Raw genomic sequence first — 72,089 nt, forward strand, 5'->3', positions numbered from 1 at the left:
CTAGTTGAACTTCAAAAGGATTTAAACCAATAAGTAACAAAATACTGTGCTTGTTTGGGTGTGAGAAAAAGGATTGGTCTTATAGCTAAGGAACAAAACCCTGTGTAATAAAAATAATCAGCTCTTTCCTGGGCTCAAGAAAAATATTTTGATGTGGTTCATTTCGGGTTCTCATGATGAGGGTATCAGCCTTCATTTAAAAAATATCATTAGTTTGAGTTTTCATTACAAACATTACTAAATTGCTGGTAATATCTTTCACTACCAATTTTTGACCTTTTCAGTCTTTTATAATAAATTATAAAGTTGCTAACAACATTTAAGTCTCAAAACAAGGCAACAAATTCTACAGAACAAAAAGGTACCAAATAAAATAGAATTCTATAGAAATAAATGGGGGCCTCAAGCCTCCAGATTTCTAGAATGGTTTTACTATTTTGCACATTTAATTGTCATTAAATGTTTGCTAAATGAAAGGAAACATTCCGGCAATAGGCATAATTCTATAGCAAGAACAACATATTGTAAGCAAGGTAGTTGGCTTCACTTGCAGAGATCTGGCAACATATTTTCAATTTCAATTTACATTTACATGTTCAATTTCAATATAATATATATGTTTTTTGTCCACACCCGAGGTACATGGGAGTTTCCAGGCCAGGGATTGAACCAGCACAACAGCAGAGACAATGCCAGATCCTTAACCTGCTGCACCACAGGGTACTCCTCAATTTCAATATAAGTTTCGAATAGCACTATACTCTTCAAAAATATGCAAATATTTTACTAACATGGTATCAATCTCCTATAATCCAAATTTATATTATAAATTACTTCTTTCCTCCCTTTCTTCCTTCCCTCCGTCCTTTTTTGTTTTGTTTTGTTTTCGTTTTTGCTTTTTAGGGCTGCACCTGCAGCATTAGGAAGTTCCCAGGTGGAACAGATCTGCAGCTGCCGGCTTACATCACAACCACAGCAATGCGGGATCCTAGTTGCTTCTGTGACCTACATCACAGCTAATGGCAACACCACATCCCCAACCCACTGAGCAAGGCCAGGGTTTGAACCTGCACCCTCGAGTATAATAGTCGGATTCTCTGTGCCACAACGGGAACTCCCCTTCCTCTTTCTTTCTGATAAAAAATTCACTTGGGCTATTTAGGTAATAGTATTTTGAAGTAGTTCATAAATGAAGCTATTGGCCCTGGATAGAGCCAGCTATAACAACACGTTCAAGCAGTGAAATGAACAAAAGAACCTTTGGAATGCACCTGGTTGTTCAAAAAAATAGCAGGTGGCTTTTTTTTTTTTTTAAGGCTTGAAGGAAGTCAAATTTCTCTTTAAGGATTTTGCTGTTATCTTTCCTACAAAAATTACCCAGATTGCCTTTTTTGTTTTGTCTTTTTGCCTTTTCTAGGGCCGCTTCCCATGGCATATGGAGGTTCCCAGTCTAGGGGTCAAATCAGAGCTGTAGCCGTTGGCCTACACCAGAGCCACAGCAACGCCAGATCCAAGCCGCATCTGAGACCCACATCAGAGCTCATGGCAACGCCAGATCCTTAACCCACTGAGCAAGGCCAAGGATCGAACCCGTAACCTCATGGTTCCCAGTCTGATTTGTTAACCACTGCACCACGATGGAACTCCCCAGATTGCTTCTTAACTTCTCTTTTGTAAGTAGAAGAAGTCTTGCTGTACGATATTAGCTCAGTAGCTCTGAAGTTTCCAGGTACTTTCCTATCTGAATGTTGTATCCAAAATATTGTAATTCCTGCATTGCTTGCACATCTGGGTCTATTCCATCTCTGGATTATAGTATACATACATATATTTTTTGCCGTGTCTGCAACAAATGGAATTTTCTGGGGCCAGAGATCAAACCCATGCCATAGAACCGACCTAAGCTACTGCAGTGACAATGTCAGATCCTTAACCTGCTGTGCCACAAGAGAACTTCTTCTTTTCGGTATAGTTGATTTATGATATATTAGTTTTAGGTATACAACACAGCGATTCAATTTTTTATAAATTACATTGTATTAAAAGTTATTACAAATTATTACAAAGCAGTGGCTTACAACATATATTCTTTTTCTTCTTTTGTCTTTTTTTAGGGCTGCACCTATGACATATGGATGTTCCCAGGCTAGGGGTCCAATCGGAGCTGTAGCTGCCGGCCTACACCAGAGCCACAGCAACGTGGGATCCAAGCTGCGTCTGCCACCTACACCACAGCTCAGGGCAACACTGGATCCTTAACCCACTGAGCGAGGCCAGGGATGGAACCCAGGTCCTCATGGATGCTAGTACAGTTCGCTAACCACTGAGCAACAAGGGGAACTCCACTACAAATATTCTTTTTTTTTTGATCTTTTGTCCTTTTAGGCAAATCAGAGCTGTTGCTGTGGGCCTACACCAGATCCTTAATCCACTGAGTGAGGCCAGGGATCTAACCTGCAACCTCATGGTTCCTAATCGGATTCGTTAACCACTGAGCAACGACGAGAACTCCCACTACATATATTCTTTTTTTTTTTTTTTAAGATATCTTTTTATTTATTTATTTTTTGTTTGTTGTTTTGTTTTGTTTTGTTTTGCTTTATCTAGGGCCGCTCCCACGGCATGTGGAGGCTCCCAGGCTAGCGGTTGAATCGGAGCTGTAGCCACCGGCCTACATCAGAGCCACAGCAACGTAGGATCCGAGCCATGTCTGCAGCCTACACCACAGCTCAGGGCAACGCCAGATCCTTTAACCCACTGAGCAAGGCCAGGGATCGAACCTGCAACCTCATGGTTCCTAGTCAGATTCGTTAACCACTGCGCCACGAAGGGAACTCCTTACTACATATATTCTTTACACAAACTTTCAAAAGAAAAGGCATTCAAGGTATGTATTTATATCTTATATAAATATTCATTTTTATATTTATATAAAGATATCTTACAAGCAATAATTGAAGTCTGAAAAACATTATTATATTTGCACTTTTCATACTTTCAAAAGTGAAATTTGAAATTTCTAAAGTGAAATTATTTTTGGAAGGTCTTTCATAAACCAAATAAGTACTTGAGACAACCTGGGCCAAATTTAAAAAATCCTTTTCAGAAAGAAGAAGGTGGAAGCTTATGCTTTGAGCCCAGTTTGCCACTAAACTGGTTATTAAACCTGATTTATTATGATATGGACAGGCATCATATCAGTTGAGGTGACCATTATAACTTCCAAACTCATTTTAGGTTAAATATAAAAATTCCAAACTAAAGCTTTTTTTTCCTTGAGATAAATCTCTAATACTAAGTTTGAAAATATCCATTGATTTATTATTTTACAAAAATTCAGAATTCATTATGTGCTCTGCACTGTTTTAGACACTAGAAGACAAAAGTGAATACAATATAAAATTCTTGCCCTTAGGAAGCTAACGTTTTAGTGAGGGGTGTCAGGTTTTTTCTCCTTTGTAGGTATTTAACGTATGGTTTCATATACAGTTATAGAAATAGTATGCTATAGAGCCTACAGAAAAAAAAGAAGCATTAATTGAAGACTTGAGAAGTGGGTTCATCGTGTGTGTACCAGGAACTGGCTTTTGCATTAAATTAGCATTTCAGAAATATCTATCTATTTATTTTTTTCAGTTTGATATTTCTTTTTAATTACTCTATTTTACTACATTTATAGTTGTACAACGATCATCATGACCCAATTTTGTAACATTTCCATCCCAAACCCCCAGCACATCCCCTCACCCCCCAACCTGTCTCATTTGGAAAGCATACATTTTTCAAAGTCTGTGAGTCAGTATTTGTTCTGCAAGGAAGTTCATTGTGTCTTTTTTTTAGATTCCACATGTAAGTGATACCATATGATGTTGATGTCTTGCTGTCTGACTGACTTCACCTAGCATGATAATTTCTAGGTCCATCCATGTTGCTGCAAATGGCATTATTTCTTTCCTTTTAATGGCTGAGTAATGTTCCATTGTGTACATGTACCATATCTTCTGTATCTAGTCCTCTGTCGATGGACATTTTGGTTGTTTCTATGTCTTGGCTATTATACTGCAGTGCTGCAATGAACATTGGAGCACATGTATCTTTTCGAGTCATGGTTTTTCTCTGGATAGATGCCCAGGAGAAGGATTGCTGGATCAAATGGTAATTCTGTTTTTAGTTTTCTGAGGAATCTCCATACTGCTTTCCACAGTGGTTGTACCAAATTACAATCCCACCAACAGTGTAATAGAGTTCCTTTTTCTTCACACCCTCTCCAGCATTTATTGTTTGTAGACTTTTTTTTTTTTTTTTTTTTTGGTCCTTTTGCCATTTCTTGGGCCACTCCCTTGGCATATGGAGGTTTCCAGGCTAAGGGTCGAATCGGAGCTGTAGCCACCGGCCTACACCAGGGCCACAGCAACACTGGATCTGAGCTGCGTCTGCAACCTATACCACAGCTCATGGCAACTCGGGACCTTAACCCACTGAGCGAGGCCAGGGATCGAACCCGCAACCTTATGGTTCCTAGTGGGATTTGTTAACCACTGAGCCACAACGGGAACTCCTGTTTGTAGACTTTTTAATGATGGTCATTCTAGCCAGTGTAAGGTGGTATCTCAAAGTGGTTTTGATTTGCATCAGAAATATCTAAGTCCACATTGTTGACACTACAGTGAAAGCAGTGAAACTTGTCAGCAGATGATTAAGTTTTATGGTTAATGTCCACACTTTTGCATCTTGGGACCAATATCAAGTTTCTGGGAAAAACATCCTTCCTGTCTCCCCATGTCTGTCATTAAATCAGTGTCTCAGCCTGTTGGTGTTAGATGTGTTCTTGGAATAAAGGTGTACCACAATTATTTTTTTTCCATTTTTCACTTATTGGTCTGAGATTTACTTCAGTTCTTCAGTTTTTTTTTTTTTTTTTCTCTTCTGGGGCAAGAAGCATTTAGATTGTTGGTTTATTACATATTCCATAAGGGAAACTCTGCATTTCACCGGCAACTTTTTCAATTCCCAAGACCACCAGTTGGTGGTATTATTTCTGGGTGATTGGATCACCCTTTACTAGCAGCTGGAGGTGGGATGTGTGTCCCTAGATTACTGGCTTTCCACTATAAAAGAAAAGCGACACTATTCCCACGGAAATTAACAACTCTTCAACTGCAACAGGCTTGAAATCTTAAGGCCAAAGTGGAGAAAAAAACTGAATTATTATGGAGTGGGTTACTCTTTGAGGAGTGCAGACGGGAGCTGGTGAATGAACAGAATGTCAAAATGGGACTTTATTAAACGACTCATTAAAACTGCAAGAAAGACAAATCTCCGTTGGCCTCAGAGAATTTAAAAAAAAAAAGATTCAAAAACCCTTTTTCAAGCAAAACTTAGGAAACATGGGAGAAGTATTAATTCAATCTGGGCGCTTGGAAGACCACCTCCCCTGCCACTTCAGTTCAGACACTGGGCAGAGATGTGAAAATTTTGCAAAAACAGCCTTCAAAACTATTTTTCAACGCGAAACGGTGTGCGCGAAAAGCTTCCGAGTGTAAAGTACGACACGCAGCCCAGTGTTCTCCCTGGGTTGCTAACCTTTCCGCCTTTCCCCTCTCGCCACTCCCCCTTAGCCTGGGCCTCCAGCCAGGGGGCGTTTGTTTACGTGACGTCACCGTAGTAAGCAGTCCCCGCCCCCGTTTCCCTGTGGCCGCCGCGTTTCCCGCGCCGCGGCGCTTCTCCCCTTAAAAGGACAATAGAGGCCTCGGGAGCGCGCGCGGCCGCCGGGCCTTCTCCCCTCCCAGCCCTCGACGCGCGCGCGCCCGTATGCAAATAAGTTCGATTCAGGAGAATTTTGTACCAGGAGCTGCGCGTGCGCAGAAGGAAAGCGGAATCTACACCTTCCCCGCCAGCCGTGGCAACTGCAGAACTGCAGGAGACAATCTTTCTAGACAAGGCAGTTGAGGAGGAGGGAGCGATTGGAGCGTGGGTTGGCTTGGCGTGCACTCCCCACCTCTGAAACATTATTGCGCGTGGAACGGTTGCTTCTGGAAGGTGAGTGACTCTAACCATTACTGCGGTGCAAAACTGTCTCAGGAGGCTTTGATTTCGGAGTGGCTTTTTTTCTCTTTTCACCTCACCTCACCACCTCCCCCAGTCCTTCCACAGACACACACGCACACATTCATATACGCACACAGGAAGTTTTGTCTTGGAGATGGCATTGCTTGGAGCGCGGTTTTCGTGGTCCTCAGACCCCAGATTCTTTGTATCTGCATGTTTAGTGTGTCCTTTTTAATTGGGGAGGGTATTTGAGGCAAACCGAAAGTCTTGGGGTGGGGGAAGTGAGTGAAGCCTGGAAGAGTGAGGAGTCGCCGGAGTTGAGGGGTCCACATTGAAGGTGACAATGACTTTTCTCAGCCGCAGTGCTCGCTGGCGAAAAGGAGCCTGGTGGCTGAAAGGCCCGAGAGAAAACGAGTTGCTGGCGACTGCCGAGGGGCCCTGGGTCGGTGCACCCGCGTGGGCGCGCGCCCGGGAGTGGCCGGGCGCCGTTGTTGGACCTCGTGGTTGAGTTTCTTGCCCCCCCACCCCCGGCGCGTGTTTAGATGAGTGTGGACAATGAATGCCCCTCGCTCGAAAACTAAGTTGCGTCTACTTGTGAGCTGGCCGGCGGAGGAGGTTTAAATTGGCCTTTCGGCTTGGTGCCGGCATGGCCGGAGTGCATGCGGGTGGCGTTGTCCGCCCAACTCCGGAGGGATGCGGATGCGACAATGAGCAGCACGCGGCCGCTCGGAAGCGGCCCCGGCTCTGAAACGCTTCTCCCCAGGGCCGCGCCCAGGCAGCGCAGGCGTTCGGGGTGTCTGGAGCCTCAAGTTTGGTCCGCAATTTATTCACCTGTAGCGTGGTTTGGGCGCCGCGGCGCTCTCTAGGGCCACGGTGTACGGCTTAAGATGGCCAGTCGGAGTCAAGTTGACTTGGGGATGGAGGCAGCGGCGTTGTCTGCGCCGGAGGAGTGCGGGAACTCAGGAGGGCACTGCTTTTTGTGCCGAGCGTGACAGACCACGTGCTGGGGCTGCGACCCGGGTTTGCTCCCAGGTCCGGCTGAGCCTCTGGCTCGCGGTCAGCCGGGAGATGCGGGTGCTGTCGGGGCCGGCCGGCAGGACAATGTGACTTGCTGATGATGGCGTCTTGCCAGTTTCAAAAGCAGAGTGAAAGTCGCCAACTCTCGGCCGGTGCAGGGCGGGGAATCCGGGCGTTTCTCATCAAGGACATTGCAAAACTTTGATTAAATGGCCCCGCTGCTAGGGGAGGACGGCAGGACCGGCCCCGGACTTTTGGGACGTGGGGTCCGGCCCCTTCCCCTGGGCGATCGTCTAGTATCTCCCTCAGAGAAACAATCCCACGTCCCTCCTGCTGCACGTAGGCAGCGCCCAGCTGGACAGAAAACAAAGAGCCGCATGTGCTGTTGCGGGCCCGGCGGGCGCTCTGGGCGGCCGCCGGGCGGAGGGCCGTGCAGGCCTGGCCCCCCGAAGTTCGGGCGAGTTTCGGAAGGGGCTTTTGTCCCTCGGCCTCTCGCGGGGAAACTTTCGCGGCGCTACTAGTGCGCGGTGCGGGTGTGCGGAGAGGCAGCGTGCTTCCGCGCGGCCAGCGGCAGCCGAGGGGCCCCGCGCTGGAGCCCGGGCGCTGGCTGCTGCGACGACCGAGGGCTCGGCCAGCTCCCCGGGACCGGCGCCTGCGTCTGGGAGGTCTGTGGATCCGCCTTTGAAGTCGAACTGTTGCCATGTTTGAATTACGTCAGGGCAAAGCCATGAGGAGGAACAAGCCCCGGCAACGCGGCGTGCGGGAGGCGCGGCCTGCGGGAGGCGCCGGGCCGGCCGGGTGGGCGGGCGGGCGCAGGGCCCGTTGTTCCGGCGCAGGTGAGGGAGGCGGCAGCGAGGGACGCGCTCGGTTCCCGCCGCTGCCGCTGCCGCCGCCGCCGCCGCCGCCCCCGCCCGGGCGGGCAGCTCTCCACAGGAACTTTCCTCCCGACCGCAGTTGTGTTTACGCACCGATCCGCCTGGGAGCGGTTCTGTTTGCTGCCTGGGTGTCTCTGTGTCGGCCGTCGCCGCGTGCCGGGGTGTGTGTATGTGGGGGGAAGCGCAGCCTGGGGCGGCCGCGGAGCACCGGAGTGGGAACCGGGAGGCGTTTGACTGCTTTCGGGGAAACCCGCGAGCGCGGCGAGGGCCCCCCCACCCCAGCCGAGCCGTGCGCAGCCCGCACGATCAGGGGACTCAGCCCCGACGACACCCAAAAACCACCGCGGGGAAGTTTGGGGACTGCCGTTATCCTACAAAGGGAAGTGAGGACTGTGAGCGAATCGTGGGTGCAGCTCTTGTCTTTGTGTGTTTACGTGGGGGGTGGGGGGCGGCAGGGGCGGGGGCTGTTTGGGTAGCGGGGCTTCTTGGGGTGGTAGGGCGGTGCAGAGTTTGCTCTAGAAACTCTGACCCTCGTAGGTTTCTTTGTTTTTAATTTCTCCTTCTAACATTCAATGACTCCAGGCACTCAGAAGACTAGGAATTTCTGTTTCGCCAGATAAGGGCCCGGTGCGAGGCAGTTTCTCCCCAGCAGTTATTCCCCCCCACCCGTCACGCATGTTGTCTTAAGGAAGGTTAAGAAAATTCTGCCTTCCCTTCTCTTCTAATAATTAAAAAAGTGAATTTGACCTTGTCATTCAAAGTGCTCTGAAAACACCTGTTTTTGAACTGGAGTTTGACAGACTCGAAAAGCCTTTTGATAATTTATGTTGCAAAACCGAACACATTTATTAGTTGCTCAATCTAAATTAAATTCTGGTGGAGTTGGAGAAAAGCCCGATGGCTTTTTTTTTTTTTTTTTTTTTTTTAATTTCTGTTAAGATTTGGGGATAGGGGAAATCTTCCTTGGCCCTCAAGGTACGCTTGGCTCAGTGTTCCTTCTCTGCCTTATCTTTGGATGACCTTGAAGAAGCTGGTTCAGAGCAGTTAGGCCTTTCTTGGAGGTTTTCTCTGGGGGTTGGGGAGGAATCTGCTCAGGGCATGGCAGGGTAATGGCTAGCTGTCGTTGCTAGCCGCTTCCTAGTTCCTGTGAACCAGGGTTGACCTTCTGGTTACCCCTCTTAGATTTTCTTTTCAAGCTAACTTTTTTTTTTTTTTGGTATGTGGCCCCAGGCATAGCTCAGAAATCATGCTGGTTTGACACATGGATGCTTCTTTGGTATTTGGGGTTTGCCTGCAGTCTAGACATCCGATAAGCAGAACCACGTCTGTTGCTTCTTTCCTGATTTCTCCTGCATTTGGATCATATTTAAGGCTTAGAATCTGAAAGTGATCATTATGGAAAAATCATAGTATCCTTAGATGCCACACCCACACAAACCAAAACATCTACACAAATTGAAATCAGTTTTGTGCTTTCATTGTTTTGTTACAAAACACATTTTTCCCAAGTTTTGGTTGACCAAATTACAAATATCTGGAGGCTACCAATATTAGTAACAGTACATTTCTGAAGTGAATAGAAAGAACTTGTTCAGAGACTGAGAAACTTTGGATTTAATAACTTTACGCCTTCCCTTTGGGCAGTTATTTCTCTGCGTCAGATATTTAAGATGCACATGAGGTGCTTTGCAAACACACTCTTTGATTTGTTTTTCTTAGTGTTTTATAGCTGAGTTACAGCTAGAATTTCAATATCCTGGAAAATTTCAAATAAAATTTATAGATCTTAATGGGTTTAGTTTTAAATATCTCATAATTTGTGCAGCAGAGATTTGGTTTATCAAGTTAATGAGTTGAGAATGGGAAAGACACACAGACAAGGTCTCTCTTCTCCCCCCCGCCCCCCCCTCAACCCCATGACTTGAGGCAGTTCCTGGCCTGGGATCCAGCCCACACCACTACCACAGCCCTGGCCAAGCAGTGACAATGCTGGATCCTTAATGCACTGAGTCACATGGGAACTCCACTGCCTTCCCTTTTTGCATTATTTTTGCAGGAGATTGAAGATAAAAAAAGTTCAGTAGATAGTGTATTCTAGAACCTTGGTGGGCCTCAAGGCTGCTGTTGCACAGTACTATTAATTCTGTAAGTCTGGAACCTGGATGATCATTTTTTTCCCCCAGAGTTGTAATCAGGTCCTGGGAAAACCTGGCTCAGGGGGTCAAACTCAGAAAGATTTATGTCAGAAAAGCAATTTGAAAATGATTTTCCAAGTAAAATAAGTTTTTTCACCAGGGGAAGCTTAAGCTTATTTGAAATTTAAACCACTGTCGGAGTTCCTGTCATGGCGCAGTGAAAAGGAATCCGACTAGGAACCATGAGGTTGCAGGTTTGATCCTTGGTCTCCCTCATTGGGTTAAGGACTTGGTGTTGCAATGAGCTGTGGTGTAGGTCATAGACGAGGCTCGGATCTGGTGTTGCTGTGGCTGTGGCGTAGGCCAGCAGCTGTAGCTCCGATTAGACTCCTAGCCTGGAAACCTCCATATGCTGCTGGTGCCGCCCTAAAAAGAAAAAAAAGACCAAGAAAAAAAAAAAAAGAAATTTAAACCACTGTCATAAGCTATTATAAGAACAAATTTACCATGCCAGGCTCATAGTAGGTTGCTTTAAAAATACGACGTTTTCTTTTTTTCCTGAAGCAATGCTATGAATATAATTAATTGGTTGAGAAGGAAGGGAACACATGTACTGAGGCACTAGGTTAGTTCAGTCTAGGTTCCAAATTCTTGATCATCTTAGATAAGTCAGTTTGTGGCTCAGTTTTCTCATTTGCAAAAGAGTAATAATACCTAATTCATGGGGATGTAAATAAGCAAGTAATGTGCTTGGTAAATATTGACTGTAGTTGGCTAACTTTAGGGAAGCAGGCATTTTGCAGAAGACAAAACTGACGACTGGGTCAGTTTCCTTGCTATAGGAAATAATTCAGTAAATGATGAGCAGAAAGAATGTTTTTGGCTCCCTCTACCACCTTCAGAAACTGGTCCTGGGAAGGTATTACCTTCAACTCCTGATTGTCTATCTAGTTCTGATTCAAAAAGTCCTGTGGAGATCTAGAAAATGCCGTTTTCTTTCTTCCTGATTTCTCTTGTCCACAAGAGTGTCCTGGATTTTGCACACTTAGTTTTGACTGGGGGTGGTGATGGTGGTGGCGGTGTTATAAATGGAAAATATTTTGTTGTTTTTGGTTCTGCTGTTTCTCTTTTAATTAACTCTGCAGCTAATCCAAAAGAAGGGTATTTATTCTCAAGGAAGGGAAGTTTTCGTTTTGCACTAGAAAATATAGAAGTCACAGGCACATTTGCTATTACATATTCAAGTACAAAAGTTGCAGTTGGACTAAAATAATTCATTTCTAGCTTCATATTTAGTTGTTTCCACCTACTAGAAGTTTGCTTTGGCTTAAAGTTATTTTAATTTGGTTGATGTTAGTGTATGCTGAGTTTAAATAGCTCTCATTTGGAGATTCATTTCTCCCCACACTATTCTCCTAATCTCTCCTTCCTAGGTGCCTGTTTGAAATCAGCAAGAAATATTTTTTCTGCCAGTTGTTATGGCAGAGCATTGGCTTGTTTACTATTAATTTTTTTAAATTAAAGTAATTTACTTGGTTTACATTTCCTGAATTTTTTTTTCTTAGATGGCCACACCCACGGCAGATGGAAGTTCCCCAGGCCTGGGGATTGAATCAGAGCTTTAGCTGTGACCTTTGCCTCAGTAGTGACGAATCCTTTAACCCACTGCCTGTGGCAGGGATTGAACCTGAGAACCAAGCCACTGCAGTTGGGTTCTTAACCCACCGTGCCACAGTGGGAACTCCCATTTCCTAGAAATCTTTAAAGCTTAGTTTTTTCCTACAAAAGTCTGTAGACTTCAATGTTAAAGAAAAAACTGACCCCATACAAAACACCAAGTTTAATGCATATCTTTATTATGGACACTATTTCTGCTCCATCCTCTTAAATATACTGTTCAGCTATATTTTGGCTACCCCACTCTTTAGCAAGTTCCACCTGGTCCTGTGTACTATGTACAGTCAGCACCTGGTTGTAATAGAAGACTTGTTCCTGCCCTGCAGCAGTTTATCATTGTGTAGAGGAGGTAATACATTAAACAAATATGTGAAATCCTGTGTGTATTTTAGGTGTTCTGATAGAGAGATGGAAAAGTTTTGTAAAAAGATATAATTCTTAAAAAATTTCCCGGGTTAAGCATGGGGCGGGGGAAGGGTCTCAGACAGAAATAGTAGCCTAAATAGAGATGTGGCTGGTTATTAAGGTTGGTTTGACACTCCTGGAATATCAGAATTCTAAATTGGGAGGAGCTAGTAGGCAGGACCAGATCCTGAGAAGTGCTGGATTTATTGCCAGGGAGTTTGGATATTATCTTGAAGCCAGTGTTGGGCCCTTGGAAGGGATATTGATAATTGAACTTCAGGAAGATACCACCTGTTCGAAGAGCCCGGGAGTTGGTTATGACACTCTGACAGGAGTTCAAACATCATAATTAAGGACAAACAAAAGCATTGGGGATGGAAGGGACATGAACCAGAGAAGTGAAGGAAGATGCAGATTCTCTAAGGACTTCATTGTGGACATGGTGGGGGCCATGCAGAGGATAAGGGACAGCCCAGTTGGCTTTCAGATTTTTTTGCGTGACCATAGGGATAGAAACTAAGATAGGTGAACAGAGGAAGAGTATTTGGAAGAGAAGATTGTGTAATTAATTTAGGGCATTTTAAGGTTAGGGCTGCTAGTCCTTGTATTAGGTGCTTCAGAGAGCTTAAAAAACTTTCCTAAGGTTTGGGTTAAACCAGATGTGTGCTTTCTTAACATTTTTTGTCAGGCTTGAAAATGGGGAAACAGCTTCACAGAAAGGAATATGATCTCGTTTCATGAATTTAAAGTCTCCTTGAAAATCCTAAGTTCCTCTTTTCCCAAAGACCTGTTCTTAAAAGAAAACCTTCAGAAATCAGGATTCTACCCTCATTTTAATTTGTTGAGTGTGTCTTGGGACAGATAAGAGTTTATATTTCTTTTTTTTTTTGTCTTTTTGCCATTTCTTGGGCCGCTCCCGCGGCATATGGAGGTTCCCGGGCTAGGGGTCTAATCAGAGCTGTAGCTGCCAGCCTATGCCAGAGCCACAGCAACGTGGGATCCGAGCCGCGTCTGCAACCTACACCACAGCTCAGGGCAACGCCAGATCGTTAACCCATTGAGCAAGCACAGGGACCGAACCCGCAACCTCATGGTTCCTAGTCGGATTCGTTAACCACTGAGCCACGACAGGAACTCCAAGAGTTTATATTTCTACAAGATGTAAGTAATAAATTCAAGAAAATAAATGGAGTATATTTACCCAGACATTTTTCACATTCTTGCTTCACAGCATCCCTGGAAAGTAGAAGTGAGATTTCACCCTAATATTACAGAGGGACAAATAAAATTAGAAGTGACTTCCTATTCAGTTTTAAAGACAAAAGCAGAAATAGACTCCAACTCGAATCATTCTAGTGCCTTTTCTACCACAACACTCGCAATAGTTACATTTCTTAATTGATTATCATCCCTTAAAAGCAAATAAATCCTACCTCCCCAACCTTTAACTTTCTCATCCTCTGGAATGGCTCTTAATCTAGGATTGGGATACCCAGTAATTTTTTACACTATCAATTGAGAGGACCTAGTATTTTTTTTACACTAGCTGAATCTCAGAGACAGGGTTTGTGATTTTTATTTTTAACCCGTGCTATTTCAGCTGAAGACTTATTTCTGTGTTAGACTCCTTTCCTATAGGAAGAGTTGTAGGCTCTTTTACTAACGTAGATTCCATAGGCTGCACAGTTATAAATGCTTTATCATGTAATTCCTCAGAGACTGAGTACATGGTTGGAGAAGCTATTGACAAACACGTGGGGTCTACCACCTCTTTCTCAGTTTTCCTCCAGGCAAGTTTAAATTTTAAAATTTCACTTCACAAAGTGAAGAAATAAGGTAAATTCAGAACCTTTGGTGTTGGGATGTGGGCTGGTTTCTACTAGAAGCAGGCAAGAGGAAATAATAGTGTTTAATTGCTCCATGGTTTTCCCTAATTGCTGCTGAAACATGTCTCTTTGTAGGGGAATGCTGCAACCAAGTGGCCTAGCAGCAGGAGAACACAACACACTCAATTCTCTTTGACCCTTTGTGAAGAGTGTTGCTCCAGTTACACTGTTAGTGTTTCTTGGATCCTGTTCTTATATGTGATTAAAGATAGCATACCATTGACTAAAATGGTGTTGAGGGTGGCATTACCAACTACAGGCACTCAAGGTTGCTCAGTGCTTTTGATGACGAGTGTCTTTTTCATACTTCCTTTCCTTTCCCATCATCCTGCCATTTAAAATTCAGTTCTAAAGAGTACAGGCTCCTTCACTTCAGAGTTGTCTTTGGTTGCTTGGTTCCTTTTGTCTTTGTTCATCATTGCTTCCTTCCCACTCTGCAAATGTTTTGCTTATTTCTTTTCTGCAGTTTCCTTCCCATTCTGCTCTATGTCTCTTCTAATCTTACTAGTCTGTTCTGTATTCTCTTCTGTGGAATCTATTTCCTCATGTGTATCTCCTCATCTGTATGTCTTTGAGGAAGTCTGTTTAAGCTCTCTGGTCTTTTTCAGATTTCTCTTTAGTTAAGTCAAGGTATGTGATGATAACTAAAGTTTTGGGGTGTTGTGCTCTTGATTAAAAAAAAAACAGCAGTATAGAAGGAAATGAAGTGAAAGTAAGCTTCCTTCATTCTTGCACTCCTCAGAAGCACAGCTGCTACTTACTAGTTTTTCAAAGTCTATTTTAAAAAGCCAGTTTGTGTATGTAAGGTCTCATTTTAAAAACATACTGTGGGATTATATTGTATAACTATTATTCAACATGCTTATCTCACAGAACAAGAAATCTTGGATAGTTCCCTGCTGGCACATGTCATAGATCTCCTGCAGTCTTTTTAAAGGGCTGAAAGACATCATAATTTAACCAGTCTGACTCCATGGACATTGAGGTTGCTTCCAACGTCTTATATCTTTTTTTTTTTTTTTTCCCCCTAAGTCTAGGTCATTTGGTTTTTAAAAAGAAGCTGTAGCGTTTTGGTCTATGATTAGAATCTATAGGGCTTTGGTCTTTTGAAAACTAAGAACACTTTAAGAATGCTTTAATCTCCGAGATTACACGCCTAATTTGTGCATCCGAATTTTACTTTGCAAGATGGCATGGACAAGTTGTGAAATTAACTATGAAGCTGATTATCACCTTTGACATAGTTAACTTCTCTCTGTTTTTCTTTATCTAGTCCATCCAGTGGCATTTTGAGTTTTGGAGGGTAGTTTCGAATATAAGAAAAATGTTACTTTTACTAACTAGAAGTAATCTATAAAGTGGAATGGAGAGGTTATTATATTGGAGGAACTACTGGTTTCCTTTGAAGATTACCAACTAAGGTGAGCCTAATAGATATTATATTTACCATAAGAACTCCCTCCATTTTCCTAAATGTTAAAATCCCATTGTGGCTCAGCAGTAACGAACTGTGCTGGTATCCATGAGGACGTGGGTTCAATCCTGGCCTCGCCCAGTGGGTTAAGGACCAGGTGTTGCCATGAGCTGTGGTGTAGATTACAGATGTGGCTCAGATCTGGCATTGCTGTGGTGTTGGCTGGCAGCTTGGCAGCTGCAGCTCTGATTTGATCCCTAGCCTGGGAACTTCCATATACCCCAAATTCAACCCTAAAAAGCAAAAACAAAAATAAATAAGTAAATAAATAAATAAAACCCCATCCTTTTAAGATTTGAAAGACAAGAAAATACTCTAAAGAATTAAGTTTTTTACTCCCTGTATTCTAATTCCATATTAAAAATGGTATTGAAAACTCAAATTTCATTTTATTATTCTTCATACCATTTCTTATTTGGAGCTTAAAGTCAAATATTATGTTATTATTAAAAATTATAAGAAATCATCTTTAAGCTTAGAATTATTTATCAGAAAAATTTTCTTAAATAACATCCTTTCACTATTGACTTGCTGTGAAGATTTCTTTCCTATTTATATTATACTACACTCGTAAATTTACCTTACTTGTGTTGAATTAAGTGTAATAAGACATCATCCCTCCTCTTTGGCTTCACAATCTCATTAGATTCGATTAGAATTGGCCCTTCTGTATCTCTGATATACAGTGATTATTTCACCCTTTCCTTGTTTCAACACTGATTGCATTCCCCATCCTTTTATTAAGTTGATCATTGAATTTATATGAAATGTACAGGTTTAAACTAGAAGAAATCACAATAAATCAATCAAAACAAATGTTTAGGATTGATTGTTGCATTTTAAAAATTCACGTTTTGTTGTCTGCATAGTATTTGCTCATATAATTATAGTTATTTCTCTTAGGCTTTTGCTGACTTAGCTATTAACTTTAATCTTTTTAATTTTGGGAGATTGGATTAAATTGGACAGACAGCAATTTCAGCATGGTTGATTTGTCTTTAACTGTTACAGTATTCAAAAAATATGTGGCTATTTGGCTGACAGTAGACAAATAATGTCAATGAAAATGCTTTATAAGACGTGAAGTGCTGTAGAAATGACAGCTTTTTTAAAAAGTTTAATCAGCACATTTATTGACTACATACAAGATGATTGGCACTATTCTAGGTATTGAGGTTACTGAGATGAATAAAGACAAGAGAATTCCCAACCCTATCTATTTTTATTTTTAAAAGCAAGCTTGTTGGGATATAATTCGTGTACCATAAAATTCACTTTAAAAGTATACAGTTTGGTGGCTTTTAGTGTATTTACACTTTTGCAACCATCACCACTGTCTAATTTTAGAAGACAAATGATGTGTTTTTTTTCAAATGATGGTTTTTATCAGCATTTTGAGACTCTGAATTTTGCCTTTATCTCAAAGCTAAATTTTCTTCTGTTTTCTGCAAATACACATGCACCCTTAGAGTGAAGTTGTGTGGGGGGAGTTCTCTTCTCATCTGTAACTTTTCATCAGTGAGGAAGCAGATAGTATTAGTTTATTTCTATTAAAACAGTGGTGAGTGATGTAACATCTAAGAATAGATACAAAATCACAAATAATTTGAATACAATAGATTGTTCAAGAGGAACCATTTAATGTTGCACAAATGTGGGATTAGAAAAGAAGTTTTTTCTTTTTTTACTTTTTTTTTTGCCACGCTTGAGGCATGTAGAAGTTCCTAGGCCGGAGATCGAGCCAGTGACCACAACAGTGACCAAAGTCACTGCAGTGACATCGCTAGGTCTTTAACCTGCTGCACCATAAGAGACTTCTGAGAAGTACTCTTTTTTAAAAATTGAAGTTAGTTGGAGTTCCTGTTGTGGCTCAGTGGTAACAAACCCGACCAGTAACTATGAGGATGTGGGTTTGATCCCTGGCCTTGCTCAGTGGGTTAAGGATCTGGCGTTGCAGTGAGCTATGGTGTAGGTCTCAGACGAGGTTCAGATCCAGCATTGCTGTGATTGTGGTATAAACTGGCAGCTGCAACTCAGATTCTACACATGGCCTGGGAACTTCCAAATGCTGCAAGTGGGGCCCTAAAAAGCAAAAAAAAAAAAAGTTAATTCACAATATTATGTTAGTTTCAGATGTATACCTTAGTTATTCGGTATTTTTATAGGAAAGATGTATTCTAAAGAACCACCTTGGTTTGTTGAAATAATAGGAATCTCAAGTTTAAAATCAAATCGTGCCTTGCTTACCCACTACCTTTTCATATGTGTAACTAGGTCTCAGAGCCATTTCGTCTCCTTAGTTTTTTCCCAGAGATCAGGTAAGTTTTATTTTTTTTTATTTTATTTTTTTTTTAAACATTAGGGTCTCTAGACTTTGTGACAATATTTTCATTTAATCTCTGTCTTCCCCAAAGCTCAGAATGGTTAAACACTAACCTCTGATTAACTGGGTTGCTGTAAACAAAGCCCAAAATGAAACCCCTGTGTATTTGCTGCAGATTCCCAGGTGCCTCTCAAGTACAAGAATAAGCTCAGAAAAGGTTTAATAGGTTTATTAGGTAACCGGCCATTAGAAGGCTCATGTGCTCTTTGTATGTTTCCCTAGGACAAGTGTCTGCCCCCTTCCTGTATTTAGCACTTCCTGGAAGAGGGTAAACTCTAGGATTTAGGCTTCTTTCAGATGCTAGGCCAGAATAATTTTGTCAGGAAAAACAAGATCACAGAACTGCATAAAAGATTATCAATCAGAGATATCAGGCTATTGTATTTTCCCTGATGTCTAAGAAGAACATTCCTCAAGCTGAAGAACGGATAGTTTCACTGGTACTCTTGGTTAAGTTTTATGGAAATCCTCCCCACCAATAAAGATCATATTGAAGATAAACACTGATTCACAACAGCTGCTGGTGAGAAGGAACCCCCCCCTCCATTCCCCCCAGTATTTAGCTGTAGCTCTAGTATTCCTTAACCAGTTTGCCAGCATGATATCGGGCACACTATGGCTTCATGGTCAAATCCAGCCTCAGTGATGGTAGTTTACATATTGAAGATGATCTGAATTTTGTATAGTTTTGATGGCATGTTTATTTCTGGGAGAGAAGGGGATTGTGAGAGTAGAAATAGGAATCTGTCTGTTGTAATAGGATTTGGTCTGTGTATTAATGGAATGAACTGGCCTTTCTCGCTGTGCTTGCTTTGTCCTTGCTGAGAAGGGAGGCTGAAGTTTCCTAGAGCTGTTGATGAAGCTGCAAGGGGAACTGTGGACTTTTGACCTTGATGGTGATTGGGGGGGTTTGGAAAGCCCACAGGTTGGTGTAAGGAATAGAAAGAGTTCTGTTCCATTTTGGCCTCGAAACAGGAATATACAAATTAAAGCAATAACTTCTACTTTCTTAGCACTTCTTCTTTTAAAGTTTCTGTAAACCTGTGTCATTTGACATTGTTTTTTTCCAGTGCAACAGATGACCATTTTCTTTAGAAGGCACTTTTCATGTGGATTTGTTGTTAGACCGAAAAAAAAAAAAATCTACCTCGTTTCACAGGCCTACACCTTTACATATATAGAACACCTTCCTCATTATTTCCTTTCGAAAAACTAATTTAGTGCAAACAATTAACTCAGTCAACTAAGAATATTTTATTTTCTTGTTTTAGCAATTCTTAAAATAACTGTTAGTTTAGACTTAATTATTGAAATGCATCAGTGGACTTCTGCCCCACCCCATCTCCCTTTTGCCTGCCTCCCTCACCAACAAAAACATCAAAGAAGAACACTTGATGAACAATAGCCCCTGTTTAAAAGGAAAACTTGTGTTTTTAGTTAATTCTTTGCTGATAAAATATTTTCTTAAAAACAAATTATAAATCCTCTGTATTTCAGAATCCCTCAATCTCGCTCTCTCGCACACAAACACAGCCTGACTATTTGGTTGTTTCTCTGAATCACTTTCATAAATACTTGCTCTGGTATGGCTAAACAGAATTGGAATGGGATGAGATCAGGCAAGAGATCATCCAAAGACAAATAATGATGTTTTTGTTTTCCTCATATATTTGAGTGTATTTCTAAAATAACTTTTTTTTTAACTTTTTGTGTTTTTATTTTGGCTCTTCCATAAAAAGATGGCTTACCACAGGCTTAACATTCAGGGAATTTTTATTATTATTACTCAGTGAATTTATTGCATTTATAGTTGTACAGTGATCATCACAATCCAGTTTTGTAGGATTTCTATCCCATACCCCCAGTGTATTCCCCAACCCAAAAGAACTTTTAAAAGGATGGTATTCTGTGGTTACATCTCTTAAAACTATGGCCACAAATCTAATTAGTATTAATAATTCCTTTTATTGATGCTTTATTTGTTACTTTTGTGAGACCCTCACACACACACACACACACACACACCCTCCCTGCCACTCTGGATTTGTCCCTTGGGATTTAGTTTCTGTTCACCACCTTTTCATCACCTCTCTTAGTCCAGATGTCCTGGTGAAGTTGGTCCTTGGTTTGGATATTCTACATTACTTACAAGGTACATGTTTTTGCCACCCCTAGAGCTGTTTCTTCCTTCCTCGCTTCATGTTGAGGGTTTTTTTTTTTTTTTTTTTTTTGATCATGGGAATCACGGTTTATCTCACTATTTTTGAACATCGGCCTCCCACTGTTAACTGCTCTCAGACGCTGCACCTCATTGAAGAGCTTCAAAGACCTCTCTAACAACTGAAGGACACACCACTGGTCAGGCAGTGTGAGCTCATTCTTAATTTGTCTTAATGATTTATGAAATTATTATTCTTAAATTACTATAACCCTGGATTTTTGTGAATTTTACAGCCTCCCTTTCAGTAGTTTCAATTCAGGGCCCAATTGCCTGCTAAGAACTTCCCCATTTATCAGAGAAGAAATCCCCTCTAATTTCCCATAGGGCAAAGAAGTGTAGGTGATACATATTGAACTACTTCTGTGCTTAGTATCATATCGTGTCCAAAACTTTCCAAGGGGGAATCACATTCATGCAGAGGTGCAAAGTAAAAGGGTGTACCTTAGCTTAAATTTTAGGATGTGTCCTCCATTGTGTTATGATTCCATTATTTCACAGGATAGTGGGAAGGGTGTGTTGTATTTTCTGCTTAAAATCTGGAGTTTGAGAAAATACCTCCTTCCTGCAGTTTTTAGGATGAGTGTTTGCCAGGAGGGGGTCTTCCCCGGAGTGCTCCTGTCAGGCTCAGTCATGTAATAACACGTTGCTGGGGGTGGGGTGGAGCAGAGATTTCTCTTTTAATGGTTTCTTGTTAGAGCCCTCAACAAAGCTGTGTCAATTCCCTTGGCTTTACAGACTTGCCCAGAAGAAAAGATGTTTGGTTTTCACAAGCCAAAGATGTACCGAAGTATAGAGGGCTGCTGTATTTGCAGAGCTAAATCCTCTAGTTCTCGCTTCACTGACAGTAAACGCTATGAAAAGGATTTCCAGAGCTGTTTTGGGTAAGACCATCTGATGTTTGTACCATTTTTAAAGTGAAAGAGATTTCAGTATATGGAAATGTTTCTAAGCAAAGGGATTGGAGTAGTGTGCTAATAATTAAAATCACATATATGCTAATTCTAATCTCTTATTTCAAGGCACTTGCTCGTAAAACAAATCAAGCAATACTGACAGCCTACCCTTTTCCAGATTAGGAGGAACTGCCAAATTAATTGTGAGGCCCCTTAGAAGTTATAACCAAATACACCCTTTTGTTGTTAACTTCAGGATGTACAAAAATGTTTTTAAAAAGATTAACGTATTCTCTGTTAGAATAGTTGAACTAGTTTTCTGTCTTTTGTATTGTTTTTCTAAGCTATAGAAATCCATTTAGCCCAGTCTGCTGAGGATACTAACAGGACTTAATGTTCTGCCCCGAAACCTAGCTTTTATTTTATAATTTTATTCTTTATTTATCTTTTGGCAATAAACCTCTGCTTAATAAAATGGAATTTACTTTCCAGCAAATACTTGGATGAAATAAAATCCTTAATCTTGAACCATTTCTCATGTTAGAATTAATTTCACCACTGTGTTTTTCTTATCAGAACATTTGTTTATTTACTGTTAATCCTAGACTATGTAGTTATAGATGTTATTATTTTTTATAGTCACACCCGTAGCATATGGAAGTTCCCAGGCCAGGGATTGAATCTGAGCCGCAGCTGTGGCATATGCTGCAGTTGTAGCAACACCAGATTCTTTAACCCACTGTGCTGGGTTAGGGATCAAACCCATGCACCTGCATCACCCCCAGCCACTGCAGTTGAATTCTTAACCCACTGTGCCACAGCAGGAACTCCAACTTTGTAGTTATTTTAAAGAGTCTTTACCAACCAACCTTGCCTTTTGAAATTACATTCTCTCTCTTTTGGCTGCATCTGCAGCATGTGGAAGTTCCCAGGCCAGGAATCAAACTGGTGCTGCAGTTGCAACTTAAGCCACAGGTGCGGCAGCCAGATCCTTAACGAATTGTGCCACTTGGGAACTTCCTGAAATTACATATTTCTCTTAATGTGTTTTTTTCCAGTTGTATATGTAATAAATGTTATTTTTATTTTCCCATATATATTTATAATACAAAAAAATAAAATAAGTTAAAAGTTCCTCAGAGATACATTTAAAAAATAGCTTGGTTAACTATAGAGTTCTTTCCTCCATGCAGGTGCAATCATTTAAAAAAAATTACAGTGCCTATCTGATTTTGTTTGTTGTAAAACTACAGTATTTTGGCACATTGTGTTACGTAAAGGGTGGCGTGTTTTATTGCTTATGAATTATGTGTATATTTCAAGAAAGATTAATTGGACAGCATTGTTTAAAGCCATGGAGACCAGGATCTTCTTAGGTCTTAAATTTTACTAGTGCTTAATTTAAAAAACATTGTTGTGAAATGACCAAATTGCAGCACATAGAATTGGTTCATTGGATATAGAAGTTGATTATATTTCTGAAATGTACTACAGAAAACAATGGCACTAGATCACCCAGAACAATTAGAAAGAACATCTATAAACTATAAATAGATGAATTTTTTCTAAAAGAAATGTACTTGCATGAATCCTTTAAGGGAGACTAATAAAGGTTTGATTGTTTTCTTATCAGGTTACATGAGACTCGTTCAGGAGACATCTGTAATGCCTGTGTCCTGCTTGTGAAAAGATGGAAGAAGTTGCCAGCAGGATCAAAAAAAAACTGGAATCATGTGAGTTTGTCTTTCATCTTTCTCAGTTATACCTTTTCCTATATACTAAAGTAACATTAGTTTCCCCCCTAATTTTGGAAATAATATGTTCCCAGGGTGGAAAAGTCTGAAAAGAATAAAGAAAATGCTAGTTGCTGCTCAGATATCATCACTTGACATTTCGGCATGTTTGGGAGCGAAATAGCTTGATATGGTGTTTCCCTAAGGTTGTATCAGATATCCCCATATTGGAAAGTCACAGTATATATTTCCCATATTTTCAGATTTAACCCAGAAATTCCTAGAGTTAGTTAGACATAGGTCCTTTTTCTCATCTCTTAGGAAAACATATACCTTAGCTTGTATTGATAATGAGCATGTAGGTTTTCAGTCAACAGGATTCGAATCCTGCCTTTACCACTCTAGTTGTGAACTTTGGGCACGTGACATTTATTTATAAAGTGCAGAGATAAATAGTTATCTTACAGAGCTGTTGTGAGAACTGAATGAGAAGATATATATAAAGTATTATGCATAGTAATCTCTCAGAAGCTATTAATATTCTGTATTTAAATTTAGTTGAGATCAAACTGGCATGTAAATGTGTTTTCTATTTGCATTTCACTTTGTAATGTCACTAGAATTCTTTAGAAAATATTTTCAGTGATCAGAACAACACTTACGTCTGCTGTCTAATTTTTTTTGTGCTTTCAGAAGATTTATTATATTTATATAAAATACTCATTTTTAAGCAGGCAAGCATTTATTCTTTTTGTTTGCTTGTCTTTTTGTCTTTTTAGGGTCTCACCAGAGGCACATGGAGGTTCCAAGGCTAGGGGTCTAATTGGAGCTGTAGCTGCCAGCCTACACCACAGCCACAGCAACGCCAGGTCCGAGCCTCGTCTTTGACCTACACCACAGCTCACGGCAACACTGGATCCTTAACCCGCTGAGCGAGGCCAGGGATCAAACCTGTAACCTCATGGTTCCTAGTCAGATTCATTTCCACTGTGCCATGATGGGAACTCCAGCAAGCATTTATCTTTGTCTTTTTTCTTACACTAGCCTTACACTGTCCTTTGGTGACAATGTTACATTATTAGGATAGTTTCTATGAGTCTGTTAATTTATAAAAATGTGAGTTTTTCTTTAATTAATAGCTTATCTGGAAAGATCTAAATTGTGCCTTTGAAGGTAACGTCAGTCTTTATATGTAAGGGTAGAAATCTGCAAATAGTAAATGTGAATGAAGGCGTGAGAAGTGGGACCACATAGGATTAGACCAAAGGTCATGCTTGGCCACAGAGAACGTGCCATTGCTGTCACATAGCTAACCTCAGGGATTAAGGGTGTGGACTAAAATGAGCATAAAGCGTAGGTCTGAACCTTCATTTTAGTCTGGGCCCCTTCCCCACCCACCCTTGCCCATTTGGTAATAAATAAGTGAAATTAGTCAAAATGCATAGTTTGCTATTTCTTGTTTTTCTTTACCTTAAAAATTGTAGTAACAAAAATAGTTACTGCTTTGTGGTAAAGTTAAAATCAAAAATGTGAAAGCTGAAAAACATCATCCCGTAGAAAAGTTAAATGTTGTTAGGCTTGGTTTTTCTTAACCTACTTAGGTCATTTTCACCATATGTAAATTGATAGGAATTTTTGGTCCAGCAGACTCCTGCTATTACTTACTTCAAAGGAATAAAACCCCTAGGAGTTCCCGTTGTGGCGCAGTGGAAACAATCTGACTGGGAACCATGAGGTTTCGGGTTCAATCCCTGGCCTCACTCAGTGATGTGAGGCTGTGGTGTAGGCTGGCAGCTGTAGCTCCCATTAGACCCCTAGCCTGGGAACCTCCATGGGTGCGGCCTTAAAAAGACAAAAAGACAAAAAAAAAAAAAAAAGAATAAAGCCCCTAGATAAACTGTTCTTTAATACCATGTGACGATTAAAAGTGCCCATGGGCTCTCAAACACTGAGTAGAAAACTGTGGTTTTCAAATTTGGCTCCTTCAAATAAACATTCATCTGAACCAAGGGAATACAGAGGTGTCATTTTTTAAATGGTATTAAATATTCAGTATTTTCTTCCAGGTGGTAGATGCAAGGGCAGGACCTAGTCTAAAGACTACACTGAAACCAAAGAAAGTGAAAACCCTATCTGGAAACAGGATAAAAAGCAACCAGATCAGTAAGCTACAGAAGGAATTTAAACGTCACAGTAAGTTTGATATTGAAACATGAGAATTTAAGAATAATTGTTTGGTTTTCATTTTTGTCTGGGGGTGGCAGATGGCATGTACGGACCATTTTTTCTTTCATTCCTTTTTTAAAAAAGAATGGAAGATAGATGTTGACTTGGTCGAGATATTTGCTTCTATGAAATCTTGGAACTTTATCGTTGATTTTTATGTCATAAAAGTACTTTCAGCAGCTTAGCCACATCTTCAAATTGTGCTGAGAACACTGACCATTCTGACCTTTTTATTGACGTCTTAATTTTCTGGAAGATGAATTTTTCAAGTTTGTTTACTTGGTTTTTATGCATAAGGAGATTGAGGACTGGAGATAGGCAAAAAGGTATATAAGTAATTAGTGGACAATTTGAGACCAAAGTCCAGGTTTTCTGGAAAGTAATTTTAGAAATCATAACTCATATGTTGCAGTAAAGCCAGCCTAAAGACTTTTAGATTTAAGGAGTTCCCTTTGTGGTGCAGCAGAAACAAATCCAGCTAGGAACCATGAGGTTGTGGGTTCGATCCCTGGCCTTGCTCAGTGGGTTGAGGATCCAGCATTGCCATGAGCTGTGGTGTAGGTTCATAGAGACGGCTCGGATTTGGTGTGGCTGTGGCTGTGGCGTCGATCAACAGCTGTAGCTCCTATTCGACCCCTAATCTGGGAACCTCCATATGCCACAGGTGTGGTCCTAAAAAGCAAAAAAAAAAAAAAAAAAAAAGAATTTTACGTTTAAGAGGCTTGGTGTGTGTGTGTGTAGGGTGAGAGGATGGGAAATGAATGACAATGTTAACAATTCATTTACTTTTTTTTTTTTTTTTTTTTGTCTTTTTGCTATTTCTTTGGGCCGCTCCCGCGGCATATGGAGGTTCCCAGGCTAGGGGTCAAATCGGAGCTGTAGCCACTGGCCTACGCCAGAGCCACAGCAATGCGGGATCCGAGCCTTGTCTGCAACCTACACCACAGCTCACGGCAACACCGGATCCTTAACCCACTGAGCAAGGGCAGGCACCGAACCCTCAACCTCATGGTTCCTAGTCGGATTCGTTAACCACTGCGCCTTGACGGGAACTCCTCATTTACTTTTATATGAAGTCATTGTTTGGGGGGAGGGGACCTGTTGTGGTACCTGTTGTGTATTTGGGAGTTTAGATTTCAGATTTGTTTTGTTTTTTTGTCTTTTAGGGGCTGCACCTATGGCACATGGAAGTTCCCAGGCTAGGGGTCAAGTCGTAGCTACAGCTGCTGGCCTACACCACAGCCACAGTCATGCCAGATCCGAGTTGTGTCTGTGACCTACACCACAGTTCACAGCAATGCTGGATTCTTAAGCCACTGAGTGAGGCCAGGGATCAAACCTGTGTCCTCATGGACGCTAGTCAGATTCGTTTCCGCTGAGCCACAACAAGAACGCCTAGATTTCAGATTTTGAAAAAGAAATCCACTGCACAAAATGTTATTATGTAACTTGTCTATTACCCACAAGGCGGTGGGGGGGGGTCTGAGGCAGCACTGTTGAATCAACCGTGTTAGTATTTCTGTGGGAAAAATGTAGGAGTATTTTCATATAGGTGGAATAAACTAACTGTAAATAAGCTAGTCAGGTTTGCCTACATAATTAATAGTCCATTTTTGTGGCCAAATGGGTCAGGAATAAACTTGTTTTCAGAGCCTTTTCAGAATTGTAGATACGGGTTTGGACTTGCAATGGAATTTTCAGGATTACAAAAAAACAAACAAACAAAAAAACAAAACCAAAACCCCACATGTGGGACCTTGTTAGACAAAATATTGTCAATCCCTGCTTGTTATTAATTAATTAATTAATTATGGCCTCACCCACAGCATATGGAAGTTCCCTGGGCAGAGATTAGGTCCAAGCCATAGCTGTGGCCATGCTGGATCCTTTAACCCAGTGCGCCACAGTGGGAACTCCCAATGCTTGTTTTAGATTAATAGAAAAAGACAGTTAAATTTACTGATCAGATAGAATGAGAGGAAGGAAGGAGCACAATCATCTCTTGACCGTTTTGGAATATGTACCTGGCACATTGCATGCATAATAATCTCAATGAGATTAGGATAGGAGATACAAAGTGGTAATTTAACCTTGACCCAGGTCACTTAATAAGTGGTACAGATGAATATGACCTTGGGTTTGTCTCACTTCAAAGCCCTGTGCTCTTTCTATGATATCATTCTGTTCTCTGGGGTAGTATAACCAATGTCCCAGGGTCTCTTTCCCAGATCTTTCCAGATCTTTTACTAACTCTGTGCTCAGGGTAAGTAGGTATTACCAGTCTGTAGTTACTTTGATAGTATGTTTAATGTTTGGCTAAATGATTTTAATACATTTATAGTAAAGTATTTAGGCAACATCAAATGTGTGTGTATTTTAATTATGCAAGTTCCCTTTTTAACCAGCTGTCACCAAGGTGGGGGGGACTGACTCTACCCTGTATTCTCACTAGATGTCTTAGTGAACATTTGGAAAATAGTAATTTTCTTCTATCACTTGAGAGAGGAATTGATATTCATATATATATTCTTAGCTTCTCCCTTTAATTATAGAGAAAATGATATCAGACTAACTTTTGCCTTACCTCAGGGAATATATCCAGTGTAATTTTAGATTTTTGTGATAAAGCCGTGTTGTGAAGGGCTTAGAGACTGAAAATAAGTGGATTTTGGAGACTCGGAGTGAAGCAGGGTTTTCCCAGGTGTGTTGTGAATTGCTGACAGCTGTGTGCGACATAACAGTTTAGAGATATTTGAATTTTTATACATCACCCAATAAATGGTTTGCCTGCCTCTGATTATATATTTGCTTCCATGCACCCTGCATGTTGTTCTTCCTGGGGCATTCTTTCCTTTGTGGCGTACTGGAAAGGCGTTGGACCTAGGGCTTGAAGATCTGGATTTGAATTACACTTCTTGAACAGATATGGGACCCAGGTGTTACTTAACATTTAACCACAGTTTCCTAATCAGAGAAGTGAGGATAATTAAGTAAAAAGGGGCTTTGTAAAAAATGAAGCAAAATAAATTCCTATAGAAATGTTAGCCATTCTTTTTGTCATTCTTCTTCCTAAACTCTGCAATGATTTCTGTTTACTGTAGAATAAAGCCGAAAATCTCTAGCAAGTCTTTGGAGGTCCTGTTTTGGGCAAGGGTCAGTTCCCTTCCTGTGCATAGTGTATTCTGCTTCCACAGCTTTGCTCATCATCCCTACCTGCCCCATGCCATCTAACTATTTACTCTGTGCCTTTTCAAATCCTACCTGATTTTTATTTTTTCTTTTTTAGGACTGCACCTGTGGCATATGGAAGTTCCCAGGCTAGGGGTCGGATCAGAATTTCAGCTGCTGGCCCACACCACAGTCACAGCAATGCAGGATCTGAGCCACATCTGCAACCCAAGCTGCAGCTTGAGGCAATGCTAGATCCTTTAACCCACTGATTAGGGCCAGCGATCAAACCTGTATCCTCTCAGATGCTAGTTGGGTTCATTACTGCTGAGCCACAATGGGAACTCCCTGATTTTTAAGATTTTAAAAATTTCAGTTCTTTGATGAATCTCTAGACCTACATTCTAAAAGGGTCTTTACCCCCCAACTGCATTTTTATGTAGAGTTAATTGTATCCTAGTATCCCAGGTATTAGACTAAACCATATAAAACTGCCCCCTTTTTTTTTGGCCACACCCAAGGCACGTGGAAATTCCTGGCCAGGATCGAACCCAAGACACAACAGGAACTGGAGCCACTGCAGTCACAGTGCCAGATCCGTAACCCACTGCACCACAAGAGAGCTTCTAAAATTGCCATTTTTATAGGCAGAAATGGTCAAATAACTGCAATTTCAAATGGTTCATGGATATTAAGCTCTTCTAGGATAGCATAGAGCTGACTGCAGTTGCTATTAAGTATTAAGGAAATCTTTAAAACATACCAGTGTACTTATTCACTTAAAGCCTGCTTGCCCTTGAGGCCTTTTTTTTTTTTTTTTTTAATGAGGTTGACCTATTTGTATATTGGAAGTAAATGAATATATTGAAAACACTAATAGTGCTTTCTTTGTTTCATGTACTTAATTTTATGTAAACTTTGTTTAATAGAAAATATCTTGTGAGTTCTATTCAAAAAAGTTTTCTTTAGACTGTTTCTTTCCATGCAGGATATTACACAGGGTTTTGTGTCTAGTAGATACTTAATAAATATTTGATTGGTTTACTGAGTTGTTGAAGAATGGCTCTTTGCACCTATCCTGGGAGGCGGCAGTCTTTAGCTTAAATGTAAAACGTGTGGTAGGCTTGGCCCCTATCTGGTATTGCCTTTGCTGGGAAGAGCTTTATATCTCAGTGACCGTCAACCAAAAGATTTATTTTCTGTCTTGTAAATTTATATGAAGTCTTCTGAGGACAAAAATACTAAATCATGTTTAGCTTGTATCTGATGAATTGCCTTTATTTCTTATTAAACCATGATCTATTGTTTTCTCTTTATAGGTAAGGTGTCGTTTTTCTTTGGGTGCTTTCAAGATTTTTTTCTTTGTCTTTAGTTTTCAGAAGTTTCATTATCATGTGTCTGGGTGTTGATGTCTTTGGGTATAGCTTGTTTGGGGTTTGCTCAACTTCTTGAGTCTATAGGTTTCTGTCTCTTGATAAATTTGGCACATTTTCAGCCATTATATTTCTTTGAGTACTTTTTCACCTCTGCCTTCTCTTCCTTCTCTTCTTCTAGGATTGCAGTTACATGAATGTAGATTTTTTGTTGTTGTTGTTATAGTCCCACAGGTCTCTAAGGCGCTATTCATTTGTTTTCTTTGTGTCGTACAGGTTGGGTAATTTCTGTTGTTCTTTCTTCCAGTTCACTGACTGTTTCCTCTGTCCCCTCCATTCTGCTCTTGAGCCAGTCCATTGAGCTTTTTATTTCATTTATTGTATTTTTTCAGTTCAGATTTCAGTTCCTTGGTTCTTCTTTATAGCTTTCTTTCCTTTTTTTTTTTTTTTTTTTTTTTTAACTGAGGCCCACTCACTGAGGCTCTGTTTTCATTTATTTCAAGCTTGTTCGTAATGGCTGAGTCTGTGTCAAATATTTATTACTAACATCTCTATCATCTTTGTGTTAAAATAGACTTGATTTTTCATTAAGTTTGATATCTTCATTGTTCTGGATATGATGTGATTTTTAATTGAAACCTAGACATTTAAATGTTGTGTTCTGAGACTCTTAAGTCTTATTTAAACTTTCTGTTTTAAGTGGCGTTTTTTTTTGGACACCTTTCCAGGAGGGGAGGTGGGGGAGGGGCACCACCTTTGTTACTGGTGTTATGGTGTTAAAAGTCAGGTTTCCCACTCAACCTCCATTGACATCTGAGATGAGAGGAGATCCTGACTGGCTGGGACAGGTCGGGTCGGGTGGGAATTAAGGCTCCCACATGGTGGGGTGCTCCTGTTCCTGGTGGGCCATAGTGGAAGCCCTGACCTCAGTAGGCTTCCCTGGCATCACCTTGGTGGAGGTGTTGGGGGGTGGTGAGGGCCTCACAGAAGTCTTGGGAGGACAGAAATCTAGGCTCCCCACTTGCCCTTTGCTTGGGTGGTTGGGGGTGGGGACCCATTTTTTCTGTGGTGTTTGGCTGGACTAAAGTGATTATTGTCCAATAAAGGTTTCCTGTCTTGCTCAGCTGTCCCTTTCCTGGTCTTCTGACTGGAGAGAACAGGCTTTTGTTGGCTTTGTGTGGGTGTGTGTTTGTGGGTGTGTGCCTGCACCCATTGACGTTTCTGAGTTGCTGGCTTCTTTAGCTCCAAGATTGGGATTTATGAGGCAAAAAAAAAAAAAAAAAAAAAAAAAACAAACTGTAAAAGCTAGGGAGCTCACCCTCACGTCTTTAAATTCTTGAGCTCCCTAGCTGTTGCTGACTTTCTCTAGTTTTATGTGTTAAGTCCATGTATATTTTAGTTGTGTTAGCAGAATAGGGAGAAGTCTGTTTACTCTTTATCTTCCTAGAAACTTAAGCCCTCATTTTCTCTTAGGAGTACTTTAGTACAAATATCTTCAAACGTTAGTAGGGAATAAAAAAAATCAATTCTTTCCCTTCCTTTTACTACCTCATTCACAGAGTTCTATGCTGATGCAATTGCATATAGTGAAGTTATAATTTGTTTTTTCTTTATTGCAGATTCTGATGCTCACAGTACCACCTCAAGTGCCTCTCCAGCTCAATCTCCTTGTTATAGTAACCAGTCAGATGATGGCTCAGATACAGAGATGGCTTCTGGCTCTAACAGAACGCCAGTTTTTTCCTTTTTAGATCTCACATACTGGAAAAGGTAAATGCAACAGAAATAACTCTAACCAGCAAAACTTCTTAATTATAGGTAACGGTTTCCCACTTCCTTAGCAGTTAAATGGCATTTGGCAAACAGCTGGTAGCATATGTGGTTGGCAGTGGATTAGGTAAGCATTGAGCTGAGAATTGGGATTTTGTGTATTTTTTCTACTAAAATTGATTTAAAATAAAATCATGTTGAGGAACCTTAATTTCCTATCCTGGAGTAGACTAGGTATTCATTCCAATCACCTCTCCCACTGAAAAAAGTAAAAGGGCTGGAAGAATATATATATTTTTATGTCTTTTAAAATGGCATTAATAAATGGACAAGTTAATAAAGAATAATCAGAGCCCAAATGCTAAGTGAATATGGGACCCCAAAGTCAAAAAAAGATGGTAGACTAGGAAAGAGAGAATATGGTTAAGCAAATGAACTTATTTAAGAAACAGAAACAGACTAATTAGGCATGGCTACCAAAGAGGAAAGGGGTTGAGGGGGAGGGAAAAATAAGAAGTTTGGGATTAGGGGTTTTTTTGGTTTGCTTTTGTTTTTGGCCACATCCGAGGCATGCAGAAGTTCCTGGGCCAGGGATCAAGCTAGTGCCACAAAAGCAGCCCGAGCCATTGCAGTGACAATGCTGGATCCTTAGCCCACTGGGAACTCTAGGAGTTTGAGATTAGTAGATGCAAACTACTATATATGAAACAGATAAACAACAAGGTCCTACTGGATAGCACAGGGGAACTGTATTCAGTATCCTATAATAAACCAGAATGGGAAAGAATATGAAAAAGAATATTTGTATATATGTGTAGCTTTGGTGTATACCACTTTGCTGTATACCAGGAACTAATACAACATTGTAAATCAATTGTATTTCAATCTAAAAACAGAGAAAGTATTTAAGGATCTTCTAGTTAACAGATTTGGGAAGGCTAACAAAAACAAGGTAATAAGCATTTATCTTATGGGTGAAGAAAATTCACCCATAGACACATATAGTGGAACTATGGAACATGAAAGACAAAACAGAATTTAGTGAGAAAATAAAACATTATTTTCAAAGGAACAACAAACACAAGTTAAGTTCTCAGTATGAATAAAAGAACTCAGAAAACAATAGATTAATATTTTCAATGGCCCAAGAGATAATAGCTCTTATATATTTGTAGTAAAAACGTCTTTTGAAAACAAGGGCATAGGATTTTTTGACTAGGAAAAAAATTGAGTTCCCTTTGTGGTTCAGCGGTTAACAAGCCTGACTAGGATCCATGAGGACATGGTTTGGATCCCTGGCCTTGCTTGGTGGTTAAGGATCCGGCATAGCTGTGGGCTGTGGTGTAGATGCAGTTCAGATCCCGCATTGCTATGGCTGTGGTGTAGGCTGGTGGCTATAGCTCTGATTCCACCCCTAGCCTGGGAACCTCCATATGCCTTGGGTGCGGCCATAAAAACCAAAAAAAAAGAAAAGAAAATTGAGAATTTGCTGCCAAACTGATTCATTTTATGAAATTCTACAGGTGGAAAAAAGAGATCCCAGATTGAAATTCTGAAGATAAATAAAGTAGCAAATACTTAGGTAAATTTAAACAAACATTGACTGCTTAAAATGACAGTAAATAGGATGTTCCCATTGCAGTTCAGCAGATTAAGGACCTGATGTTGTCTCTGTGAGGTGCAGGTTCGTCCTCAGGCCTTGCTCAGTGGGTTAAGGATCTAGCATTTCCACAAGCTGCAGTTCAGGTGGCAGATGTGGCTTGGATCTGGTGTTGCTATGGCTGTGGCATAGGCTGCAGCTACTGCTCCAATTTGACCCCTGGTCTGGGAACTTCCATATGCTGCAGGTGTGACCATAAAGAAAAATGATAATAGGTGGGAATTCTAAAAAAAAGAATTACATGACAATAGGAACATATAAGTCAAAATAATAGTAGTGATAAGAGTTAAAATATCCTAACATCCTTTGCATTGTGGAGAAGAAATGTATTGAATAATTTTTTTTTTTTCTTTTTTAAGGCCGTACTCTCAGCATATGGAAGTAACCATGCTAGGGGTCGATTTGGAGCTACAGCAGCTGGCCTGTGCCACAGCCACAGCAATTTGGGGATCCAAGCTGCATCTGTGACCTACACCACAGCTCAAGGCAAGGCTGGATCCCCAATGCACTGAAACTAGGCCAGGGATCAAACCCACATCCTCATGGATACTAGTTGGATTCTTTTCTGCTGTGCCACAAAGGGACCTCCCTTGAATAACTTTGAGTTTGATTAATTAAGTGTGTAACCACTCAAGGAATAAAAGTAACAATGTAAAACCTCTAGAGAGGAAGGGAAGGGCAGAGAATTTTAAAATATCCCTAGACAAATAGAATGAAGATTTCCATATGTTTGTAAATTAAGAAACCATGGGTCAGTGAATAAAGTATAATATGAAAATCCTTGTAACTAAAACTGAAAAATACCACAAATCAAAACATGTGGTATGAGGTTAAAGAGATAGAAGTTCTTCCCTGTAATGCTTTTTACAAAAGAAAGATTAAAAATAAATGAAGTTATATGTATGCACTTTAAAGATTAATGAAGCCCAATATAAAGAAAAATAAAAGCAAGGAAATCCTAAGTATTGGAGTAGAAACTTAGTACAAATGGATAGTATCAGTGAAGCTGAGTTGGTTCTTAAAAAAGATGAATAAAAAAGTTACTAGAGAGAAAGCAGATTAAGAAAAAGAGATGGGGAGTTCCTGTGGTGGCACAGTAGTTAATGAATCCGTCTAGGAACCATGAGGTTGCCAGTTCTATCCCTGGCCTTGCTCAGTGGGTTAAGGATTTGGTGTTGCCGTGAGCTGTGGTGTAGGTCGTAGACGCGGCTCGGATCCTGCGTTGCTGTGGCTCTGGCGTAGGCTGGTGGCTACAGCTCCGATTAGACCCCTAGACTGGGAACCTCCCATATGCCTCGGGAGCGGCCCAAGAAATGGCAAAAAGACAAAAAGAAAAAGAGATGGTACCCATAAGCATCTTGGTTAAGAAAAAGATTCAGCCATAGAAAAAAGCAGAAATTGGAGTTCCCATTGTGGCTCAGTAGGTTATGACCCTGACAAGTATCTATGAGGATGCACATTGAATCCGTGGCCTCGCTCAATGGGTTAAAGGATCCAGCATTGCCAGCAGCATAGCTCCGATTCAACCCCTAGCCTAGGAACTCTGATATACCACAGGTGTGGCCCTAAAAAGCAAAAAAAGGGCAGAAATTTAGATGACAATAGGATATTATAAATGACTTAATGCCAATAAATTGGTGAAGTGGATATGTTAGTAGAAAAAGACCTTTACCAAAACGGTCTTAAGAAAAAATAGAAAATCTGAATAGTCTCATAATGAAGAAGTGGATTCAGTGGTCAGAAGTCTTCCCTCAAAAAGTTCCAGGCCCAGCTAGGCAAGTTCTACTAAACAGTCCAGAAACAAATGATTCTAATCTTGCATTGGCTGTTCTAGATTATAGATAAAAGAGGCATAGGCCCCAAGCATTCTGTGAGGCTAACGCAGCTTTGATATCAAAATAGGACCAGGTTAGATTTTTTTTCTAGGGATAGGAGATTGTTTATTTTTTATTTTTTATTTTTTTCGGTCTTTTTGTCTTTTTCAGGGCCACACTTGCGGTATATGGAGGTTCCCAGGCTAGGGGTCCAGTGGGAGCTGTGGCTGCCGGCCTATACCACAGCTCACAGCAACACCAGATCCTTGACCCACTAAGTGAGGCCAGGGATCAAACCTGTGTCCTCATGGATGCTAGTCGGGTTCGTTAACCACTGAGCCACAATGGTAACTCTGAGATTGTTCTAAACATCAGAAAATCAACTAATATAATTTGCCACATTGACAGTTTCTAAAGGAGGGGGAAAAGTGCCTGTTGTATTAGTGGCATATTAAAGATGTTTGATGAATTTGAACTTTCCTTCAAGGTTTAAAAACAAAATCTTTAGCAAAACAGGAATAGAAGGGAACCATGTTGATAATTTGCATTTTTAAGAAAAGTTGAACGTGTTTCCATTCCTAATATCCCAGCCACATAACCTAGAAAGAAATCTGATGCGTGCAGCATGTTTGTAACAGTAGAGATTGTCCCATTGAAAGGTTGAGTGGGTAAATTGTGGTATATTCACATGGTAGAATACCATATGTAAGTTAAAATGAAATAAGGCTCTGTCTAACAATATGTATTTCAGTTACTCTTGAGCAAAAAAAATTGCCGCATGCAGTATGAGTCTTTATATATTTCTCTCTCTATATATGTATATATATGAGATAACTAAGCAGTATGTTTAGCGACACAAACATGTATAAAGAAAAAAGGGGGCGTTCCCGTCGTGGTGCAGTAGAAACGAATCGGTCTAGGACCATGAGGTTGCAGGTTCGATCCCTGGCCTTGCTCAGTGGGTTAAGGATCTGGTGTTTCTGTGAGCTGTGGTGTAGGCCGACGCCTACAGCTCCGATTAGACCCCTAGCCTGGGAATCTCCATATGCCACGGATGCAGCCCTAAAAGGACAAAGGACAAAAGACAAAAAAAAAAGAAAGAAAGAAAGAAAAAAGGGAGTAATAAACCTGAAGTTAAGGAGATGAGAATGAGATGGAATGTTGGATTAGAGAGGGCTTATAGGAAGTAATACTTTTTTTCTTTAGAGTGTGCGATCCATGGGTGATTTGTTTGTCCTTTTTTTATGCCTTTATGTATATTTAATAGTATTTATGTGTATTTTTTGATATGTTCAGTATTAAAATAAAACCACCAGCCGTATCAGGCTGTTTGTGGTAGATTTTTTTTTAATTTAATTTTTAAAAATTATTGTTGATTTACAATGTGCCAATTTCTGCTGTACAGCAAAATGACTTAGTTATACACACGTATACATTCTTTTTTATATTCTTTCCCATCACGGTCTGTCCCAGGTGATTGGATATAGTCCCCTGTGCTATACAGTAGGACTTTGTCCATTCTAAATGCAGTAGTTTGTATCTGCTAACGCTAAGCTCCCAGTCTATCCCTCTCCCCTCGGCAATATGGTGGCTGTTTTTCTCTTAAGATTTGGTGATTTTTGGAGGAAACAGTTTGCACATTTGGGAGCAACCTCTGAAACTACTGTCTCTCAGAATGTCTTTTTTCCTCTTAATATTTGATAAGATTCCAGTGTGAGATTTAAGGGGCCTGGGCAATTCCCTTTACCCAGCAAATTGTGTTCACTCTTGGAGCCCTTTCATTAAGAATGTGATAAAATTGTGGAAGAGGAACTTTTGATCATGTTGTGCCGGTTATAATGATGAATAGTATACCTGCTGTACACCTTTTGTGTACCTGTTTTTCTGCCTTATTAATATATCTTTTCTCCATTTTTTTCCTTTTAGACAGAAAATATGCTGTGGCATTATCTATAAAGGCCGATTTGGGGAAGTCCTCATCGACACACATCTATTCAAGCCTTGCTGCAGCAATAAGAAGGCAGCTGCTGAGAAGCCGGAGGAGCAGGGCCCAGAGCCTCTGCCCATCTCCACTCAGGAGTGGTGACTGAGGTTTATGTAGAAGGGGAACAAAAAACAATTTGAATTTTGGAATACAAAGCAACAGAACGACCCTCTTATTTTTAACTTGGATACCTGCTATTCTGCCAAAAGACAATTTCTAGAATAGGTTTTTTTGTTTTTTTGGGGTTTTTTTTTTGGTCTTTTTCTAGGGCCGCACCCGCGGCATATGGAGGTTCCCAGGCTAGGGGTCCAATTGGGGCTGTAGCCGCTGGCCTACACCACAGCTCACAGCAACGCCAGATCCTTAACCCACTGAGCGAGGCGCAACCTTGTGGTTCCTAGTCGGATTTGTTAACCACTGCGCCACGACAGGAACTCTAGAATAGTTATGAGTGGGTTATTTTTTCCTCCAGTTCCACAAACTCTGAAGCCAGTGTCTAGCTTACTAAAAGAAAAAAAAGTGTACATAATATTTAAGATGCTGAGTATTTCATAGGAAAGCTGAATGCTGCTGTAAAGTGCTCTTTAAGTCTTTTTTTAAAATCCCCTTCTAATGAATGAAATTAGGGGAATTTCAGGGGACAGAGATGGGATTTGTTGTATGATAAACGTATGTAGTTTTTTTAGTCTTTCTTTTTTGAGAAGCAGTGGTTGGGGCATTTTTTAAGATGGCTGGCTACACTTGTTTTCCTTTGTTATAATAAATTTGTCATAACTCAGTAACATGGACTTGCCCCTAGAGGTAGTTGTTAATAATTTTGAAATATTAGGGTCTTGCCAAGGTTCTAATGATTTAAACCTGTACTACTGAATATTAAGCAGGACAGACTAAGCTCTCTGGTGCGACTATCTTGAAGGAGTAATTTCTAAATATACAGAGGTAACTTGACTGTATATGTTGCATCCTGTGTCACCTCCCTCCGTTGGTATTTGATAAAGATTTTAATTTATATGAATGAAATTTCTAAAGCAGAATCAAAGTTCCTCTTGGGGAAATGTCAAGTCTTTAGTTAGGATAAGCAATCCTGTATGAATAGTACCAAAGCATTACCACATGGTAGAAAACACATTCTAGTCAAAATATTAAATTAGCTAAAAAATAAAATGTGCAAGTCTTCAGGATGGCACACGAAAAAAAAAAGGTTAATGCTTCTTGGGGCACATTTCTTAGAGGGCTTGCGAGTGTGTAAATAATTTATGTTACATGACTGATGACTTCATTGAAAATCTGCACAATTCAGTTTTAGCTCTGGATTACTTCAGTTGACCTTTGTGAAGGTTTTATCTGCGTAGAATGGTTGTTTGACTTGTTTTAACCTGTTATGGTTTGGGTTTGTTGTTGTTGTTGTTTTCATTCTCTAGTAAAGTAAAATTCTAGTAAAAGAAAAGAGGTGTGTGTTAATGCCGAGTGGTTGGTTTTGGTTTGGTTTCTTTTAGTCAGGCTTTCTGAAAGTTGAAGTGTTAGCTGATACATCGTACATGTGAAGCTTTTCAATTCTAAAAACCTTCATCAAAAGCCTCTTACTTGAACCCAAACCAAAGTACTATTTATTGCCTCTTTTCTAAAAGTTCAGGAAAAATATATCACCAGTTCAGACTTTTCGTAATGAGGGAGGGTCATTTGCCTACCTTATAATAACATGACTCAGTGCTTATTTTTAAAACTGGATTTTAAAGATCGGATAGTATAAATAACAATAAGGAGTGAGCCACTTTTTATGGGTACCCTATAGTTTTATAGTTCTTAGTCTAAACTTAAAATTTTATATTTCTTCCTTTTGGGAAAAGACTACAAGCCACCATATGCACGGACTACACAGTGAGTTGGGTTAGCTCTTCTGCAGACTTTGAGGTGTATTACAAGAATCCCAGCCATTCTCATCCTCCTCCTGAGTTATTTTTGAAATGGTTTTTTGGTTTTTTTTTTTTTTTTTTTTTGTACATTTTGGCTGCAGTATTGGTGGTAGAATATACTATGATATGGATCATCTCTACTTCTGTATTTATTTATTTATTACTAGACCTCAACCACAGTCTTCTTTTTCCCCTTCCACCTCTCTTTGCCTGTAGGATGTACTGTATGTAGTCATGCACTTTGTATTAATATATTAGAAATCTACAAATCTGTTTTGTACTTTTTATACTGTTGGAAACTTATAATCAAAACTTTTACTAGGGTATTGAATAAATTTAGTCTTATTAGAAAATAAAAGGAGCTGTTTTGTGGCTTTGTTTGAAAGGGGTTCTTAGTTAAGAATAACAATATTTTTGGCCCTCACAGATACTCAGTGTAAGCCTTTAGTAGTATTAACACGTCATATAGGAAAAGAGTCCTTTTTACTGAGAAAGACAAGACTTTATACAATACAGATCTTCCTCTGTTTGTCTTGGGGTCACATCCCAAAAAACCCAAGGTAAGTTGAAAATATTGTCAGTCAAAAATGCATTTATTATATCATAGCTTAGCCTGGCCTACTGTACACTTGCGCAGAACATATATGTGTTAGCTTACTGTTGGCAAAATTGTCTAACACAAAGGCTATTTTTAAATAAAGTGTTAAATATGTCATGTAATTTATTTTTTCTTTTTAGGGCCGCAGCCACGGCATATGGAGGTTCCAGGCTAGGGGTCAAATTGGAGCTCCAGCTGCTGGCCTATGCCACAGCCACAGCAACGCCAGATCTGAGCCATGTCTGCGACCTATACCATAGCTCACAGCAACACCGGATCCTTAACCCACTGAGCAAGGCCAGGGATCGAACCTGCATCCTCATGGATCCTAGTTGGGTTTTTTACCACTGAGCCACAATGGGAACTCCTCTCATATAATTTATTGAGTACTGTACTGGAAGTGAAACCCAAAATGGTGAGACGTGGTAGTTTACCCTCAAGGTGGCGTGGCTGATTGCTCCTCTTGCCGCCGCATCACGAGAGTATCATACTGCACTAGCCTGGGAAAAGATCAAAATTCAAAGTCTGGTTTCTACTGAATGCAGGTTGCTTTCGCACAATTGTAAAGTCAAAAAATCTAAGTTGAGGGAGTTCCCTGGTGGCTCAGCAGGTTAAGGGTCTCGTGTGTCACTGCTGTGGCATGGGTTCAGTCCTTGGCCCAGGAACTTCTGTATGCCATGGGTGCAGCCAAACAAAAAAAATCTGTAAAAACAAATCTAAATTGATGGAGTTCCCATTATGGTTCAATGGGTTAAGAACCCGACTAGTATCCATGAGGATGAGAGTTTGATCCCTGTCCTCACTCATAACAATGAAAGACAAAGTTCGCCAGTGTTTTGATATGGTTTTATTATTATCTATGGACAGAGCAGGAAACATCATCAAGATTTTAGAGAAACTATAAAAATTGGTTCTAGAGAAAGGTGGATTTTGGCATTTGGGTCAGACCTGGGTTCTCTAATTCCTGGCCCTAACCCCTAAGTAGCCATTTGAGTCACTTGACCTTTGTGAGTCTCCAAACTTCAGAATTACTTTACAGGTTTATGAGAAATCCAAAGGGGTATGATTCTTATCAAAAGTTTCCAAAACAGATTATTACCTGGGAAAGGTAGATCTGTAGGTTAAGCTTTTCTTTTTTTTTTTTTTTTAATTTAATTTTTATTTCTATTTATTTATTTAATTTGTTGATTGATTGTCTTTTCAGGGCTGCATCTGCAGCGTATGGAGGCTCCCAGGCTAGGGGTCCAACTGGAGCTGTAGCTGCCGGCCTGTGACACAGCCACAGCAATGCCAGATCTGGGCCTTGCCTGTGACCTACACCACAGCTTATGGCAACGCTGGATCCTTAATCCACTGAGTGAGGCCAGGGATTGAACCCGCATCCTTGTGGATCCTAGTCGGATTCGTTTCCGCTGTGCCATGACGGGAACTCCTCTACCGCTATTTAATAAATTATCACAAATTTGGTGGTATAGAAGACGTTGATCTCAGTTTCCATTTAGGTGTAGTGTGGCTACTTCTTTTGCTGCGGGTCTCAAAAGACTATAACAGGTGACAACTCCATTGCATTCTCAGGTGACTTGGGAATAATCTACTCCAAACTTACTCAGGTTGTTGGCAAAATTCATTCCCCGTGGCTGTAGGACAGAGAACCCAGACTGCTGGCTTGAAGGTCACCTTAGTTTCTTATCACCTGGGGTCTCCCACCATGGTGCTCTCTGTACCAAGCAAGTCCCCACAACCATTGTGCTGGCAAGTCCAGTCTTGCCTACCTTCAAGTTACACAGCGTTAAGAGTAGGATGTGGGGATCCTGAGAGACATTGTCTGCCACAGTACCTCTTTTTTTTTTTCCCTAAGTGAATCCCCTGAAACTGGGCCTCTTTGCCCTATACACAAGCCCTCAGTGTAGCAAGTAAAAAGAAAAATAGCTCCCTTATTGTGAAAAACCTAGTGTAGTGGCCCAGGCACCTTTAAACATTGTTCAAACAGCCTTGCAAATGTTCAAACAGCCTTGCAAAGTATAACAAAACACCCATTCACAGGTAGTGGAGGCAGAGGGAGGTAATGTGACTGAAAATTAGCTTTCATGATTTCAAAGCCTCTGCACTTCAAGCTGGACCCTTGTTCCTGCTGTGGCAGTGCTGCTTTTCTTTTCTTTTTTCAGCAGTACTAGCCTTCTTTTTTTTGGCTGTGCCCCTAGCATGTGCAAATTTCTGGGTCAGGGATTGAACCTGCGCCACATCGGCAACCTAAACTGCGGCAGTGATGATTTCAGAGCCTTAATTCACTGATCCACAAGGAGCTCCATCAGTGCTGCCTTCCTAACCTGTGTTCGGAAAAGTCTCTTCCGAAGACGAGAATCAGGGGCAAGTTTTACCCTTGCAAATAAGTTGACCTTTACTCTAAAAGCTGTCATTTAAATCAGTAATGGAATTTTGTTAATTTTGATGTTCAAAATATAAATCATATACTTTGTGGAGAAAACAGTCTCCAGGAGATTTAGCATAACAACTCATCCAAAAAAATAAATGAAGGTTGCAGTTCCCATTGTGGCTCGGTGGGTTAAGGACTCAGTGGGGACTTTGTGAGGATGCAGGTTTGATCCCCGGCCTTGCTCAGTAGGTTAGGGCTTGTGGGTTGCAGATGCAGCTCAGATTGGTGGTGTGGCTGTGGTGTCGGCTGTGTTGTAGGTTGCAGCTGCAGCTCCAGTTTGACCCTGGCTTAGTAATTTCCATATGCCACAGGTGCAGCTGTAAAAAGAATAAATAAATAAATAAAACTAAGTGAAGGGAGCCAGAACTTAGCTGCTTGCTCTGCAGAGAAGAGTGGGAGATACTGAGGGAGCCTCTTGATTCACTGTCCCCAAAGCAGTTTTCCAATCACCCAGATTTAGCATTGTGCTGCCCTGGCAGTCATTTCTGTGTGATGTTCAGTGAACTGGGAAGGGAGGAGAAAGCCAAATTGGATCAATGATAGATAGTTTCACAGGCTCATGTTCCCAAAGAAAGGGATCTGAGGGTTCTAACAATTTCTTGAGCTATGGAGTTTGGTTACTCATTGTGATCCAGAGAATGCTTTTGGTTTCAAATATCTTGCACCCTGGTTAGAAACTCCTTGTTATTGTATGTCGGGTAGGGGGGTCTTGGATATACTTAGTTTCAGGCTTCAGTGTGAAAGAGCTTAATCTCTCAATTTTAGAGAGACCGAAAAGATTTTGGCAAAGCCTGCCCTTTGTCTAGGAGACTGAAAGGGGGGAAGTAATTTACTCTGAGAACTTCAATGATCTACACTTCTGAAGCTTCCATTCGCTTTAACATTGTCCAGGTATTGGGAGTTTTTGTAACTGCAATGAAGAATGGTTGTTTATATCACATCTCAAAAATTAGGACAGAACTCTCAAGATTCTTTAGCAAGTCACTGGTAGAGTTAAAATAGGAACCTGAGCAGTTAGGCCTTTTTTTTTTTTTTGAAGGTAACAAATGCCCTCTTTGCCTCCAGTTACCTTTACTGTCCACTCCAGTGTTGATTTTGCCCTCACCACTCCAAGGATCAAGGATGGCTTTCTCAGGGGGAATTCCAGAGCCCTCATTTGACTCAGGCAGCCTCTCAACAGCACTTGATACAGTTGATAGTTTCTTCTTTGAAATATTCTTGGCTGATAACATCCCTGTTCCCAGGTTTCCTGCTTCAGATGCTCACTGGCTCAGGGTTCATCTTCAGTCCTCTTCCCAGACCCTCTCCATTCCCACGGTCCCAAATATCGTCTAAGATAGGCAAGCATCTCCCAAGTCTGTCTCCAGAAGGTTTTATTAATCAGTGTGCCAACAGGAACTTGATGGCTTACGGAAATTGGATAATTTGAGGAAAGTTTAATATAGGGACTTTACAAAGTGTTGCACATGGTGAAGGGAAACGCCAAGGGAGAGTGCAGTTCACTGGTAACACGGGGGCTAGGAAAGTTGGCGTGCTGTTACCACCTCTAGGTCTGAAGAGCTGGAGGTAGGGAGTGATTAACAGAACCAGGAGACAGGCTGTGTGAAAAGGAGAAGGGCTTGGGAGGAGCCACAGGAATAAATTTCCTGTCACTCCCCAGATTGACCATCACATCAATAGTGCCTTCACACACACTGTTCCCTCTGACTTACTTCCTTACCATCCTATATCTGCAACACCTACTTATCCATCAGGTTTCAGCTTAGGAACCACTCAGGGAAGGCTTCCAGAACAACCACTACCACCCGCCCTCCACCACACACATACGCAACTATATGCTAAGTAGGACCCAGGAAAGCAGGAACCCATGTCTTTTTCACAATAGCTCCGAGTCTATGCAGTGGTTATTAATACTAAGTAGGAACACAATAAATATTTATCAATCAGCTGATTACAATTCTTGTATTTTCACAAGTCATGTTCATAGAAAGGTTGAATTTATGCTAATAGTCTTGTTTTTTTTTAAGTAAATTTTAGAACAGTTTTAGATTTACCGGAATACTGTGAAGATAGTTCAGAGAGTGACTGATGCTCAAATTTTATTTTTTCTTTTTTAAAAAAATTGTTTTATTGTAGCTGATTTACAATACTCTGTCAATTTCTGCTGTACAGCAAAGTGACCCAGTTCTATACTTATATACATTCTTTTTCTCACATTATCCTCCATCCTGTTCCACCACAAGTAACTAGATAGAGTTCCTTGTGCTCTACAGCAGGATTTCATTGCTTATCCACTCCAAATGCAATAGTTTACATCTATTAACCCCAAACTCCCAGTCCATCCCACTCCCTCCTCCACCTCTTGGTCACTACAAGTCTGTTCTCCAAGTCCACGAGTTTTTCTTTTCTGTAGATAGGTTCGTTTGTGCCAAATATTAGATTCCACATATAAGTGATGTCATGTGGTATTTGTCTTTCTCTTTCTGACTTGCTTCACTTACTATGAAAGTCTCTAGGTCCATCCATGTTGCTGCAAATGGCATTCTTTTGTTCTTTTTTATGGCTGAATAGTATTGCATTGCGTATATGTACCACATCATCTTTATCCATTCCTCTGTCAGTGGACATTTAGGTTGTTTCCATATCTTGGCTATTGTGTATAGTGCTGCTATGAACATAGGGGTGCATGTATCTTTTTGAATGAATGTTTTGTCTGGATCTATGCCCACGAATGGGATTGCTGGGTCATGTGGTAGTTTTAAATTTAGTTTTCTGAGGAGACTCCATAGTGTTTTCCAGTATGCTGGTTGTACCAATTTACATTCCTACCAACAGTGTAGGAGGTTTCCCTTTTCTCCGCACATTTTCTAGCATTCGTTATTTGTAAACTTGCTAATGATGGCCATTCTGACTGGTTTGAGGTGGTATCTCATAGTAGTTTTGATTTGCATTTCTCTAATGATTAGTGATGTTGAGCATTTTTTCATGCGCATTTTGGCCATCTGTAGATCTTCTTTGGAGAAATGTCTGTTTAGGTCTTCTGCCCATGTTTCAATTGAGTTGTGTGTTTTTTTTGCCGTTGAGTTGTATAAGTTGTTTATATATTTTGGAGATTAAGCCCTTGTTGGTTGCATCATTTGCAACTATTTCTCCCATTCTGTAGGTTGTCTTTTTTTTTTTTTTTTTTATGGTTTCCTTTGCTGTGCAAAATCTTGTCAGTTTGATTAGGTCCTGTTGGTTTATTTTTGTTTTTCTTTCTTTCCCATTGGGAGACTGACCTAAGAAAACATTTGTATGGTTGATGTCAGAGAATGTTTTGCCTATATTCTCTTCTAGGAGATTTATGGTGTCTTGTCTTACGTTTAAGTCTGTAAGCCATTTTGAGTTTAATTTTGTGGACGGTGTGAGGATGTGTTCTAGTTTCATTGATTTACATGCATCTGTCCAGTTTTACCAGCACCACTTACTGAAGAGACTGTCTTTTGCCCATTTTATATTCTTGCCTCCATTGTTGAAGATTAATTGACCATAGGTGTCTGGATTTATCTGGGTTCTCTATTCTGTTCCATTGGTCTGTACGTCTATTTTTGTACCAATACCACACTGTCTTGATAACTGTCTTCTAATAATCTTGATAATTTTTTTTTTTTTTTTTGTCTTTTCTAGGGCCACACATGCAGGATATGGAGGTTCCCAGGCTAGGGGTCTAATTGGAGCTGTAGCTGCCAGCCTACGCCAGAGCCACGGCAATTCGGGATCTGAGCCGCGTCAACAACCTATACCACCGCTCACGGCAACACTGGATCCTCAACCCACTGAGTGAGGCCAGGGATCTAACCCGCAATCTCATTCCAATTCATTAACCACTGAGCCACGACGGGAACTCCTTGATGAATTTCAAGGATTGAAAAAATATTTTATCTTGGAAAAATGTTAAATATACAGAAAAGCTGAAAGGCTAGGACATAACCTCCCTAGATCCACCAACTGTTAAATTTTACAAATCCTTTATCAGTTTTGCTGAATCATTTGAAAGTAAGTTGCGACAATGTGACATTTCATCCCTGAATACTTGTGCATTCATATTGTAGGGATGGATGTTCCATATCCTTAGGTGTCCCATTGCCACACCCGAGATGAATAACAATAGCTCAGTAATATAAGTCTCTATGGAATAATTACCCTATTGTCCCAAAATCTTTTTTTTTTTTTTTTTTTTTTTTTGCTTTTTATGGCTGTACTCACGGCATATGGAGGTTCCCAGGCTAGGAGTCGAATAGGAGCTACAGCTGCCAGCCTACAGCCTTAGCCACAGCAACATGGGATCTGAGCCCCATCTGTGACCTACACCACAGCTCATGGCAACGCCGGATCCTTAACCCACTGAGGGAGGCCAGGGATCGAATATGCAACCTCATGGTTCCTAGTCTGATTCGTTTCTGCTGCGCCATGATGGAAATTCCTGGTTCTCTCTTTTAATTTAATCAGAAATAGGCCTCCTGCCTTTGTTTCCCCATGACATTGAACTTTTTGAAGTATCCAAGTTAGTTGTATAATGTCCTATATCCTGAATTTTTTTGTCTTTCTTAGATTTATTTATTATTATTTTTAAGGGCTGCACCTGTGGCATATGGAAGTTCCCAAGCTAGGTGCCGACTCAGAGCTGCAGCTGCTGGCCTACACCATAGCCATGGCAACACCAAATTTGAGCCGCATCTTTGAACTACGACGCAGCTTGTGGCCACACCAGATCCTTAACTCACTGATCGAGGCTAGGGATCGAACCCGCTTCCTCACAGACACTATATTGAGTTCTTAACCTGCTGAGCCACAATGAGAACTCTGGCAAGAACATAACATAGGCTGTGTGGTGCATCTCTTAGTGCATCAAGAAAAGCACACAAGGTCAAGTTGCCCCATTGTTAGTGATGCTAAAATGATTACTTGGTTAGGATGGTGACTGCCATATCTTTAAGCATCTTAAAGTACATGCTTTCCCTTTGTAAATGAATAAACAAACCTTCAACTGTTCTTTGATCACCTATTTCCAAGACCCTACTAAGTATTCTAAATAGTCCTTCAATGCTTAAGAAACCATGTAACCTTTAGGTCCTATGAGAATTCTAGCTCACTAAAGTTCTTAGGCTTATTCTTGCCCTTTAATTGCATTTGACTTTTATTGATGTCTCTGTGGTTCCCAGAAGTACAGGTGTGGTGGATGGCAACAGGAGTTATGTTTGGCGTGTGAGCTTATTGGTTAATATCACGGGTGCTTAGAAGACTTGAATTCAAATCTTGATTTGGGTCATTAATGTCTTTATTATCGTGGATAAGTTTTCTCTGAGCTCTTTCCTTCTCTGTAAACTGGAGGAAATAATAGCAAACTGAGTTGTAACAATAATAAAACGAGAACATGCATCATGTAGGTCCTGGCCCATGGTAGGTGCATGGTGAAGGCACCTGCCATGTTTATTATTTTTAGCACTGGGGTCTAATTGGATGCGGGAGGAATGAAAACTATTTTTATTATCTGTGGTTATGGTGAACTCAGAAGAGGTTGTAAACTGTTCACATCAAGACACATACCCAGCCCCCCCCCCAAAAAAAAATCCTTCAAGCTTTCTTAAGTTTCAGCGCTTAAAGGAGAAAATGTGTTCACTATAAGATGATTGTGCTTTGGCTACACATGAATCCCAGGATTGGGAAATTGTATAGAGGGCACGAAGCCAAGGCAAATATAATTAAGTTGCTCAAAAATGTACTAAGATCCAGGGAGTGGTCAAGATAAACTCTCAGGATGATTTCTTCCTTCCTTCCTTCCTTTTTCTTTCTGTCTATCTGTCTTTCTTCTTTTTCTTTCCTTTTGTCTTTTTAGGGCCACAGTCACGGCACATGGAGGTTCCCAGGTTAGGGGTTGAATAGGAGCTACAGCTGCCAACCCATGCCACAGCCAGACAACGCCAGATCTGAGCCACATCTGCGGCCCACATCACAACTTAGGGCAATGTAGGATCCTTAACGCACTGAGTGAGGCCAGGGACTGAACCAGCATCCCCATGGATACTAGTTGGGATCATTCCTGGTGAGCCACAAGGGGAAATCCACTGGATGATTTCTGAAGAATGAAATTCAGCTGTGCTGTAACAGTACTATGGAACCAATTCATAAAACACGCTGAAATAGGGAGTGCCCATTGTGGCCAGTGTAAACGAATCTGACTAGTATCCATGAGGATGTGGGTTGGATCCCTGACCTTGCTTAGTGGGTCAGAGATTTGGCATTGTGTGAGCTGTGGCTAGGATCTTATGTAGCTGTGGTTGTGGCCAGCAGCTGTAGCTCCTATTGGACTCCTAGCCTGGGAACTTCCATATGCTTCAGGTGCAGCCCTAAAAAGGGGAAATATGCTGCAATAGTATAACATACTTAGCCTCAAGGCCTAATATTCAGTTAGTTTAAGCCAGGCTGTTTGCCTGCTTCAGCCAGACTTGCCGCTTGGATCAACTCTAAGGACGCACCATTCATGCTAACAGAAATGCTGTCCCTCCCCCCACACCCCTCAAGCCCTCCCCAGCCTCGCCTCCTTGCTCTCCCCATCTCCCCCTTCCCCGCCCCAACCGGGTTAATGCCAGCGCTGAAGACAATGCGCTGGACTGCACCATCTCAGGGATGCTTTTGACTCTAGCAGCTTGAGACTGTTTCCTAAACTCCATGAGGCAATTTCAGGTCTCTTTGTAAAGTTTCTTTTGCAAATAAAACCAGGGATGAGGGATACAATAGGGATATCTTTGGCTGTTTCCAGAGAATCCTGGTGGCATCGGTTTGTCGATTGTCAAAGGAATTTGTCACAACTAAAAATTATAATTTTAATTTTCTCCTGAAGAACTAAAACCATTTCATTGTTGAATAGGCTGACATATAATTCTGTCAGGAAAAATAGGCCCTTTGCTCCTATTTTAATCAGCAGCTTTTCTGTCCTGGCCAGGACGCTTCCCTTACCATGTTATGATATTTATGTCCACAAGGTGGTGCTATTCACACAGCACTCTGATCATTTTTTTCAACCGATCAAGGTTAGCGCCAGCGTTTTACAGACGAAGAAACTTACCTAGCTAGTTAGTTGGTTGTAGAGCTAAAACTGGAGCTAATCCATTGTTTCATCCACAGTCAGCTAAACAGTTATGTTAGCTTAAATGTAAGCCTTAGAAACATATTTTTTTTTTGTCTTTTTTTTTTCTTTCTCTTTTTTAGGGAGGAACCTGGGCATATGGAGGTTCCCAGGCTAGGGGGTCTAATCAGAGCTGTAGCTGCTGGCCTATGCCATAGCCACGCCAGATCTGAGCCGTGTCTGTGACCTATACCACAGCTCATGGCAGCACCAGATCCTTAACCCACTGATCGGGGCCAGGGATCAAACCTGCATCCTCATAAATACTAGTCAGGTTTGTTAACCTCTGAGCCACTGCAGGGAACTCCCTAGAAACATATTTAAAATGTTTGTAGAATCTATTTCTGTTTCTCTTGACCAAGATAATTTTAATCTTTACTAAGCGCTAAAAACCAACCCCTACTGTGTTTTTGCAGTGAATTTCAAATTATCACAAAGGAGACAGAAAACATACTTGTGTTTTTCTTCTTCAAATTTCCTATCCCAGAGGATTGCCATTGAGGATAAACACATGCAACTGGGGAGTCAGTTCTTGAAAAGCACATACTGTGGCCATAGTGCTAAAGGTTTAGGATGGACTGTCCCGTGTACTTTTTGGCGATTAAGCTGATGCTGTACAACTCAGACCAGAGATTATCAAACCCTCCCTAGAGCCTCTGATTTATCTGGTTGTATAAGGCAGCTTGTTCTTACTGTTTACACGACTATGGTTTCCAAGTAGTGTGCAAGCCTGGTCCACTGGGGTACACAAAGTAATTTCCGCTTATTTTTTCTCCTTTTTGTCTCCTATTTTTTATTGAGGTATAATTGACAAATAATATTAGTTTCAGGTCTATAACGTAATTGGATATCTATATATTGTGAAATGATCACCACAGTACATCTAGAAAGCATCTGTTACTGACATATAGTTACAGAATTTTTTCTTTTTCTTTTATTTGTCTTTTTTAGGACCACACAAGGAAGTTCCCAGGTTAGGGGTCTAATTGGTGCTATAGCCACTGGCCTACACCACAGCCACAGCGACGCCAGATCCGAGCCATGTCTGTGACCTAGACTGAAGCTCATGGCAATACTGGATCCTTAACCCACTGAGTGAGGCCAGGGAACGAACCTGCGTCTTCATGGATCCCAGTAAGATTCATTTCCACTGAACCACGATGGGAAACTCCCCAGAATTTTTCTTATGATGAGAACTTTTTTTTTTTTTTTTTTTGGTCTTACCTGTGGCATGCAAAAGTTCCTGGGCCAGGGATCGAACCCAAGCCACAGCAGTAACCTGATCCTTAACCCCCTGAGCTGCTAGGGAACTCTGAGAAATTTTAAGATCTATTTTTCTCCTATGTTTTTATGTTTTATAGTGTATATAATATTAGCACTGTATTGCATGTGCATAATGTATATATGGAAGAAACATGTTAAGAGTACATACTCTTCTTTTTTACTAATTGAAGAGAGATCAGAAAGATTTGGAGAAGAGTGTGTACTTCTTTGGATGTGTGTTACATGTCAATAAGAAGTTTAAAAATAGTTGAAGCTACAGATGTGATAAATTCATTTGAGAAATAAAATAAAAATAGTTGAAGATCAGTGCTCTAGATACCATATGGTGATGGAAAGTTAGCAGTGGGAACTGTTTATTTTCAAGTCCAAGAGTTAATTTTGGTGAAATATTAGAGGAAGTGGTTTAGGGACCTTTCCTAAATTTGATGGGGAGGGAGGAATGACAGTGGCCAGAACTGGCTTATATTACATAGTTATCAAATGGTTGTTTCCTCTCCTATGTAATGTTCCCTCTGCCTTTATCACCTAGAGTTGAGTGTTTTTCAGTATGGGATAGCCTTCCTCAGGAGTAAAGTTATTAAGTGAGCCTTGTCTTTGGTGGAAAGGAAAAAAAACCTCTGGATTTACCTGGGGATTTCTATTTTCTTCCTTTGCCTCACATTCAGTTGGATACCCACAATTCTTAGCCCCCAATTATATTTTCTTAATTATGTTGAAATTCCATAGAAAATAGTAGGAATGACCAAACTGGCTTATTTAACAAGGATAAGTCTCTACAATTGCCAAACTATTGAGGGCACTGAAATGGGCCAGGAAAGACAAAATAATAAGCAAGCCTTTTGAAACGAGGTTGAGAGTGAGGATAGGAAATCAGTTATGTAGATTTAGCAGTTGTGAAAGGAAGCTCTATAGCTACCCAGCATGACAGTAACTAAGAATATGAGGAAATAGTAGAAAGAGGTTCTCTGGGAACAGATTCAAATCAGAATATCTTGGTGTTCCCATTATGGCTCAGTGGAAATGAATCTGACTAGCATCCATGAGGACGCGGGTTCAATCCCTGGCCTTGCTCAGAGGGTTAAGGATCTGGCGTTGCCATGAACTATGGTGTGGGTCACAGACGTGGCTCGGATCTGGTGTGGCTGTGGCTGTGGCTGTGGTGTAGGCTGGCAGCTGTGGCTCTGACTCAGCCCCTAGTCTAGGAACCTCCATATGCCAAGGGCGAGGCCCTAAAAAGACCAAAAAAAAAAAAAAAAGTTAAAAGAAAAATAATATCTTGAGGGAAATTACTAGTGGATGGTAGAAGAAAATGAGAAAACTTGTTTCAGGGAAAACAAATGTGATTCCATAATTTAGCAATAAAATAGTAGATACTGCAAAGTGTCAAAAACTTAATCTTCTATTAATGAGTAAATTTCAATAAATAAAAATGTTCTTGAAAATAAAATAATATAGATAGAAAGTTTATTGAAAGTTTCTATTTCAACAGAAAAAAGTTGAGAAAGAATTTTTGAATTTTTTTTTCTTTTTTGGCTGTACCCATGGCATATGGAAGTTCCCAGGCCAGGGACTGAACTGACTTATACCACAGCTGCAGAAACGCCAAATCCTTAACCCACCGTGCCACAGTGGGAACTCCAAATTTTGAACTCTTATCCCACATCAGCAGCAGAACTAGGTGCTGAGAAAATTATGATGGATTGCGTACTATCCCTGCTCTCAGGGGACTTATAGTCTTGGAAAACAGTAAGAAATGCTTAGACAGGGATAAGTACAGGATGCTATGTTAGCACATGGAAAGGGTTTCTAAGTCCCATTGCTTTAGCAGAAAGTATTCAGTGATCATTTATTGAGAATTTTGTGTCAGGCACTGTGCTAATAGACACTTAAAAAAATCACATTGCCTTTTAAAAACTACCCTACTTTAAAACTAGAGTTTTTTTGAGTTTCCTTGTGGTGAACTAGGTTAAGGAACTGGTGTTGTCATTCTAACAGCTAGAATCATTGCTGTGGCAAAGGTTTGATTCCTGGCCCAGGAACTTCCACATGCCGCTGGGGCAGCCAAAAACAAATACCAGCCCCCAAACTAGAGTTTTTAATAAGCTCTACTGTTGTCCTTATTTTACAGATGAGAAAACAGGGGCTCAGAAAGACCAATACTAAGAAACAATGTTGATGCCAATTCCAAAAATTCTATAATTTAAATATGAGAAACTGAAAAATAATTTGAGGTGTATTTACAGACAAAGAAGTGATCTGGGAATTCCTGTCATGGCTCAGCAGAAACAAACCTGACTAGTATCCACAAAGATGTGGGTTCCATCCCTGGCTTCACTCAATGGGTTAAAGATCCAGCATTGCCGTGAGCTGTGGTGTAGTTTGCAGACACAGCTCGGATCTGGCATTTGACCCCTAGCCTGGAAACTTCCATGTGCTGAGGATGTGGCCTTAAAAAAAAGAAAAGAAAAGAAACAATCTAGCCAGTAAAATGTAAGCATACCAGGTCCATTTATTTTGAAACTTTCATTGCAGTGTCATACATAAAGAGAAGGGCAGTCTTCAGCCGAATTTTAACAACTGAGCACACCTATGGAACTTGCTTCCAGTCTAAGAAACACGTTAGCAGATTCCCCTACCCCCATTCCCATGCTCCTTCCCAGTCACTACTTTCCAGTGACTTCTAACAATGTAGATTTAAGTTTACCTGTTTTTTGTACCTTAGGTAAATGGAATTGTGTGTCATGTACTCTTTTTTTTTTTTGCTAACCTTGTTTATAAGATTCATTTATTTTTGCATATAATTTTAGTTTAGTTTAGTTTAGCTTACTTTTTCTTCCTTTTAGGGCTGCACTTGTGTCCCCGGCTAGAGGTCCAATTGGAGCTGCAGCTGCTGGCCTATACCACAGCAACAGCAGATCTGAGTGGCACATGCGACCTACACCTCAACTTGCAGCAATACTGGATCCTTAACCCACTGAGCGAGGCCAGGGCTCGAACCTGTATCCTCATGCATACTAGTTGGGTTCTTAACCTACTGATCCACAATGGAAACTCCCATTGTAATTTTAGGTCATTCATTCTCTATCATGTCAATATACCATAAATTTTCATAGATATTTGGGTGGCTTCAATGAACATTTTAGTACATGTCTTCTGGTGAACATATGGATGCATTTCTATTGGGTATATACTAGGCGTGGAATTATTATATCCTAGAATAGGCACATGATCAGTTTTAGGAGACAAGGGCAAATGATTTTCCTATGTTCATACCATTTTGTGCTCCACCACTGTTTCATAGCCTTGCCAACACTTGGTATTTTGCATCTTTCACTTCAGCCATCTGGTCACATTTTAGCTTTTTTTTTTTTCTTTTTACTGCTGCACCTGCAGCATATGGAAATTCCCAGGCTAGGGGTTGAATCAGAGCCGCAGCTGCAGGCCTATGGCACAGCCACAGCATGCCACCCGTTGAGTGAGTACAGGGATCAGACCCACATCCCCACAGAGGCTATGTCAGGTTCTTAACCTGCTGAGCCACAGTGGGGACCCCCACATTTTAGTTTTAATCTGCATACACCTGATGAAGGATTGATCAGTTGAGTACCTTTTCATACATGTATGGGCCCTTGATATATCCTCTTATGAAATGTCTGTAGTGGGTTTTTTTTTTTTGTCTTTTTTTCTATTGGGTTGTCTTTTGTCTTATTTATTTGTGAGCATTTAAAAAAATGTGTATTTGGGATATGAATCCTTGGAAGGGTGTGTGTGTGTGTGTGTGTGTGTATGAAATATCTTCTCTTACTCTGAAAGTTGCCTTTTAGATTTCTTTTTTCTTTTCTTTTCCTTTTTTTTTTTTTTTTTTTTTTTTTGCCACTGCATGCAGCAGCTTGATGTGGGATCTTAGTTCTCAGACCAGGATTTGAACCTGGGCTACAGCAGTGAAAATGCTGAGTCCTAACCCCTAGGCTACCAGGGAGCTCCCTTAATGGTATCTTTTGAACACATGTTCTTAATTTTTTTTTTTTTTTTTTTTTTTTTTGTATTTGTCTTTTGAGGGTCGCACCCGTGGCATACAGAGGTTCCCAGGCTAGGGGCGAATCAGAGCTACAGCTGCCAGCCCATGCCACAGCCACAGCAACGCCAGACCCGAGCCGCGTCTGTGACGTCAGAGCTCATGGCAATACCAGATCCTTAACCCACTGAGTGAGGCCAGGGATCGAACCCGAAACTTCATGGTTCCTAGTCGGATTCATTTCCGCTGCAGCAGGAGGGGAACTCCTTTAATTTTTATTTTGGATGGTATGTAGGGAGGTGTGTCTGGCTTGGTCAACCTTAAGGAACTGAGACCTGAGCATTGTTGAGTTTTACACTTATTTCAAACACTTTCATATACATAACAGGGGTGGGAATAGTTTTTCTTCCAGCTGTGTTGGGGTATAATTGACAAATAAAATTGTAAAATATTTAAAGTATACAATATACATCTGTATATGTATTGTGAAAGGATTCCTCAGTTGCGTTAATTAACACAGATGTTCTTAATTTTAATGCAGACTAACTTATTACTTTGTCCCTTTGTGGTTAGTGTTTTTATGTCCTCTTGAAGAAATCTTTGCTGCAAGGCATCTTTTAAAATGGATTTTATATGTAATAGAACAAGAGGCTTGCCATTAATAGGAAGTAGCAGAAAAAATAGTACCATGTGAAATGATCTCTTTTCAGTCAAAGGAGGTCAGAAAAGCAGCATCGTTTGGGATTTATAAAGTGGAACTGCAAAGTGTACTCTCTACAGAAAATACTGCCCACTTGAATCTTTCTGTAGTGCATACATCCAGGATTAGCTGCGCCAGGCAGCTTGCTTAATTTTTTTACTCATTTGAAGGAGAGTTTATATTATTATTATTATTAGTTTGTCTTTTTAAGGTCACACATGTGGCATATGGAGGTTCCCAGTGTAGGGGTTGAATTGGGGCTGTAGCCGCTGGCCTACACCACAGCAATGCTGGATCCTTAACCCACTGATCGAGGCCAGGGATCAAACCTGCGTCCTGTCCTCAAGGATGTTAGTCAGAATTTGTTTCCGATGAACCATGACTGGAACCCCGAAGGAGAGAGCTTTTAGACCTCAAATATATTCAAAGCCTATATTTTAGTTATTTACTTTTAACCTAATACCATATACAAAAATTAATTCAAAATGGATCAAAGAACTAAATGTAAGAAACACAGGTATAAATCCTCATGTCCTTGGATTTGGCAACAATTTTTTAAACATGACACCAAAAGAACAAACAATAAAAGAAAATAATAGATAATTGGACTTTAATAAAAAATTAAAAACTTGTGGATTAAATGACACTATCAAGAATGTGAAAAGACAATCCATAGAATGGGAGAACTATTTGCAAATAACATCTGATAAAGGCATAATATCTAGAATATATATAAAAAACTCTTATAACTGACAAAAAAAAAAAAAAGACCCAATTTAAAAATAGGCAAAGGATTTGAATAGACCTTCTTCAAAAAAGATCTACAGATTACCTATAAGCGGGGTTCCCGTTGTGGCACAGCAAGAAACAAATCCAACTAACATCCATGAGGATATGGGTTCAATCCCTGCCCTCAATCAGTGGGTCAGGGATCTGGTGTTGCCGTGAGCTGTGGTGTAGGTCACAGGCACAGCTCGGATCCTGCATTGGTGTAGGCTGGCAACTCTAGTTCCCACTCGACCCCTAGCCTGGAACTTCCATATGCCATGGGTGCGGTACTAAAAAGCAAAAGCAAGACAAATTATCTATAAACATGCAAAAAATGTTCATTAGTATTAGAGAAATACAAATCAAACCACAATGAAATAACTTTTTGTATTTGCTCAGATAAGCTACACCAATAATTATTTTTTCTTATTAGGGCTGCACCTGAGGCAGATAGAAGTTCCCAGGCTAGGGGTTGAATCAGAGCTGCAGTTGCAGGCCTTCACCACAGCCACAGCAACACTGGATCTGAGCTGCATCTGCGACCTACACCGCAGCAATGCCAGGTCCTTAACCAATTGAGCGAGGCCAGGGACTGAATCTACATCCTCATGGATACTAGTCAGATTCTTAACCTGTTGAGCTACAATGGAAACTCCTATAGCAACAATTTTTAGAAAGGAAAATAACAAACATTGGTGAGGATATGGAAAAATTAGAACTTTTTTACATTGCTGGCGGGAATGTAAAAGGCAGAGCCACTGTGGGAAACAGTTTGGTAGTTCCTCAAAAAGTTAACACAGAGTTACTACTTAGCCTAGCAATTCCACTTCTAGGTAAAAACCCAAGAGAACTGAAAACATGCTCACATAAAAACTTGTACAAAAATTTTCATAGCATCACTATTCATAAAAAGTGAAAATGTAGAAACAACCTAAATGTCCATCGTCTGATGAATGGATGAACAAAATGTGGTGTAGTCATACAGTTGAATAGTTCGCAGTCATAAAACGAGACGAGGTGTTCATGCTATGATGTGGGTGAATCTTGAAAATGTTCTGCTAAGTGAAAGCAGCCAGACACAAAATGCTGCATAGAGTATAATTCCATTTATATAAAATGTCCAGGATTGGTAAACACGTAGAGACAGAAAGTAGATTAGTAGTTGCTAGGAGGTAGGGGGAAGTGGTGGCAGTTGGGAGTGATGCTAAGAGTATGGGGGTTTCTTTTTGGGGTGATGGAAATGTTTTAGAATTAGTTGGTTGTACAACCTTGTGACTGCACTAACAACTTACAAATTGTACATTTTAACATAGTTAAAATGGTAATTTTGTGTGTGTGAATTTTACCTCGAAAAATTATAAAAATGTCTCGGCTACAAGGGTGTTCATGAAATTGCTACAGAAAGAAAAGAATTTCTATAAAAAGAAAAAGAAGCAACGGAGTTCCTGTCATGGTGCAGTGGAAACAAATCCAACTAGGAACCATGAGGTTGCGGGTTCAATCCCTGGCCTCCCTCAGTGGGTTGAGGATCTGGTGTTGCTGTGAGCTGTGGTGTAGGTCACAGACGCAGTTCGGATCCCACGTTGCTGTGGCTGTGGTGTAGGCCAACAGCTGATTTGACCCTTAGCCTGGGAACCTTCATGTGCTGCAGGTGTGGCCCTAAAAAAAAAAAAAGAAAAAGGAGAAAAATTTAAAAATTTAAATGTTCAACTGTGGTGTGTTCTTTGAATGAACTGGGCTAGAGCCAAAAGTACACATTTGTAGAGGTTAATTTATTGATGTGAAAACTTGTTCATGAAATTGAGTAAAGAAAAACTAGTTATAAAATAATATTTATGGAATGAATTTATATTCTGAAAAAATAACAAAACCCAAACCAAAATACCCTGGCAAGTGAGAGCCTGGAAGGGTATATACTACAATATTAGATAGCTCTGGGTGGCAGTTTTCTTTCTCTTTTTGCCTCTTAGTGTTGTCTGGTTTTTCCACAATTCCCTTCTTTTCCGTAATGGATTATGGTGACAGAATTGGCTAAGATGGAAGAGTCTAGAAAGTCTGAAGGCTTAGGTCAGCTTGGCTCTCTGGCTTGCCCAAAGCTGTGTTTTCCCCAGAGGGAGAAAAATATGAAAATTGAAGAGGAAGGAGAAAGATCTCTAAAAAGAAATCATTTTAGAAAATGTCCTTAGGCAAATTGTACCTATAACTGCTAGACTTCTTGTTGCTTGACTTTTTCCTCTGGCTCTGCATTCGTCCCTAGTGAAGGAGGTTAAAAAAGACCAGTGTGTTGGCAATAAAATCGATTTGGCACCATGTGGGAGTGCTACTGTAATTATGGGGCTCTGAGCACTTTTCCTGCAATTCCAGCTTTCAGATATTTAAAATTATATTGTAAATTCTTTTTCTTTTTTTAAATTTTTACTTATTTATTTATTTGTTTGTTTATTTATTTATTTTTTGTCTTTTTTCCATTTCTTGGGCCACTCCCGTGGCATATGGAGGTTCCCAGGCTAGGGGTTGAATCGGAGCTGTAGCCACCAGCCTACGCCAGAGCCACAGCAACGCGGGATCCGAGCCGCATTTGCGACCTACACCACAGCTCACGGCAAAGCCAGATCTTTAACCCACTGAGCAAGGGCAGGGATCGAACCCGCAACCTCATGGTTCCTAGTCGGATTCGTTAACCACGACGGGAACTCCTTTTTTTTTTGGCTTTTTAGGGCTGCACTTGCGGCCTATGGAGGTTCCCAGGCTAGGGGTTGAAATTGAGCTGCAGCTGCCGACCTACACCACAGCCACAGGAACGCGGGATCTGAGCCACGTCTGTGATCAATAGCATAGGTCACAGCAACGCTGGATCCTTAACCCACAAGGATTAGGCCAGGGATTGAACCTGCGTCCTCATGGATACTAGTCGGGTTGGTTACTGCTGAGCCACAATGGGAACTCCTATGGTAAACGCTTCAACCACATTGAAATTTAGCATCCTTGACTACTGCAGCCCAGAGATTTAATTGTTAAAAACAACAATGCCTTTTGATTGGAGAGAAAAGAAAAAGAAGGCTAAACATTTCTGGAATGTGGAATGTATTCTCTGACATCACTTTGTTTTTTAAAATGAAAACTTTTACATGATAGTCTTATATACCTAGCAGATTTAAAAACAATATAAAACACAGTATTTTTTTTTAAAAAAGCATTTTAAGATGAAAACCGGACATTTCTAAAAATTCTCATAAATTAGAAAGTAGTATTTATTTATCAGCCACAAGGAAAGTAGGGGAAATTTACTAGCTCTTTTCTAGTTGTGTAGCTTTGGGAAATTTACATAACCTCTGTGCTTCACTTTTTCTGAAAAACTGGGATCATACTAAAACTCACCTCTTTTTTTTTTTTGCTTTTTAGGGCCTTTTCTGCGACCTATAACCACAGCTTACAGCAACGCTGGATCCTTAACCCACTGAGGAAGGCCAGGGATCGAGCCAGTAACCTCAGGGATTGGATTCATTTTTGTGCACCATGACAGGATCTCCTAAAACTCACCTCTTTTTAAAAATTATTATAGTTGATTTACAATGTTCTGTGAATTTTTGATATACAGTAAAGTGACCCAGTCATATGTGTGTGTGTGTGTGTATATATATACACACACACATATATAAATGTGCATTCTTTTTCTCATATTCCTATCTTGTTCTATCACAAGTGATTGGATATAGTTCTCTCTGCTGTACAGCAGGACCTCATTGGTTATCCATTGAAAATATAATAGTTTGCATCTCCTAACCCCAAACTCCCGGTTCATCCTCCTCCCCTCATCTCCGCCTTCCCCTTGGCAACCCCAAGTCTGTTCTCCCCGTCTGTGGGTCTGTAAAACTCACCTCTTCATGACAGCCATGAGGTACAGTGCTTGGATCTTCCTTCAGGAAACGACTTGCTATTCCGCTGTAAGGTGTGTGTTAGCTTGTTACAGCCCTGAGGTAGATTTTGATCTTCTGGGGTAGCCCCCAGCCAGTGATTGAGCTCAGGGGGGTATGAATGTAGTCACTTCAGCCCAAGATGAGACGCCTCTAATGGGAACTATTCCAGAGTTGCTGAGGGTTAAGAGTTTGTCAGACTGCAGCATGGTCTGAGACTCACCCTTCCCAACCTGCTGACTCACCCTTGCCTTTAATGTGTCAGATCTACAGTGTAGTCTGAAGACTCCCTGCCGGTCCTGCATTTTCCACCTTTTATCTTTCACAGGCATAGCCCTCCAAGAAATCTTTTGTATTTCTAGCTCTATCTGCTTCCCAGAAAATCCAACTGACATGCTCAGAACTGTTGTTAGACTTAAGTGTGATAGAAGTGACAAAACCTAGTCGATATCTGGTCCATAATACATTCTTCTTTTTGGTCACCACCACTTTCTCATTTATTATTATTATTATTATTTTTTTTTTTTTAATGGTTGCACCCATAGCATATGGAAGTTGCCCGGCCAAGGATCAAATCCAAGCCACTGCTATGACCTGTGCCATAGCTGCGGGAACACCAGATCCTTTAACCCACTGCACTGGGCCAGAGATTGAACCCACACCTCTGCAGCAACCCAAGCTGTTGTAATCAGATTCTTAACCCACTGCACCACAGCAGCAGGAATTCCTTTTTCATTTATTCTTGATTTGGTTTCCACTATCCTTTTCTACTGGCATATACACTGCATACACACTGATTAATTTTTTTAAATAAAAGCTTTATTGTTATTATCCTGTGAAGAAAAAATTTTAAACAAATATTGACTAGTATTTGGCAAAATAAATTAAAGAAATTAATTAAAGAGAAAAAATAAAGTAAATAAAGTGTGCATGAAGTGAAGATAATCATTCTGAGGACAGATATTTTTATTTAATATTTAAAAAGAAAGGAACTTAAGCATAAAACAAAAGAAAACCATCAAACCACAAAAGGAAAAACAAAAAGAAGAAATGAACAAAGAAGAACTACAAAATCAATTGGAAAACAAGGTATAAAATGGCAATAAGGGAACTCCCATCATGGTGCAGTGGGAATGAATCTGACTAGGAACCATGAGGTTGTGGGTACGATCCCTGGCCTCACTCAGTGGGTTAAGGATCCGGCGTTGCCTTGAGCTGTGGTGTAGGTTGCAGACACAGTTTGGATCTGGCATTGCTGTGGCTGTGGACAGCAGATGTAGCTCTGATTTCACCCCTAGCTTGGGAACCTCCATATGCTGTGAATGTGGCCCTAAAAAGCAAAAAGACAAAAAATAAATAAAATGGCAATAAGTACATACTTATCAATAATTACTTTATTGTTATTATTATTATTATTTGGTCTTTTTTTTGTCTTTTTAGGGCCACACATGTGGCATATGGAGGTTCCCAGGCTAGGGGTCCAATAGGAGCTACAGCCGCCAACCTGCACCAGAGCTCATGGCAACCCTGGGTCCTTAGCCCACTGAGTGAGAGCAGGTATTGAATCACAACCTCAGGGTTCCTAGTCAGATTCATTTCTGCTGCGCCATGATGGGAACTCCAATAATTAATTTAAATGTCAACGGACTAAATGCTCCAATCAAAAGACATAGAGTGGCTGATTGGATTAAAAGAACCTATAATATGCTGCCTACAAGAGATTTACTTCAGGATGAAAGACACACATAGATTAAAAGTGAGGGAATGAAAAAAGATATATCATGCAAATGGAAATTACAAGAAAGTGGGGATAGCAGTACTAATTGCTACAACTCTGATCCTTAACCCACTGCACTGGGCCAGGGATCGACCTGGTGCCTCCACAGAGATAAGCTGGGTCATTAACCCACTGCACCAACAGTGGGAACTTCCAAACCAAATATTTTTTAAGTATTTAGAATGCTGCTGAAATGTTGCCTTCTGCATTAGCATGGTCAAAGATGCAGTTTGCTTTGCAGAGAAGTAAGCATTTGTTTTCTGGGGGAACTAAGAAGCTGGTCAGAACAGGACGAGAAGAAAAGATGGCCTCTCAATAAACTGTTCTAAAAAACACATTCCCAGGAGTTCCCCTTGTGGCTCAGTGGTAAGGAACCTGACTAGTATCATGAGGATGTGGGTTCAATCCCTGGCCTCGCTCAGTGGGTTAAGGATCCAGCATTGCCATAGGCTGTGGCGTAGGTTGCAGACTAGGCTTGGATCAGGCATTGCTATGGCTGTGGTGTAGGCTGGCAGCTGCAGCTGCTGCAGCTCCAATTGGACCCCTAGCCTGGGAACTTCTATGCCATAGGTATGGCCCTAAAAAGATCCAAAAACAAAACGCATTCCCTATCCCTTACAACATTCAAGCCAAAGCAAACTGACCACTTATTAGAATCCTGAAGGATTATTTGTATATGAGAATAGGACGGGAGGAGGGCTGCTAAGATTCCTTCTGCATGAAAAAAAAACTGTACTTGATTAGAATCATAAAACTAGTAAGGTTTAATGCTTCGTCGAGGGCATTCTTAAGTGAAACTGACTTTTTTGTTTTGTTTTGTTTTAGTGAGTACCTAGCAGTGCAATGGCTATTCATATAGTTTGGTGTCACTGCCTTGACTTGGGTTAAGGTGCCAGCAGTTTTCCCCACTGCTGCTTTTTGCAACAACAGTGCAAATGTAAACAGAGTGTAAAAGGCAAATAATTTCTTAGTTTCATTATGAAAATAGAATCATTTTTAAATCCAGTTTGACACCCATTCTCTTTTAGTTAGTCTATTTACATTCAATGTGCTTACTATATATTTGGATTTAAATCTATCATCTTACCATTTGTTTTCTATTTTATCCCATGTATGTTATGTTGCTTATTCCCTCACTTTTCTCTGCTTTCTTTTGGAGTAATTACTTTTTATATTCCATTACTGCCCCTGCACCTCCCACACCCAGAATTGACTTACTAGTTATTATTTTACTACTCTTTTTTTTTTTTGCCACACCTGCAAAGTGGAATTTCCAGGGCCAGGGATCAAACCTGCGCCACGGCAGCAACACAAGGCACAGCAGTGAAAACACTGGGTCCTTAACCCACTAGGCCACCAGGAAACCCCTTACTATCTTTTAGTGGTTACTCAAGAGATTAAACATGAATCCTTGATTAATTAAAATTTTAATATAAATAAATACTTTTACTACTTCCCAGACAATATGAAGAATTTGAACATTTTTACTCCATTTACCTTCCCCCAGCTTCTAAAAAGTATATTTTTGATTTTGAAAAAAATTATACACCTTAAAAAGTTGTAATTAGTGGCGTAATAAACTTATACACACACAAATATGTCTATGTATATATATTTACATAAATTCATCAATTGTTGACATTTCTCTCTTTTTGTCTCTCTCCCTCTCAGTTTTGTTCTTAAACCCTTTCTACTGATTGGATGAGGCCCACCCTAATTATTAAGAATCATCTCCATACTTAATGTTAACTAACTGTAAGTATTTTTTTATTTTTTTTTTTTTTGTCTTTTTGTCATTTCTTGGGCCGCTCCTGCGGCATATGGAGGTTCCCAGGCTAGGGGTCCAATCGGAGCTGTAGCTGCCAGCCTACGCCAGAGCCACAGCAACGCAGGATCCGAGCCGCGTCTGCGACCTACACCACAGCTCATGGCAACGCCGGATCGTTAACCCACTGAGCAAGGGCAGGGATCGAACCTGCAACCTCATGGTTCCTAGTCAGATTCGTTAACCACTGCGCCACGACAGGAACTCCAAACTGTAAGTATTAACCATATCTAAAAAATACCTTCACTTAGATTAGTGTTTAATTGAATAAATGGGTATTATGGCCCAGCCAATTTGACACATAAAATGAACCATCACAAAGTACATGGAGGTTCTTTCTTGTTCCAAGTCAGAGAATATAATAGCCATTTGCATTTCCCATTTGTTCATTCATTTATTTGACAACTATTTCTTGAGTACCAGCCACATGCCAAACCCTGTGGTGGATGCATGGATACATATTCTAAGATTCAGATAACTGACTTATAAATAATTTAAAATACAACCTATTTTTCTTAAGGTAGGGCCCTATTATATATATATTTTAAGGCTATTGCCTTATCTCTTTTTGACTTACTTTATTTTCTTGCAGGATATAGACGGGAATGTATTCATTTTCATATCTTCAAATATCTTCTCACATAGTTCCTTGCCAGAGAAATTCCTTCTATTGAAAACATTTTAATTAAACCATTAGTTTTACCAGAAAAGTTGAGCTCAATGGCTATTGAAATGGAAGGGAAATCATAGCCCCATTTAGCAGCTTATTTTCCAAAAGCAACAATATAGGACCAGCCTAGTGCCTAACTGCATTTCAAGCTTCTGCTTGTATCCAACTTGTTAATGTCACATGATCCAAAGCAAGTCACAAGGCCAGTTCAGATTCAGGGGGTGGGAAAATAGACTCCATATCTTGATGGAAATTGCTGTAATGAATTAGTGGCTGGAGCTCCTGCTGTGGCACAATAGGATTGGCGGCGTCTTAGGAGGATTGGGACTCAGGTTCAATCCCTGGCCCCAATACAGTGGGTTAATGATCTGGCATTGCTGCAGCTTCGGCTTAGGTGTCAACTGTGGCTTCTATCTTATACCTGGCCTGGGAGCTCCATGTGTCATGGGGTAGACAAAAATGAAAAAAAAAAAAAAAAGAATTAAAAGCTATTTTTTACCCATATGTTACAATGGTTTGAGATAAGGTGAAGTATATGATAGTCTTTTTGGAGCCTATCAAAGGATATATTCTGGGGTTTATGGGGCTTTCCCTGTCCCCGTCATATCATCATACCTTGTTACTTTTTTTTTTTTTTTTTTTTTAGGGCCACACCTGTGTCATATGGAAGTTCCTAGGCTAGGGGTCCAATTTGAGCTGCAGGTGCTGGCCTACACCACAGCCACCAGATCTGAGCCATGTCTGCGATCTACACAACAGCTCATGGCAACGCAGGATCCTTAACCCACTGAGTGAGGCCAGGGATCAACCTGGTATCCTCATGGATACTAGTCAGTTTTGTTACTGCTGAGCCGCAACGGGAGCTCCCCTCGTCACTTTTTAAAATCGAAGTATAATTAACTTACGATATTGTATTGCTTTCAGGTGTATAATATAGTGATTTTTATATATTACAAAATTATCGCCCTGACAAGCCTAACTAGCATCTGTCACCACACAAAGCTATTGCAATATTATTGATGATATTTCCAATGCTGTAAATGACATCCCTGACTTATTTTTTTTAATTGGAAGTTCGTACCTCTTAATCTCTTCCACCTATTTTTCCCATCTCAACACCCCCCTCCCGCCCCCGGCAACCACCTGTTTGTTCTATGTGTTTGTTTCTGTTTGTTATGTTTGTTCATTTACAAAACTTTCACAGATTATGGAGTTCCTGGAGTGGCTCAGTGGAAATGAATCTGACTAGTATCCATGAGGACACAAGTTTGATCCCTGGCCTCACTCAGTGGATTAAGGATCCCGGGTTGTCATGAGCTGTGGTGTAGGTTGCAGACACAGCTAGGATCTGGCATTGCTGTGGCAGTGGTGTAGGCCGGTGGCTACAGCTCCTATTTGACCCCTAGCTTGGGAACCTCCATATACCTCGGGTGCAGCCTTAAAAACACACACACACACACATACACACACACACACACACACAATTCACATATAAGTGAAATCGTATGGTATTTGTCTTTGACTTCTTTCGCTTAGCATAATGCCCTCTAGGTCCATACATGTTGTGGCAAATGGCAAGATTTCATTCTTTTTTATGGCTAAGTAATATTTCATAGTATATACCACAGTTTCTTTATCTATCTATTAATCTATTGATGGACACTTAGGTTGCTTCTCTATATTAGCTAGTATGAAAAATGCTGCTATGAACATAAGAATGAGTATATTTTTTCAAATCAGTGTTTTTATTTTCTTCAGAAAAATACCCAGAAGTGGAACTGCTAGATTATACAGTAGTTCTATTTCTACTTTTTTGAGGACCCTCCACACAGTTTTTAGAGTGGCTGGACCAATTTACATTCCCACCAACAGTGCACAAGTGTTCCCTTTCTCCATATCCTCGCCAACGTTTTGTTATTTCTTGTCTTTTTGATAATAGCCATCCTGACATGTTTGAGGTGATAGCCCATTGTGGTTTTGATTTGCACTTCCCTGATAATTAGTGATGCTGAGTACCTTTTCATATATCTGTTGGCCCTATGTCATCTTTGGCAAATTGTCTGTTCAGATCCTCTGCCCATTTTTTAGTCAGATTGTTTTTTTGCTAATGAGTTGTATGAGTTCTTTCTATTTTGATTATTAACCCCTTATCAGATGTATCATTTGCAAATATCTTCTCTCATCCTGTGGTTCATTTTGAAAAAAAATGACTGTGTTTTCATTTTGTTGATAGTTTCCTTTGCTGTGCAAAAGTTTGATGTACTCCCATTTGTTTATTTTTGCTTTCATTTCCCTTGCCTGAGGAGACATATCTACCTGGTCAGTTTTTATTTTATTTTTTTGACTTTTTGCCATTTCTAGGGCCGCTCTCGTGGCATATGGGGGTTCCCAGGCTAGGGGTCCAGTCGGAGCTGTAGCCACCGGCCTACGCCAGAGCCACAGCAACGTGGGATCCGAGCCTCGTCTGCAACCTACACCACAGCTCACAGCAACACTGGATCCTTAACCCACTGAGCAAGGCCAGGGATCAAATCCGCAACCTCATGGTTCCTAATCAGATTCGTTAACCATGAGCCAGACCGGAGCGCCCCAGTTTTTAACATAAAGGGTAAAGCTGGTGATTATGTAGTTAAATAAGACAAATTAGACAATTCAAGCATAAAAACAAAATCTCCTTTGAAACCTGAGTTATTGGTTTTTCCATTACATCAACCTTGAAATGGTCACCTTGTCAACCACGCTCTTTGTTTCGAAGACATTAGATCTGCAATCTAAGTCACTGCCTCTTTCCTTTATCCTTATGAACATAACCATTCTTTAACCTTTGGAAAAATATCCACTTTTCCTTCTTTTCTTTGATTATGTGCCCTCTGAAAGATTGATTGTTCATTCAGATTCAGAATAAAAGTCTACTCATCTGGAAATGTCTTTTAATGTTTTTTCAAATAGGTAAGGTTGGAAGGCTACATAATAGGTGCTGTGGTAGTTGTTTTCCTCCTATGGGAGAATTACTCAGTTTTTGCAATTCAACATTCTTTAAAATTTGGCAAGAAATAATGAAAACATACCCTTCAACAAAGTTCCACTGAGGACAACTGAGTAGCTAAGATACTTAGCAAGGCAAATTCAGCCAGAAGCTTTCTAATTCACCTGAGCACTAACACTCAGGATCTTGCAGTGTGGCCCTATTGACCTGAAAGGGTGCGTGCACCTTTAAAAAATGAGCAGATTACACACTTCCCATCAGCAGGCTTAATATCGGTATTTTCATGGCTGTGTAATAAAGTTTTCCAAAGAACTCTGTTAAGGAGTTCCCACTGTGGCCCAATGGGATGGGATCGACGGTGTCTCTGCAGCAGCAGGGATGCAGGTTCCAACCCTGGCCCGGCCCAGTGGGTTAAGGATCCGTTGATGCTGCAGCTGTGGTGTAGGTGGCAACTCAGGCTTGGGTTTGATCCCTTGCCTGGGAACTCCACGTGTCCTGAGTTGGCAAAAACAAACAAACAAGCAAAAAAAAAAAAAAAAAAGAAAAAAAACCACAGTAAAAATGATAATCGCTAGTCGGAGAAGGAAAACATTCAAACTCAAACATATTTCAGTTCTCTTAAACAAATTCTGCCTGGGGTGTACACCCAGACAATTGGTTGTTTTCCTCAGTGAGTGTTGTATAACCACATACCCTGGAAGAATTTGGCTTGTGTTCAATTCTAATTCACAAAGGGCCTTTTTCAAAAATCTCAAGAATGCTATAAATAGTTGGGGAGGGTGTTAATCGCAGAAGTATGCTAATTTATCAAGTAAAAAACTATGTGAATGAACTTTGCAAACCCTAAAAAACACCCTAAAATTTGTTGTCATTCTTTTTATGCTTGTATAATATATACATAATCCATGCAGAGTATAATACATTCCACCCTCCACAAAATAGCATTGGGCTGAAAATGAAATAACTTTGGTAATGCTCTTCCTAGATGAATGAATTTTTTAAAAACTTTTTTTAAACCCTTTTTTTTTTCTTTTTACAGCTGCACCTGCAGCATACGGACGTTCCCAGGGGCTAGAGGTTGAATTGGACCTGCAGTGGCAGGCCAACAACACAGTCACAGCAATGATGGATCCAAGATGCATCTGTGACCTATGCCGTAGCTTGAGGCAATGTCAGATCCTTAACACACTGAGTGAAGCCAAGGATCCAACCAGCATCCCCAAGGACACTATGTTGAGTTCTTACACTGAGCCACAACGGGAATGGAAGCCCAACCTATTACAACTTTAATGAATTTTTTTTTTTTTTTTCTTTTTAGGGCCACACACACGATGGCATATGGAGGTTCCAAGGCTAGGGGTTGAATCAGAGACAGCTGCCGGCCTACACCACAACCACAGCAACACCAGATCCAAGCTGCATCTGTGACCTACACTACATCAAAGCTCACGACAGTGCCAGATCCTCAACCCACTGAGCAAGGCCAGGGATCAAACCCGCAACCTCATGGTTCCTAGTCAGATCTGTCTCCACTGCACCATGACAAGAACAATTTTTGAGCAGTTTTAGGTTCACAGCAACAAAGAAAGACACAGAGTTTTCTCATACACCCGCTGCTCCCACACATGCGTAAACTTCACCATTATCGAAATCTCCCACCAGAGCAGTACATTTTTTTTACAGTTGATGAACCTACTCCATACCACCCAAAGTCTACAGTCTACATTAAGGCTCACTCTTGGTGTTGTGATAGGTTAATGTTTTCATGTTTCTTTTCCTTTTGTAGTTCCTCTTCTGGGAAACCTCTTTATACATAATTTGCTCAATCGCCCTTTGAGGTCTTACTGTTTTTCTTAGTAATTTTTATCAACCCTTTACATATAAAGGATCTTAACCATTTATTATGTTTGTCACATTTTCTTTTTTCTTTTTTACAGCCGACCCTGCGGCATGTAGAAGTTCCCAGGCTAGGGTTTGAATCTGAGCTGCAGCTGAGGTCTACACCACAGCAACACTGGATCTGAGCCACATCTTTGAATTTCACTGCAGCTTGAGGCAACACTGGATCCTTAACCCACTGAGCAAGGCCAGATCGAACCTGCATCCTCACAGAGACCACATCTTTAATCCACTGAGCCACAGTAGGAATTCTGTGTTTGTCACATTTTCAACTGGTTATTTTTTTTTGATTTTATGTTTAGTGATATATATAGATGTTTTAAATTTTTATGCAGTTAAATGGACTGTGATATCTTCTTTTTGTTTAAGCCTAGAAAGTTCTATCTTATTCAAAGAAAAGATAGGTGCTTCCTGGTAGCCTAGTTGTTAAGGGCTAGGCACTGTCACTGCTGTGGCTTGGGTTCAATACCTGGCTCAGGAACTGCCACATGCTGTGGGCATAGCCAAAAAACAAATGAAAAAAATAAAAACAAAAACAAAGAGAAGATAAATGTTCATGTTGTTGTTGTTTATTTTGTTTTATATTTGGATCTTCAATTCATTTGAAATTTATAATTTTTTTTTGTATCATCAAATAGCTAGCTAGTTTAAAAATATGATTTATGGAGTTCCCGTCATGGCGCAGTGGTTAACGAATCCGACTAGGAACCATGAGGTTGCGGGTTCAGTCCCTGCCCTTGCTCAGTGGGTTAAGGATCCGGCGTTGCCGTGAGCTGTGGTGTAGGTTGCAGATGCGGCTCGGATCCCGCGTTGCTGTGGCTCTGGCGTAGGCCGGTGGCTACAGCTCCGATTCGACTCCTAGCCTGGGAACCTCCATATGCCGCAGGAGCGGCCCAAAGAAATAGCAAAAAGACCAAAAAAAAAAAAAAAAAAAAAAAAAAAAAAAAGATTTATGAGATAAAGAGAACAATTTTCCTCTTTCCTATTGATAAATGAGTGTTATATATACTTTTTAAGACCTAGTGCCTGTTTCTGTTTTCTTTACTTCACTGAAAAGCTCTTCTTGCTTCAATATAACTGTTTTAATTATTTTGGTATATAATATTTATTAAAATGTTTTACTAATGTAACTGAATGGACTAGATAGTAGAATGATCTTAAGTATGATCCCATGGTCTCTCAAAGCCACAGAGCTTTCAAGAATGCAATCAGCTGCTATTAAAAAATGTTTAAGGGCTGGGTGGCCTTTCACATAAAATATGAAAGAAGGCAAAATTGGGAGTTCCCATTGCGGCTCAGCAGTAACGAACACAACTAGTATCCATGAGAACATGGGTTTGATCCTTGACCTTGCTCAGTGGGTTAAGGATTTGGTGTTGCTGTGAGCTGTGGTATAGGCCAGCAGCTAGAGCTCCAATTTGACCCTGGCCTAGGAACTTCCATATGCCGCAGGTGCAACCCTAAAAAAAATGACACACACACACACACACACACAAAAGAAAGAAAAAAGGCAAAATTTCATCAAGACGAGGAGTCTGTGGAGCTGGGTAGAGAAAAGACTTTAACTTTCTAAGAGCCAAAGAAATAAAAAGTCCAGTCAAATATTTTAAGCAGCCTGCAGACTTCCGGATGTAGATGGAAGAAAGAGGAGGTGACATGACTCACACCCAGGGATGCAGATGAACTCTGCTACACAAAGTTTGGTCAATAAATTAGTTTCCAGGAAGTTCCCTTCATGGCTCAGCGGTTAACAATCACGACTAGGATCCATGAGGATGCAGGTTTGATCTCTGGCCTTGCTCATTGGGTTAAGGATCCAGCGTTGCCGTGAGCTGTAGTGTAGGTCATAGATGTGGCTTGGACCTGGCATTCTGTGGCTGTGACATAGGCTGGCAGCAGTAGCTCCAATTTGACCCTTAGCCTGGGAACTTCCATATGCCAAGAGTACAGCCCTAAAAAGCTAAATAAAATAAAATAAAATAAAATAAAATAAAATAAAATAAAATAAAATACTTAAAAATAAATTAGCTTCCATATTGTTGAATATATTTGTCAAACTCTGGAAATTTTGAGATAATTCAACCACAAAACTAACTGAGTTTGAAAAGTTTCTGTAGACACTCCTTTGGTAGCAGTTTCTTCAGCTATAAATATCAGGTTTTCTTTAAAGCCATTTTTTAAAATTAATCATTGAATTTATTGAGATTTCTGCATGTACCGATGTTTGTTATTTTATAACAAGTTTTTTCCAGGGTATTGCTCATTCATTCTATTTGTTTTTCTCTCTTTGGCGTGTGTGTGTATTGAATTTGAGAGGAACATGTTTATTTTATGTTCCCTCTGGAACACCTGCTATTGGAGTTATCAGTTTTCCTGTTTTTTTCTTTTATCTCTATTTTCCTTTTTCCTAGAGTTATTTTAGGTGTTCTAATTAGCGGAATACTTGACAAAATTTTTAATAAGGAAAGCATTTAAGGTTTAAGTTTATTTACCATTGAGTGTAGTTGGCTACAACTCCTAAACTAAGTGTTCTATGTATTATTTCATTTTCATTGTTTTGCAAATAGCTGGATGTTATATTTGTTTTATTCTTTGACTCAATATGATGTTACTTAAAAAAACGAAGTCCTGTCTAGGCAATTCAGTAGTTTCTCTCTCTCTCTCCATTTACATTTTAATGAGTGAAACAACTCTTGGGAGTTCCCGGGTGGCACCGTGAGTTAAGGATCTGATAGTTATCACTGCTGTGCCTGAGGGCACTGGTGTGGCACAGATTCATTCCCTGGCCTTGGGAACCTCCACAGCTGTAGGCATAGCAAAGGAAAAAAAAGTGAAACAATTTTTGTTTGTTTTATTTCTCCCTAAAAATAATCTTCAAAATTATGCTGTAGAAGAATTTTAGGAAAGCCAATAGAAATCACCGAATTTGAATCATTTAGTTCACTTATTTGATGCTACTTCCTCATGTTCCACATTAAAGCCACTGGTTTTTGAGAATAAAAATTTTAAGCCGGGAGTTAAGTTAAGGATCTTCTGTTGCTGTGGCGTAGGCTGGCAGCTGTAGCTCTGGTTGGACCCCTAGCCTGGGAACCTCCATATACCACAGGTGTGGCCATAAAAAGACAAAAGACCGAAAAAAAAAAAAAAGTTTTAAGCCATTACCACTGAATGAAAGGTATAATGTGAAAGACTTAGGAAAAGGGATATTTTTGGCATCAGCTAATTTGTGCTACAGCTAATATGTTGGATCCATGATTCAAAGGCAGAAGGGATTTTTTTTTTCTTTCTTTCTTTTCCAGCCATACTTGCAGCATATGGAGGTTGCTGGGCCCAGGGTGGAAATCAAGCCACATTTGACCTATGCCACAGCTGTAGCAATGTCGGATCTTTAACCCACTG

The 72,089-nt window shown here is 40.4% G+C and overlaps 1 protein-coding gene across 4 annotated transcripts; it reads left to right on the forward strand.

Annotated features, from left to right (window-relative positions):
• Positions 5,854-39,013, forward strand: FAM60A (family with sequence similarity 60 member A). Of its 4 annotated transcripts, XM_021092099.1 has the most exons (8): positions 5,919-6,039; positions 15,317-15,464; positions 17,792-17,835; positions 20,857-21,002; positions 22,648-22,747; positions 24,814-24,940; positions 31,134-31,284; positions 36,685-39,013. In XM_021092099.1, exons 4-8 carry the CDS (start codon positions 20,875-20,877, stop codon positions 36,842-36,844), a joined length of 666 nt encoding a protein of 221 aa, XP_020947758.1. In that variant the 5' UTR covers positions 5,919-6,039; positions 15,317-15,464; positions 17,792-17,835; positions 20,857-20,874; the 3' UTR covers positions 36,845-39,013. The 4 variants fall into 4 exon arrangements, with proteins under 4 accessions (XP_020947760.1, XP_020947758.1, XP_020947759.1 ...); XM_021092101.1 differs by lacking the exons at positions 15,317-15,464; positions 17,792-17,835 and having other exon boundaries at positions 5,854-6,039; XM_021092100.1 differs by lacking the exons at positions 5,919-6,039; positions 15,317-15,464; positions 17,792-17,835 and adding an exon at positions 7,650-7,730.

The sequence above is a fragment of the Sus scrofa genome, chromosome 5, assembly GCF_000003025.6.
Source record: "Sus scrofa isolate TJ Tabasco breed Duroc chromosome 5, Sscrofa11.1, whole genome shotgun sequence".
In the NCBI taxonomy this organism is placed as follows: Eukaryota; Metazoa; Chordata; class Mammalia; order Artiodactyla; family Suidae; genus Sus; species Sus scrofa.

Bases quoted from the DNA above. Each gene is read 5' to 3' on its own strand.
- FAM60A (XM_021092101.1), top strand. From the start codon at position 20,875: ATGTTTGGTTTTCACAAGCCAAAGATGTACCGAAGTATAGAGGGCTGC. The intron at 21,003-22,647 runs GTAAGACCATCT...TTTTCTTATCAG, and splicing joins GATTTCCAGAGCTGTTTTGG to GTTACATGAGACTCGTTCAG. The intron at 24,941-31,133 runs GTAAGTTTGATA...TCTTTATTGCAG, and splicing joins GAAGGAATTTAAACGTCACA to ATTCTGATGCTCACAGTACC.